The sequence below is a fragment of the Salvelinus namaycush genome, chromosome 8 (genome assembly GCF_016432855.1).
Source record: "Salvelinus namaycush isolate Seneca chromosome 8, SaNama_1.0, whole genome shotgun sequence".
Lineage (NCBI taxonomy): Eukaryota > Metazoa > Chordata > Actinopteri > Salmoniformes > Salmonidae > Salvelinus > Salvelinus namaycush.
In genome coordinates this window covers 33,324,530-33,396,618 of record NC_052314.1, presented here as the reverse complement: position 1 = coordinate 33,396,618, position 72,089 = coordinate 33,324,530, and the positions used below count along the sequence as shown (strand labels likewise).

Here is a 72,089-nt window from a genome sequence, read left to right as displayed (position 1 = left end):
GAATGTATTAATTTGTGGATGGCCATCACCCATTACATGTGATATTTTACGAATTACAATTCGTATTACATGTTACAAATTTGCCAAACGTACGATACAGTATGTTACAGATTGTAGCTAGGTGACTAGGTGGCTAATGTTATCTAGCTGGCTAACATTAGCTAGGCAAGGGGTTAGGGTTATCGGTTAGGGATAAGGTTAGGGTTAAGTTTAGGAGTTAGTTTAAAGGGATAAGGTTAGGGGAATTGTAGCTAAAAGGGTTAAGGTTAGGGTTAGGGGAAGGTTTAGCTAACATGCTAAGTAGTTGCAAAGTAGCTAAAAACTAGTTAGTAGTTGAAAATACTAAAGTTGTCTGTGATGAAATTCGAACTCATAACCTTTGGGTTGCTAGACGTTCACATTATATGCCTACCCATCCACCCCGTCCAACCACCCTACTTTCGTTTTTTGTCTTAAAACCTCTCTAGGCTAGATGGGATGCTACCGTCCCACCTGACCAACATCCAGTGAAAGTGCAGGGCGCCAAATTCAAACTACAGAATTGTAAATATTTAACATTCTTGAAAATACACATGCAATATGTCAAATTAAAGCTTGACTTCTTGTTAATCCGGCCACGGTGTCAGATTTCAAAAAGGCTTTACGGCGAAAGCAAACCATGCGATTATCTGAGGACAGCACCCCATCAAACAAACACAGACAATCATATTTCATCCCGCCAGGCGCGACAGAAAACTCAGAAATAACGATATAATTCATGCCTTACCTTTGAAGAGCTTCTTCTGTTGGCACTCCAATATGTCCCATAAACATCACAAATGGTCCTTTTGTTTGATTAATTCTGTCGTTATATATACAAAATGTCCATTTATTTGGCGCGTTTGATCCAGAAAAACACCAGTTCCAACTCACGCAACATGACTACAAAATATCTAATAAGTTACCTGTAATCTTTATCCAAACATTTCAAACAACTTTCCTAATACAACTTTAGGTATTTTTTTAACGTAAATAATCGATCAAATTTAAGACGGGATAAACTTCGTTCAATACTGGACGAAAACAAAGTGGAGCGTGCTTTCAGGTCACGCACCTCTGACAAACTGACAGACTCGAGCCTCGTTCTGAACAGCCCTACTTCTTCATTACACAAAGGAAAAACATCAACCAATTTCTAAAGACTGTTGACATCTAGTGGAAGCGATAGGAACAGCAAGCAAGTGCCTTAGAAATCTAGATCCCCATAGAAAACCCATTGAAAAGAGAGTGACCTCAAAAAAAAATCCTGGATGGTTTGTCCTCTGGGTTTCGCCTGCCAAATAAGTTCTGTTATACTCACAGACATCATTCAAACAGTTTTAGAAACTTCAGAGTGTTTTCTATCCAAATCGACTAATACTATGCATATCCTAGCTTCTGGGCTGAGTAGCAGGCAGTTTACTTTGGGCACACTTTTCATCCGGACGTGAAAATACTGCCCCCTAGCCTAGAGAGTAACCATCTGTCTTATATAACCCTACAAAACGTAACTCATCATACTTAACCGAAAGGTTGCTGGATCGAATCCCCGTGCTGACAAGGTTACATTTTGTAGGGTAACATAAGACAGATGGTTATTTAGGACAAAAAACGAAAGTAGGGTGGTTGGCCGGGGTGGATGAGAAGACGAAATGCGGAAGACACATTTCAGATGAAGGCATTCAGTTGTACAATTGACTAGATATCCCCCTTTCCCTTTCCCTAATTTGAGTGTCCCGGATTTACATGTACTATGTTACGTCTAGTCTATGAGACCAGGCTGTCAATTCAGATAAAGGCTGAAAGATTTTGACTTTCTTGATTTCTTGAACAAGAAAAAGGTGTGATGAATTATCACTAAATCTTTTTCTTATGTCTTCTCTCTCCCTCTTTTCCCTCTCTCGCTATCTGAGGTGTACACTAGGGCAACTGCTATTGCCAAGCTTCTCTGCAGTATGAAACAGTGGGGCTCTGTAAGGGGTTGAGGTTGGGAGTGAAGGGGAGGGAAAGAGGGAGGAGGTAAGGGGTTTGATGGGACTAGAGAGGGGTGTGAGAGAACCCTTTTCAGTCCTCTCCTCTCTCTTCTCTCTCCTCTATTCAGAACTATTGATTTGGCTGACTGGATCAGCCAGTGTTTCATTCTGTGGGGTTTCACTCTTTCAGGAATCTGCAGCAGGCATGAATGAGTAATGTGTCTTTGCTGCCTGTCTTCATACACACACCAATCAGACACACACTCAGCAAGCCATGTACACTGTGGACCCCACTTTGAACTGAAAATACTCCTAAAACACACACTCTAACACATATTGAACTCCTCAAACACACAAAGATTGCCCTGAAACTAGAAAAATGGATAAGTAGAGAATAAGATAAACTCTTCTGTCATAAAGGACAGCATCTATGTGTATTAGAGAAGAGAAAAGCAGACTAAACCTGGAAAATCTCTTCCCTCTCCCCGCTACAGTACTGTTCTTTATTGGTCTCTCTCCCTCCTTCTCTCTCCCCCTCCCGATTTCTCCCTCACACTCTCTCTGTCCCGTTCTCCACCTCTCTCTTTCTTTATTGCTATCTCTATTTCTCCCTCTTTACACCCCTTGTATCTCTCTCCCTCCATCACTCTCCCTTCTCACCCTCCTTCTGTCCTGTCAAAGTTGGTTCTGCTCAAACTTACTTTGTTTGTGTCCATGGCTCCTCTAGAGGGGTGCAGCTGCACGATGATGGGAGCAGGGGGAGGGGAGAGATGAGGGAGGTGAGAAAGATGAGAGGAGCCAAAGGGATGGGGAGAACACACAACATAGACCAACCTATAAAGTCACACACATACACACACAATCGGGGTCGGCTGCATGGCAAGGTATGACAACTGAGAGCGGGGCAGCAGAACGCCTGAGGTGAGTAGGGCGGAAGGGTGCGTCTTGGGAATGCTAGTGTTTGGGAACGGGGTTTTACAGGTTAACATGTTATTATATGATGCTTCCATGCATCGCCTTGGGTTGATTATCTGGATACTTTTTTGATATGGTGCATTTCAGATAAAAAAATAGATATAATTATTTAAGTGGGCTTGTCTGGTGTGTTTTGACGATTGGTCTGTCTGGGATAAAGGCCTATACAGTGTTTGTGAAGCTTTGATTGCAACTTTGTATCACGAGTCAGAGGAATTTGACAGTGTGTTCTTTGGACTGTTTTTATTTGTATTTATATTTACACCCGTTAGAATAGGCTACATTCCAATGAAAATGTTATTTGCTTTTGGTGAAAATATAATTTTGTTATACATTTGAAGGACAATGTATGGTTGCTCAATGTTAGACAATGATGTACAATTCTGATCTCTTGGTACAATGTGAATTTCTTGAGAAGAAGCCTATGTGTCCCTCAATCGAAATAGTGTCTTGCAATTAAAAATAAACATGAATTATATTATTTGATTTAAGGATTTATGGTTAGGGTTAATTATTTAAAAAATCTATATATGAGTACATGTTGAATATGGACAAATATGCCACTTGTTGCAATCTTTATGACATGTAGCCTAATGTAGGCCTATCACTTCGAGTTATGCTTTACCTGCTGTCATCCTGCTGCCATAGCAATGGCAACCCTAATTAGCCTACCCTATAATTGTCATCTTTATTTGTTGTTTCATTAGGCTTATTGTGGTGGTTTTAGGTTGTTACCTTGCATCACAAATGGCAACCCATTGGCTGCGTTTACACAGGCAACCCAATTCTAACATTGGTTCCACTAATTGGTCTTTTGACCAATATCATCACATCTTTTCACGTCAGCTTTTTTACAGAGCTAATCTGATTGGTCAAAAGTCCTAAAGCAATGGGACTCCCTAAATCTTTCTCAGATTATTCCCAATCCCACAAGGTATGACTCCAAACACCCAGGAAATGTTATCCTCACAAATAATCCTCATAGGTATCAATCGGGTGTTTTCTGTAATGACCTTAGTGATCCCTGTTTTACAGCCTGTGTTCGTAATGTCTGCTCAGTGAAATTACCTGTCCTGATTTGTCATTGACGCTTGGGAAAACACTTTCATGAGCAAGCCTTCCTTCATGACCTGGCCTCTGTAAATTGGTATAAAATCAGCTTGATCCCTCTGTCGAAGACGCTTGGACCTTCTTTTTTATATTTTCAGTAATATTGTTAACAAACACGCCCCATAAAGAAAATGAGAATTAAAACCGGTTCAGCCACAGGTTCGACCGTGATCTTGCAGAGTTACTCCACCTCAAGAATTGCATTCGGCGAAAGGCTTGGCACACGCATACTCAGGCTGGCTGGCTCTCGTTCAGGCAAATGAGAAATAAGTGCACTCAGGCTATCCGGAACCCCAAAAAGTTCTGGAAAATGGTTAACCTGTCTAGCCCCGGGGTTCCGCTAGCGGAACTCCTCCCACATTCCACTGAAAAGGCAGAGCGCGAATTTCAAAAAATATTTTTGAGAAATATTTCACTTTCACACATTAACAAGTCCAATACAGCAAATGAAAGATAAACATCTTGTGAATCCAGTCAACATGTCTGATTTTTTAAATGTTTTACAGCGAAAACACCACGTATATTTATGTTAGCTCACCACCAAATACAAAAAAGCACAGACATTTTTCACAGCACAGGTAGCATGCACAAAACCAACCAAACTAACCAAGAACCAACCAAACTAACCAAGAAACAACTTCATCAGATGACAGTCTTATAACATGTTACACAATAAATCTATGTTTTGTTCGAAAAATGTGCATATTTGAGCTATAAATCAGTTTTACATTGCAGCTACCATCACAGCTACCGTCACAAATAGCACCGAAGCGGCCAGAGTAATTATAGAGACCAACGTGAAATACCTAAATACTCATCATAAAACATTTCTGAAAAATGCATGGTGTACAGCAAATGAAAGACAAGCATCTTGTGAATCCAGACAATATTTCCGATTTGTTAAGTGTTTTACAGCGAAAACACAATATAGCATTATATTAGCTTACTACAATAGCCTACCATACAACCGCATTCATTCATTCAAGGCACGTTAGCGATAGCAATAGGCATGTTAGCGATAGCGAATAAACCAGCAAAAGATATAAATTTTCACTAACCTTCATAAACTTCATCAGATGACAGTCCTATAACATCATATTACACAATACATATATGGTTTGTTCGAAAATGTGCATATTTAGAGCTGATATCCGTGGTTATACATTCTGAAAACTTAGCATCTTTTTCCCAGAATGTCCGGATATTTCTCTGACACTCACCTATTCTGACCAAATAACTATTCATAAACATTACTAAAAAATACATGTTGTATAGGAAATGATAGATACACTAGTTCTTAATGCAATCGCCGTGTTAGAATTCTAAAAATAACTTCATTAGACATTAGACATGTACGACAGATATATGAAATAACATCATAAATGGGTCCTACTTTTGTTGAGCTTCCATCAGAATGTTGTACAAGGGGTCCTTTGTCGGGAACAATCGTTGTTTGGTTTTAGAATGGCCTTTTTCCCTCTCGAATGAGCAAGCAAAACTAGCCAAGTGGCGCTAAGCTCTCCTTCGTCACCAAACGCAAAGAACGCAACACGTCTAAACTCCCGAAAAAATTTCAATAATCTAATAAAACTATATTGAAAAAACATACTTTACGATGATATCTTCACATTTATCAAATAAAATCAAAGCCGGAGATATAAGACGTCTATAACGATTGCTTTTCAGAAGCCAATACTGGTGACCTTTATGCGCTTCCTGAACAAACGAATTCTGGGGTCATGTCATTCCAAGCTGTCTCTTTTGACCATAGAAAGAGATTGAGACCCCATTTCACCTCTCACAGCCTATTGACATCTAGTGGAAGGCGTATGAAGTGCATGTATAGTCATAAATCTCAAGCAAAATGATAGGGAGGGCCTGGAACAGAGCCTCGATTTGAGATTTTTCACTTTCTGACAGGAAGTTTGCTGCAAAATGAGTTCTGTTTTACTCACAGATATAATTCAAACGGTTTTAGAAACTTGAGAGTGTTTTCTATCCAATAGTAATAATAATATGCATATTGTACGAGCAAGAATAGAGTACGAGGCCGTTTAAATTGGGCACGATTTTCCCCCAAAGTGTAAATAGCGCCCTCTATCCTCAACAGGTTAAAGACCTAGAGAATAAACCCTCGTCCTCACAGCTGCACATGTCCTTTAAAGTTGATGATGTGGTTGTTACTGACAAGAAGCACATGGCTGAGCTCTTTAATCACCACTTCATAAAGTCAGGATTCCTATTTGACTCAGCCATGCCTGCTTGCCCGTCCAACATTTCCTCATCTCCCACCCGCTTCTAATGCGACTAGCCCCGATGCTTCTCCCTCTTTTTCCCCTGCCCCGCTACAAAGTTTTTCCCTGCAGGCAGTCACTGATTCCGAGGTGCTAAAGGAGCTCCTTAAACTTGACCCCCAAAAAACATCTGGATCAGATGGTTTAGACCCTTCCTTCTTCAAAGTTGCTGCCCCTATCATCGCCAAGCCTATCTCAGACATTTTTAACCTGTCTCTCCTCTCTGGGGAGGTTCCTATTGCTTGGAAGGCAGCCACGGTTCGTCCTTTCTTTAAAGGGGGAGATCAAGCTGATCCTAACTATTATAGGCCTATTTCTATTTTGCCCTGTTTATCAAAAGTGTTGGAAAAACTTGTCAATAATAAACTGACTGGCTTTCTTGATGTCTATAGTATTCTCTCTGGTATGCAATCTGGTTTCCGCTCAGGTTATGGCTGTGTCACTGCAACCTTAAAGGTCCTCAATGATGTCATCATTGCCCTTGAATCTAAGCAATGTTGTGCTGCTATTTTTATTGCCTTGGCCAAAGCTTTTGATATGGTAGACCATTCCATTCTTGTGGGCCGGCTAAGGAGTAACAGTGTCTATAAGGGGTCTTTGGCCTGGTTTGCTAACTACCTCTCTCAAAGAGTGCAGTGTATAAAGTCAGAACATCTGCTGTCTCAGCCACTGACTGTCACCAAGGGTGTACCCCAGGCTCGATCCTAGGCCCTACACTCTTCTCAATTTACATCAACAACATAGCTCACGCAGTAGGAAGCTCTCTCATCCATGTATATGCAGATGATACAGTCTTATACTCAGGTGGCCCCTCCCCAGATTTTGTGTTAAATGTTCTACAACAAAGCTTTCTCTGCCCTTAACCTTGTTCTGAACACCTCCAAAACAAAGGTCATGTGGTTTGGTAAGAAGAATGCCCCTCTCCCCACAGGTTTGATTACTACCTCTGAGGGTTTAGAGCTTGAAGTAGTCACCTCATACAAGTACTTGGGAGTATGGCTAGACTGTACTGTGCACTGTCCTTCTCTCAGCACATATCAAAGCTGCAGGCTAAAGTTAAATCTAGACTTGTTTTCCTCTATCGTAATCACTCCTCTTTCACCCCAGCTGCCAAACTAATACTGAGTCAGATAACCATCCTACCCATGCTAGATTACGGAGACATAATTTATAGATCGGCAGGTAAGGGTGCTCTCGAGCGGCTAGATGTTCTTTGCCATTCGGCCATCAGATTAGCCACCAATGCTCCTTATTGGACACATCCCTGCACTCTATACTCCGCTGTAAACTGGTCATCTCTGTATACCCGTCGCAAGACCCACTGGTTGATGCTAATTTATAAAACCCTCTTAGGCCTCATACCCCCCCATCTGAGAAATTTACTGCAGCCCTCATCCTCCACATACAACACCGTTCTGCCAGTCACATTCTGTTTAAGGTCCTCAAAGCACACACATCCCTGGGTCGCTCGTCTTTTCAGTTCGCTGCAGCTAGCGACTGGAACGAGCTGCAACAAACACTCAAACTGGACAGTTTTATCTCAATGTCTTAATTCAAAGACTCAATCATGGACACTCTTACTGACAGTTGTGTCTGCTTCGCGTGTTGTATTGTTGTCTCTACCTTCTTGCCCTTTGTGCTGTTGTCTGTGCCCAATAATGTTCGTACCCTGTTTTGTGCTGCTACCATGTTGTGCTGCTGCCATGTTGTGTTGCTACCATGTTGTTGTCATGTTGTATTGCTACCATTCTGTGTTGCTGCCATGCTATGTTGTTGTCTTATGTCTCTCTTTATGTAGTGTTGTGCTGTCTCTCTTGTCATGAGTGTTTTGTCCTATATTTTTATTTAATCTATTTAGATTTTTAATCCCAGCCCCCATACGCGCCTTTTGCCTTTTGGAAGGATGTCATTGTAAATAAGAATTTGTTCTTAACTGACTTGCCTAGTTAAATACATTTTGTTTTTTTTAAGACCAATTAGTGTTTAAAAAAAAAAATCTGAATTGAGCTGCTTGTGTAAAGACAGTCGTATTTAGAAACAATTGGTGTATTGTATGGTTGTCACTGTTGTTTCTTTAGTTATAGACCACCCTCTGCCCCAGCTGTGCCCTGGACACCATATGTGAATTGATTGCCCCCCATCTATCTTCAGAGCTCGTGCTGCTAGGTGACCTAAACTGGGACATGCTTAACACCCCGGCCATCCTACAATCTAAGCTTGATGCCCTCAATCTCACACAAATTATCAATGAACCCACCAGGTACAACCCCAAATCCGTAATCACTGGCACCCTCATAAATATCATCCTAACCAACTTGCCCTCCAAATACACCTCTGCTGTTTTCAACCAAGATCTCAGCGATCACTGCCTTATTGCCTGCATCCGTAATGGGTCTGTGGTCAAACGACCACCCCTCATCACTGTCAAACGCTCCCTAAAAAACTTCAGCAAGCAGGCATTTCTAATCGACCTGGCCCAGGTATCCTAGAAGGATATTGACCTCATCCCGTCAGTAGAGGATGCCTGGTCATTCTTTAAAGGTGCCTATCTAACCATCTTAAAAAAGCATGCCCCATTCAAAAAATGTAGAACCAGGAACAGATATAGCCCTTGGTTCTCTCCAGACCTGACTGCCCTTGACCAGCACAAAAAACATCCTGTGGCGTTCTGCATTAGCACCGAATAGCCCCTGTGATATGCAACTTTTCAGGGAAGTTAGGAACCAATATACACAGGCAGTAAGGAAAGCCAAGGCTAGCTTTTTCAAGCAGAAATTTGCATCCTGTAGCACATACTCAAAAAAGTTCTGGGACACTGTAAAGTCCATGGAGAATAAGAGGACCTCCTCCCAGCTGCCCACTGCACTGAGGCTAGGAAACACTGTCACCACCGATAAATCCACTATAATTGAGAATTTCAATAAGCATTTTTCTACGGCTGGCCATGCTTTCCACCTGGCTACCCCTACCCCGATCAACAGCCCTCCACCCCTCACAGCAACTCGCCCAAGCCTCCCCATTTCTCCTTCACCCAAATCTAGATAGCTGATGTTCTTAAAGAGCTGCAAAATCTGGACCCCTACAAATCAGCTGGGCTAGACAATCTGGACCCTCTCTTTCTAAAATTATCTGCCGAAATTATTGCAACCTCTATTACTAGCCTGTTCAGCCTCTCTTTCGTATCATCTGAGATTCCCAAAGATTGGAAAGCTGCCGCAGTCATCCCCCTCTTCAAAGGGGGAGACACTAGACCCAAACTGCTACAGACCTATCTATCCTACCCTGCCTTTCTAAGGTCTTCGAAAACCAAGTTAACAAACAGATTTCGAATCCCACCGTACCTTCTCCGCTATGCATTCTGGTTTCAGAGCGAGTCATGGGTACACCTCAGCCACGCTCAATGTCCTAAACGATATCATAAACGCCATAGATAAGAGATAATACTGTGCAGCCGTATTCATCGACCTGGCCAAGGCTTTCGACTCTGTCAATCACCACATTCTTATCGGCAGACTCAATAGCCTTGATTTTTCAAAATATTGCCTCGCCTGGTTCACTAACTACTTCTCTGATAGAGTTCAGTGTGTCGAATCGGAGGGCCTGTTGTCCGGACCTCTGGCAGTCTCTATGGGGGTGCCACAGGGTTCAATTCTAGGGGCCGACTCTCTTCTCTGTATTCATCAATGATGTCGCTCTTGCTGCTGGTGATTCTCTGATCCACCTCTACGCAGACGACACCAATCTGTATACCTCTGGCCCTTCTTGGACACTTTGTTAACTAACCTCCAGACGAGCTTCAATGGCATACAACTCTCCTTCCGTGGCCTCCAACTGCTCTTAAATGCAAGTAAAACTAAATGAATGCTCTTCAACCGATCGCTGCCCGCACCTGCCCGCCCGTCCAGCATCACTATTCTGGACAGTTCTGACTTAGAATATGTGGACAACTATAAATAGCTAGGTGTCTGGTTAGACTGTAAACTCTCCTTCCAAACTCACATTAAGCATCTCCAATCTAAAATTAAATCTAAAATCGGCTTCCTATTTCACAATAAAGCATCATTCACTCATGCTGCCAAACATACCCTCGTAAAACTGACCGTCCTACCGATCCTCGACTTCGGCGATGTCATTTATAAAATAGCCTCCAACACTCTACTCAACAAATTGGATGCAGTTTATCACAGTGCCATCCGTTTTGTCACCAAAGCCCCATATACTACCCACCACTGCGACCTGTACTCTCTCGTTGGCTGGCCCTCGCTTCATACTCGTCGCCAAACCCACTGGCTCCAGGTCATCTACAAGTCTCTGCTAGGTAAAGTCCCGCCTTATCTCAGCTCACTGGTCACCATAGCAGCACCCACCCGTAGCACACGCTCCAGCAGGAATATCTCACTGGTCACCCCCAAAACCAATTCCTCCTTTGGCCGCCTTTCCTTACAGTTCTCTGCTGCCAATGACTGGAACGAACTGCAAAAATCACTGAAGCAGGAGACTCATATCTCCCTCACTAGCTTTAAGCACCAGCTGTCAGAGCAGCTCACAGATCACTGCACCTGTACATAGCCCATCTGTAAATAGCCCATCCAACTACCTCATCCCCATACTGTATTTATTTATTCATCTTGCTCCTTTACACCCCAGTATCTCTACTTGCACATTCATCTTCTGCACATCTACCATTTCAGTGTTTAATTGCTATATTGTAATTACTTCGCCACCATGGCCTATTTATTGCCTTACCTCCCTTATCCTACCTCATTTGCACATACTGTGTATAGATGTGTTTTATCACAGTTGTAGCCAACAGTATTGTTATGCGACAACACATTTCTGGGGGCATTCTGTCATTACACACAGGTGTTGGGAGCATGCTAGATAGCTAATAGCACAGGTGGTCCCTCTGTCTTCCCTCTGTCTTCCGTAAAAACGCGCTTTAACTTTGAGATATGGCCATGTGGTAACACTAACCCTGACCCCATAAAGGTGTATATCAATTTAACGTTTTGTTTTTTGAAAATGGTTTCTCGCTGATATGAAAGATAAAGTCCTAATGCTTCCAAAACCGTACCGCAAGGGATGTGTGTTAAACCCCTGTACAGTAGGTCTAAGCCAGGGATGAGCAAACGGTGGCCCGTGGCCCAGCTTTTGAAGGCCCTTGGACCAATTTAAAATACTTTCTTTTGTCGGGGTCTCAACTTACGAGGTCAAATAGTAAAACACTATTGTGCATCAACAGTTTTTCTCTTGTTATGTCAATTCACTGACAGTCACACAATTGGCCCATGCCAGCTAAAATGTTTTAGGTTGGTAAGTTAGTCTACCAGCCAGCTATCTAAACTTGTAGGAATCAAGGCCATTGATTTCGTTAGTCAGTCTCCCTCAGATATCATACAAAAAACTGCAAACATTTCTTTCCACCCTATGGCAAAATGTGTAGAACTGCAGGAAATTAGCTATAAAACTGCTAATTTTCCTCTCTGCCCCATGGCAAAATTCATATAATTGCACGAAATTAACTCTAAAACTAAAACATTTGCATAAGTTTTGTTAGTTATAAAAAAAAATATTTGTAATAATTATTTGATGAAACATTGAATTTGGCCTCAAATGCTATAGCCCATAGAAATGCATTGAATAACACATTTGTACACAGACAGTCAAAAAATAAATCATAAGGAACAAGGATTTTAAGTGTCTGTCCTATATCTGAGAGATATAAGAAAACAGGAGAAATATATATATTTTTAGACCCATGTCTGGTCACCTTATTTATGACACATTTGACCCCCTATGCACTTTTAGCAAATGTTACAGCCTGGTACTAGGTTACCTTCAGAAGCTTGTGTGCATTGTAACGCAGAACAACTTACAGACTATTTCGTTATAATTGTCTTGTCCGGATGCTCTCGTGTAGAAAAAGGCTGCTTTCATAAGCCCCATGATATGGAATAGGAGCAAACGTTATATCAGCGGAAAGAAGGCATTGAGCTGCAGCCACTACAAGAAACGGCAAGTCTCTAGCGTAAACACACAGGGAGCTATTCAATATTAAAATGAATTTACCTTATGATGTATAAGTGCATCAATCGACTCTAGGGGGTTGTTCAGACTTAGTGTCTGGGCTCGTAACATAACTCCCCTGTATAGAAGATGCCAACGTGTGTAATGTAATGGAACAGAGTCATGACCAAGGGCTAACTCGAGGGCTGACTGGGTTGGAAATGTGTGGTTAGACCTTTATTAATATCCTTAAAGCAGTGGTGTAAAATACTTAAGTAAAAATACTATTTAAGTAGTTTTTGTGGGTATCTGTACTTTACTTTTTTATTTATATATTTTTAATTACTTTTACTTTTACTCCGCTACATTACAAAAGAAAATAATGTACTTTTTACTCCATACATTTTCTCGGACACCCAAAAGTACGTTACATTTTGAATGCTTAACAGGACAGGACATTTGCCAAATTCGCACACTTATCAAGAGAACATCCCTGGTCCTCCCTACTCCCTCTGATCTGGCTGACTCACTAAACACAAATGCTTCATTGTAAATTATGTCTGAGTGTTGGAGTGTGCCCCTGGCTAACAGTAAATACAATAAATAAAATGTGTGACATCTGGTTTGATTAATATAAGGAATTTGAAATGATTTACACTTTTACTTTTTTCTTTTGATACTTAAGTATATTTGTGCAATTACATTTACTTGTAAAACCAAATATTTTTAGACTTTTACTCAAGTAGAATTTTACTCTTTCCCTTTCAATTGAATCATTTTCTATTAAGATATATTTACTTTTACTCAAGTATGACAATTGGGTACTTTTTCCACCACTGCCTTCAAGGTCACTTCCAAACTTCCAAACTCACTCACACTGCCATGGTGGTGACCCGGAGACTCAGCCTGGCAAAGGCTGTGTTTTACCTGCTGGCCCAGTGTCTGGGGGCAGTGGTGGGGGCGGCTGTGCTCTACTGGGTTACTCCAGGCTCCGTCAGGGGCGAGATGGGTGTCACATCAGTAAGGAGGAGGGGGGAGACTGACTCTGGACTTTAACATTGATAATCTGGATGTGACTGAAATAGTTGTCTTAAGTGTAGAATGAATATAAGTTGAGTGTGTAGAGTCTTTTGTCTGAAATCCAATTCTGTTGACCTATTTAAACTGATTATAGGGTATGTTAGCTGTTTTCATCATCATTGAAGAGAAACTACACACTTAGAAAAAAAGGTGCTATATCTAGAGCTTAAATATGTTATTTGGCTGGCCCCATAAACTAATCCAGTTGGCACAGACGTCAATTCAACGTCTATTTCACGTTGGTTCAACGTAGTTTCATTGACATTACCTGGAAACAACGTTGATTCAACTAGTGTGTGCCCAGTGGGAATCCTTGAACCCTTTTTGGTTCCATGTAGAACCCTTTCCACAGAAAGTTTAGGAAATAGGGTGCCATTTGGGACTCAGACCTTGTCCTCATGTCTGGCATGGGCCTTACATCCTGTCCTGTTGGCTAACCAAGGTCATGTGACTCTCCCCAGGTGAGCATCAGTATCTCCGTGGGTCACGCTCTAGTGATAGAATTCTTCATCACCTTTGAGCTCGTCTTCACCGTGTTCGCCACCTGTGACTCCAAACGCAGCGACCTGAAGGGCTCGGCTGCCCTGGCCATCGGCTTCTCTGTCTGCATTGGACACCTGTTTGCTGTGAGGAGTACCTCAGGTAGCCAAAATAGTTAGCAATACTTCATCAGTTAACAATGAACACTAACCCTAACACTACACCTACCCCTAAACCTAACTCTAGCCCTACCCTCAACCCTAACCTGTTTTCAGCCATAGCTAGGGTTGCAAAGGGAGGGTATATTACTGATAACATTTCAAGTTTACCTGTAAACTATCAGAATTTTGGTAATTTTCAAGGTTTAGGGGAATTTTATCGCATGACATCTAGTGGCCATTTTGGTAGCTACTTCAGATTATCACAAGCGTCTATCTCTGGCCCTCTGGGTGGCCTTATTACATGTAAAATATATAAAATAATCAGGTATGATTAAAACATGTAATGACAAAGCTGTAAATCATAAATATAAAACATCAACTTAATGAATACCATTCATGAGTGTTTCAGCTTGAAATATGTTATATATTCTTTTACACACTTGTATATATTTTACTATGTCAATTTGGCTTTGTCGTAAATGTTTTAGCACCAAAACAGACAGTAGTTGGAGTGTTTTCTCATTTGGCTACATTTTAAATTACATTTTTTGTAATTTAGCAGACACTCTTACCCTGAGTGACTTACAGTTAGTGCGTTCATTTTAAGATGCCTAGGTGAGACACATCTCAGTTATACATTTTTCCAAAATAAATTAGCTATCAGCAAAGGCAGTGCTAGTAGGAAAAAGTCAGGTGTGAGTGTTAGTTCACGAATGGCAAGGGAATTATTTGTATTCTTTTGCAGGGTGTGTGTGTTAGGCGGAGCAGCACAGGGGAACCCAAGAACAGACTCAGACCAGAACACAGGGATGAATGAACCAAGATATTTATTGTAACAGGGAGAGATGAAGTGCAGATCCAGGGAAGCTCGGATGAGTTGTAGGAAACCAGATGTGGAGTCTGAGGTTGGAGTGAGCTGGGTTGGGACAGGGTAAACAGGTCCGTAGGGAACTCCAATGAAGTGATTGTAACGGTTGTCGTTGGTGGGAGGAGAAGAGGACCAAAGTGCAGCGTGGTACATATTCATAATAATTTAATAAAGAATGAATACTGAACAAAAAACAACAAACGAACAGTTCTGTAAGGTGCAAACAAAAACACTAAACAGAAAATAACTACCCACAACCCATAGTGGGAAAACAGGCTACCTAAGTGTGATTCTCAATCAGAGACAACGATCGACACCTGCCTCTGATTGAGAACCATACTAGGCCAAACACATAGAAATATAACGACTAGAACAAAACATAGAAAAACAACATAGAATGCCCACCCCAACTCACGCCCTGACCAAACTAAAATAAAGACATAAAAAAGGAACTAAGGTCAGAACGTGACAGTGAGTTGAATCCAGAACAGGGTAGCAGGGTGGTGAGATGTGGAACAGGAGACAGGAACCAGAGTCAGAGCGGCAAAACTATAGTGAGAGGAGAAACAGCGTCAAGCAAGGAAAAAGGCACAGCAGGATACAGGATCTTAAATAACAAATAGCTAGCAGCATGACTGACTGAACGGAGATTACAATATGGCAGAGTGGAAGTGGCAGGACTGAGTATTTGTAGAGGTCTTGATTATGGAACGGGTTGCAGCTGGTGGGGAACTGCTCTGACTCCAGCACACCTGTCTCCAACCACACAATCACACACAGAGAGAGAGGGGGAGGGAAAGAGAACTAGGGGAATGGCTGCAGTTGAAGGAGACACCGGATGTCCACTAGGGGGTGTGGCAAGAGCAGATGTGACAGTGGGTGCTGTAGGATTATTAAAGATACTCTTTGAAGAGGTAGGTCTGATGTATGGCCAGGGCTCTAAATGAAAAAAATGTAATTGGTAGCATTGGAGCTCCCAAATTCAAAATGTTATGAGTACCACATGATATTCAGGAGCACCAGGAAATAACATTTTGTGAATGAAATACAGCCTGCATTGGGCCTATATGAGTTTCTAGCTATTTTTTAAGCACGTGTTGTGTCATAGAAACTAATATGTAACACTGTAAATTATAAAAGCTAAAATGTTGATAGGAATATTTTTTATTGAAATTACAAAGTCATTTGCGGAATATTAGGTTTATATATTGTTGTCACTAGTTACCACAGCCACAAATAAAAAAATTGCTATATTATGAAAATGCATGAAAACAAACGCTTTTTGGTCTTAATTTAAGCTTAGGGTTAGGTATACGGTTAGCAGTGTGGTTAAGGTTATGGTTACATTGATGGTTAAATTTAACACCGGATCTTAAGAAGAGAAATAGTAGAAATAGGCAGGGTTTAGGTAAAATTATGACTTTGTGGCTGTGTTAACTAGTGACGACCCCTTTTTTGATCTCCTTTTCCTTTCTTTCTGTGCCCCCAAATGTTTAGATATACTGGTTAAAGTTACCAGGTTGCGAGCTAGCTAGCCAATGATGTAACATGACTGAACAAAGTATAAACAAATGGTTAACAATGTCGACGCGCAAGTAGTTTTAGAACAGACCGGGACATGGTTTTTGAAAATCGTCATCTCTCCCATGTCTTATTCGACTAGCATTTTTGAAAGTGTAAGGATAATAATTCAGCCATAGTTGTTCTGAAATGTTTATTGCTTGCCAACATTTTACTCCCTCCTCTATAATGAATATAACACACATACATGAATTATTCATTTCGGGTTGCCTATCCTGACGTGAAGTTTGTTCTATAGAAAGTATTTGACTCTCGCTACAAAATTAAGAGAATTAGAAGGGGGGATTCTGGCAGGGGGGAGATTTTCGGCACAACACCTGTTAAATGGGTCAGATCTTTTGACCTTGTTGGGCTAGAAGCAAGCCGTTTTCGCTGTAGTAACGATTCAACCTTCACACAAACAAATCGGCACTCGCTTGTTTCTCTAAAGCACTCGGAAACAACGGTACAGGGTAGCCTGATGATTACAATAATCATTATCTTGGTTATTTTTTCATAGTCCCAGTGCTCCCAAAATAAAACCTCTGGTCGCACATCAAAATATTTAGTCGCAGAGCCCTGCTATGGCGATTTCCTCTTGAACCATATGGTCTATCCATCCACTAGAAACTCATGGACAATATGGACACAGATATAAAACTGGAATACTACTGTATATATGAAAACATTTTGAATAACACAAGTTGTTCAAGTATAAATTCTGAAAGTTACCATAGATTGCCATAGATTACCAGTTAATTACCAAAATTACTGAATGTTCCATTGCAACCCTAGCCATAGCCAGTTGCCAAACTGGCCATGTTGCTACATGGGGCCAAATGAACCAGGGAAACTACACTACACAAGTCCTCGGGTTGGAATGTCTCAATTAGTATATTTGTGTAATATCTCTATACTCTTCTGTTTAGATCCCCTTCACTGGTGCCAGTATGAACCCTGCTTGATCATTTGGACCTGCCATGGTCACCTGGAGCTGGGAGAACCACTGGGTAAGAGAGAACAAATGATACACAATGCACATACAATCACATACAACCATATACAAACTACACACAATAATATACAACCACTTGCAATCACTCAAACAAAGCCAAATACATCCTGTCTCAGAACTTAACTTATATACATCATATACATCACACACACTGCTATGCTCTCATACTGATGCACCCATAGACACACACACCGACACATACATACCCACACGGGTAAATACAGTATACTAATAGTTCTCCCTCTGTCTCATCTCAGGTGTACTGGGTAGGCCCAGTGCTGGGTGGTGTGACAGCTGCAACTCTGTATGAGTACTTGTTCTGTCCCGACCCTGAGCTGAAGAGACGTTATACTGAGGTCCTTTCCAAGACTGGCTTCACCTCCACCAAATATCGCGAGGTCCAGAGCAGCTTAAGGGTAGACCGTGACCAACTGGCCAAAGAACACCCCTTCACCGTGATGGATGTGGAGAGAGCTGAAAAGAAGGAGAGGGAGAGGGAGACGTCAAGGGAGGTGCTCTCCTCTGTATGACTAGTGAGGTGCACTGGGAGAGAAGACCAGACCACTGTACAGTCCCCTAACCTATACCCTCCCCTCAAAGAAACTGACCTCTTATAGAGACTGATGGACTGACATCTTAAATACTGACCGATCTAAAGACTTTCTCTTATGACTGACTTGACCTCTTACAGAGACTGACTTGCTACGCAAACTGACAGTCAAAGACTGTAGACTGACTATAGACACAACAATAGACTTGCCTTCTGTAGAGAAACAGACAGACTTAACTTCTTACGGCTGAGATCAGCTGAGATCCCGTTAGCGGGATCGACTTGACAACAGCCAGTGAAAGTGCAGGGCGCCAAATTCAAACAACAGAAATCTCATAATTAAAATTCCTCAAACATACAAGTATTTTACACCATTTTAAAGATAAACTTGTTGTTAATCCCACCACAGTGTCCGATTTCAAAAAGGCTTTACGACGAAAGCACACCATCTGATTATGTTAGGTCAGTACCTTGTCACAGAAAAACACAGCCATTTTTCCAGCCAAAGAGAGGAGTCACAAAAAGCAGAAATAGAGATAAAATGAATCACTAACCTTTGATGATCTTCATCAGATGACACTCATAGGACTTCATGTTAAACAATGCATGTATGTTTTGTTCGATAAAGTTCGTATTTATATCCAAAAATCTTCGTTTACATTGGCGCGTTATGTTCAGTAATGTTTTGCCTCCAAAACATCCGGTGATTTGGCAGAGAGCCACATCAATTTACAGAAATACTCATAATAAACATTGATAAAAGATACAAGTGTTACACATGGAACTTTAGATAAACTTCTCTTTAATGCAACCGCTGTGTCAGATTTTTTTTTAACTTTACGGAAAAAGCACACCATGCAATAATCTGAGTACGGCGCTCAGACACAAAAACAAGCCATACAGGTACCCGCCATGTTGTGGAGTCAACAGAAGTCAGAGATAGCATTATAAATATTCACTTACCTTTGATGATCTTCATCAGAATGCACTCCCAGGAATCCCAGTTCCACAATAAATGTCTGTTTTGTTCGATAAAGTCCATAATTTATGTCCAGATACCTCCTTTTTGTTTGCGCGTTTATTTCAAAAATCGAAATTCATGACGCGCAGGCCAGACGAAGAGTCAAAAAATTCCATTACAGTTCGTAGAAACATGTCAAACGATGTATAGAATCAATCTCTAGGATGTTTTTAACATACATCTTCAATAATGTTTCAACCTGAGAATTCCTTTGTCTTTAGAAACAAAAAGGAACGCAGCTACCTTTCACGGGGGCGTGCCTGAGTGAGTTCATGGCACTCTGCCAGACACCTGGTTGAAACAGCTCTCATTCCCTCATCCTTCACAGTAGAAGCCTGAAACGAGGTTCTAAAGACTGTTGACATCTAGTGGAAGCCTTAGGAAGTGCAATATGACCCCATAGACACTGTATATTGGATAGGCAAACCTACAAACCTCAGATTTCCCACTTCCTGGTTGGATTTTTTCTCAGGTTTTTGCCTGTTATACTCACAGACATCATTCAAACCGTTTTAGAAACTTCAGAGTGTTTTCTATCCAAATCTACTAATAATATGCATATCTTAGCTTCTGGGACAGAGTAGCAGGCAGTTTACTCTGGGCACCTTATTCATCCAAGCTACTCAATACTGCCCCAGCCATAAGAAGTTAACACATACAGCATACTTCGTATGTAGACACTTGCAATATAGACACAAACACAGACCAACCCCTGGATAACATAGAGTAACGGTCCTCCTTTCTCAGTGTACGTGTTCAAATCTCCACCCTTTCTACTGGGTGCTCCTCTCTTTCTCTTCTTATCCTTTATGGCCTGAATGATCAATATGAGATGTTACTCCAATAGCTAAAAGATATTGATTTACTAATTTATGAGTTTATATGTATGTAACAGTGTTGCTTTCATCCCTCTCCTCACCCCAACCTGGGCTTGAACCAGGGACTCTCTGAACACATTGATGACAGTCACCTTAGAAGCATCACTACCTACAGTTGAAGTCGGAAGTTTACATACACTTTGGATGGAGTCATTAGATTTCGTTTTTCAACCACTCCACAAATTTCTTGTTAAAACAAACTATAATTTTGCCAAGTCGGTTATGACATCTACTTTGTGCATGACACAAGTCATTTTTCCAACAATTGTTTACAGTCAGATTATTTCACTTATAATTCATTCTATCACAATTCCAGTGGGTCAGAAGTTTACATACACTAAATTGACTGTGCCTTTAAACAGCTTCGAAAATTCCAGGAAATGTTGTCATGGCTTTAGAAGCTTCTGTTAGGCTAATTGACATCATTTGAGTCAATTGGAGGTGTACCTGTGGATGTATTTCAAGGCCTAACTTCAAGCTCAATGCCTCTTTGCTTGACATCATGGGAAAATCTAAAGAAATCAGCCAAGACCTCAGAAAAAAGATTTTAGACCTCCAGAAGACTGGTTCATCCTTGGGAGCAATTTCCAAAAGCCTGAAGGTACCACGTTCATCTGTACAAGCAATAGTACGCAAGTATAAACACCATGGGACCACTCAGCCCTCATACCGCTCAGGATCGAGACACGTTCTGTCTCCTAGAGATGAACGTACTTTGGTGCAAAAAGTGCAAATCTATCACAGAACAACAGCAAAGGACCTTGTGAAGATGCTGGAGGAAACAGGTACAAAAGTATCTTTATCCACAGTAAGACGAGTCCTATATTGACATCACAGTAAGACGAGTCCTATATTGAAAGGCTGCTCAGCAAGGAAGAAGCCACTGCTCCAAACCCGCCATAAAAAAGCCAGACTACGGTTTGCAACTGCACATGGGGACAAAGATCGTACTTTTTAGAGAAATGCCTTCTGGTCTGATGAAACAAAAATATAACTGTTTGGCCATAATGACCATCGTTATGTTTGGAGGAAAAAGGGGGAGGCTTGCAAGCCGAAGAACACCACCCCAACCGTGAAGCATGGTGGCAGCATCATGTTGTGGGGGTACTTTGATGCAGGAGGGTCTGGTGCACTTCACAAAATAGATGGCTTCATGAGGCAGGAAAATTATGTGTCACGTTCCTGACCTGTTTTCCTTGTTTTTGTATGTGTTTAGTTGGTCAGGGCGTGAGTTGGGGTGGGCATTCTATGTTATGTGTTTCTATGTTAGGTTCATTGTCTATTGGCCTGATATGGTTCTCAATCAGGGACAGGTGTTTTACGTTTCCTCTGATTGAGAACCATATTAAGGTAGGCTGTTCTCACTGTTTGTTTGTGGGTGATTGTCTTCCGTGTCTGTTTATGTACCACACGGGACTGTTTCGTTTGGTTAGTCTGTTCCTGTTCGTGCGTTCTTCGTGTTATATTGTAAGTTCACATGTTCAGGTCTGTCTACGTCGTTTTGTTGTTTTGTAGTTATTCTAGTGTATTTCGTGTCAGTGTTCGTCTTGTTTAATAAATTCATTATGTCTTCATACAACGCTGCGTTTTGGTCCGATCCCTACTCCTCCTCTTCAGACGAAGAGGAGGAGAACAGACGTTACATTATGTGGATATATTGAAGCAACATCTCAAGACATCAGTCAGGAAGTTAAAGCTTGGTCGCAAATGGGTCTTCCAAATGGACAATGACCCCAAGCATACTTCTAAAGTTGTGGCAAAATGGCCTAAGGACAACAAAGTCAAGGTATTGGAGTGGCCATCACAAAGCCCTGACCTCACTCCCATAGAAAATGTGTGGGCAGAACTGAAAAAGCGTGTGCGTGTAACGAGGCCTACAAACCTGACTCAGTTACACCAGCTCTGCCATGAAGAATGGGCCAAAATTCACCCAACTTATTGTGGGAAGCTTGTTGAAGGCTACCTGAAACGTTTGACCCAAGTTAAACAATTTAAAGGCAATGCTACCAAATACGATTTGAGTGTATGTAAACTTCTGACCCACTGGGAATGTGATGAAAGAAATAAAAGCTGAAATAAATCATTCTCTCTACTATTATTCTTACATTTCACATTCTTAAAATAAAGTGGTGATCCTAACTGACCTAAGACAGGGACTTTTTACTAGGATTAAATGTCAGGAATTGTGAAAAACTGAGTTTAAATGTATTTGGCTAAGGTGTATGTAAACTTCCGACTTTAACTGTATCACTCCACAAAAGCCACAGTCCTTGCAGAGCAAGGGGAACAACTACTTCAAGGTCTCAGAGCAAGTGATGTCATCGATTGAAATGCCACTAGCGCGCACCGCTAACTAGCTAGCAAATACACACTGCTTACATGTGTATATAAGATGTGGCAGGGCTGAACAATGTTCATGAATAAAGATTATTGGAGGTGGGATGGAGAGATTTATTCTACTTTTACTTTATTAATTTGAACTCTTTTATTGTCTCCCTTCCTTACGATTTTTTATTTTGTTAATATGTCCTCCCCTCCTATCCCTCTCATATTTTGGGCTTGATTCAATCCGTAGCGCGAAGAGCTGCGCTACAGGGCATAGGAATTTAAAGGCAATTTCCCCACGTTAGTGGAGACTGCATATCTGAGCTCGATCGGAAATTACCTTTAAATTGCAATCACGCTATAGCTTCAGCGATATGAAGAATTCAAGCCCTTAATCACAGACACACTCACAGACGGATCTTCCTCTGTTTTAGGTAAGTACTATAATCTATAGAGTGATTGTATAAAAAGCAGATAATGGAGCTGTTTCGTGTTGTTTTTCTACTGTTATTATGTTGGACCTATTTCTTGAATTGAATATCAATTGCCTCTCCCCCGAGCTGTGCTGCAGTATACTGAGGTACCTCATAACTAATCAAGTTAACTGGCTGATGGATTGGTTGATAAATTGATTGATTCATTGATTGGTTGATTTAGCAACATGATTTATGATGTAGAGAATTTTTTCCATATCCCAGCACTATGGGATACAATGTTTTCCAAAACAAATCCCCTGCATGTTTGAGGCTAGAAATGCTTAAAGCATTGGGCCAGTAACCGAAAGGTTGCTGTATTAAAACCCTGAGCTGAGAATGTAAAAATCTGTTGTTCTGCCCCTGAGCAAGGCAGTTAACCCACAGTTCCCTGGGCGCCGAAGACGTGGATGTCGGTTATGGCAGCCCCCCGCACCTCTCTGATTCAGAGGGTTTGGGTTAAATGCGGAAGACACATTTCAGTTGAATGCATTCAGTTGTACAAATTACTTGTATTCCACTTTCCCCAAAGTTAAACTGGTGTACTTACCGCTGTCTAACAGCAGAGAGCACTAACGACGTCAGGAAAGGCTTTAGTTGGAAGTTTTAGTTTTAGGGAAAGCACAGGCATGTACGTACAGTATGTGAGTGATGTTCGTTTGTGAGCACATAGGAATGTGCCCCTTACCGAAAAACCACATGATTTCACATGTAGAAAAGCACATGGGATTTGAACTCTAGTGCTGAGCCATTAACCAAAAAGTGTGTATTTTTTTGTGACAACTAATTGACCGATTTTGGTGAATTTATTTGAATTCCGTTTATTATTATTAAATTTTTTTGTGAACTCAATGCACACATTGAACATTTTCTCTAGAGATATAGCAGATCAAGCCAGAACGGTGCGATGTAGTAGGGAGATTTAGTTTCCAACAATATGCTACATAGTTCAGCGCAGAAAACATTGTATTTAACTACAATGACCATAATCCATTACACACCTACTTGTACAGTCTGTGTGTTTTTTATATGCTACCTCAGGTTAGTGTGGGGCAGACACGGAGAGAGAGGAGAGAGGAGAATGCATGATCTCTAGAGGGATAGAGAGCAGTCGTGAGGTATCTGCTTGAAAATATTGATTGATAGTTGATATTCAGCAGTCATAAAAGTAAACCTTATTTACTTTGAACAACTAATAAAATAGGGATTTTGTCAGGCAGCATAGGAAGTAGCTCTCTATAGATGAGATGATGACTTTGAATTAAATAATAGTTATCAAATAAAACAAATGTAATATACACAAATTAAGTCTTTTATTAAAGTAAAGTCATGTGAATAAATTATGGTTAATGACTGTTAAAAATGATGGTTAATGACTGATAAGCAGTAATGGGCAGTCACTACCATCATGGGACTTTTATTCGTGATTTTATTCTGTGTTGCTATAGCATTCGATCTGCATAATGCAAAGTGCATTTTATTTTATTGTGTTACTTTTTTTACTTCAGTTTATTTAGTAAATATTCTGTTTTCTTAAAACTGCATTGTTGGTTCAGGGCTTGTAAGTAAGTATTTCACGGTAAGGTCTACACCTGTTGTATTCGGCGTCTGTGACAAATACAATTTGATTTGATGTAAAAAAAAATATATATATATAATAATAGAAAAATAAAATAGAAAAAAACATAACGTTTTTGTAATCGAACCGAAACGGAACTGACTTCAAAAATAATTTATCATTCAGGACTATTGAACTCACAATCTCTTGGTTCACAGTATTCCAATCTTTCTGCTACTCCACCACACCTGTGTTAATAACTGATTCCACCTGTATTTTTACACTTACACAGTGAATCTCAGCTTTGTTGAAAATATACTCATATCATAGTGATTCAGGAGTAACATTAAAACAGAATAATATATGCCCCACCAACATTAGACAACTATACAGAAAACCCTCAAATTGCTGAACTAAGTCAATTAAATCAATGATAAGAGAATAGAGATTAACCAACGACTAAAATAGCAGTGGAGATGGCTCTCTTTCGCTGAGTGCAGAGATGTATTATAGGTAATGAATGTGTGTAAGAACACTAGATTTTGTGGTAGTGCACCTCAAATCCAGAGGTTGTGAGTTCAAACCACAGGTGGCTTATACTTATACTTATGCTTACACGTATGCTGAACTGTGTACCACTAACTTTAAAACCACCATTTCATTAATGTCTCAGCACTGCCACCAGATCCTTACCAAAAACATATATCCACACACTCTCAAAAATAAGAGTATGGTTACGGTACAATGTTGTTCCCTGGTTTTAAAAAATGCCAAATGTACACATAAGGTACATTCAGAGATACACATAGGAATTCACATGGTACTGGTCGATACCTTTTAGGGGACATGTGTGGATAATCTAGTATAATGGTACATTTTTGTACACAATGTATTCAATATAAGGTACGAGTTGAAGTGGTTTATCATTATGTTGATGAAGGTTGAGCACCTTTTTTGACACTGTCAGTTCCGCCATCTTGGTAAGATCTTGTGGCAATCAAGAGCTGCACTGTGAAGAAATGACTGTGCATTTTCCAGCAGTTTAATGACAGCTGTTTCATAAAGTTAATTTTAAACTTTCAATAAGTCACTGACAACTAGCTGCAAGTCAGTTACTGTACATATCAAAGGAACTTAGTGTAGCTTATGTGCCACACTCACTGACCTGATGGTATGGCAGGAAAGTTAGCATTACAATGACCTGTATCACGTGCACTTATGCCAGGTATTCACAAGGCAGGAAAACGTACCATTTTCAAGCTTATTGTCTCACTACAGAATTCAACAGAGCTAATTAATTGGGATGACATTACCTCTCATGGGAGAACAAAAAGAGCTAATTGCAAGGCGCCTCCAATAAGCCACACCTGCACTATTCTGAGAGGCTGCCACTGCTACAGTATGCTGCCAATTAGCAAGTAATGTTTATCAACAGAAGAGTCAGTTAAGGCACAGTAGGTTACTGGTGTGTGTTATTGTGAGTTTTACACTCATTTACTGACAAATGGTTTCCAGTTAAATTACTGGAGAATGCACCATAACCTTTTTACAGAGTAGCTCATTAGTGACACTTGTTTTTACAAAGTTTGCAGAACAGACAGTGTTGAAGAATGTGCTCAACTTGCATCAGCATAACCATTGTCATGACCCTCTCTCTTGGGTGAGGATCATAGGCACCAGATCAGCTTGGCACAGGGCAAACAGATAGCCCCCCAATGATTAAGACAATTTGTGTATCGCTGGATCATCATTTTTAGGCTAGGGTTTGTGCGATTTACTAGGTCAGTGACGTTCAGAAGGAGACTGATATGAGGAAATTATTAATGGATGACTGGTATGATAACGATATATTCTGATATATTCTTGAGTTAATTCGGGAAACGTTAACTCTTTAAACAAACTTTTTCCATGGTGCCCCAAGTTACTAATGGGTTAATTGTTACATGATTAATTTACATATATATTAGACCTTATCATGAGCCCACCTGTATTTTCCCCCCACCTAAATCATATGTGATCACGTGAAAATAATGTGTTTTTTCTATAAGGGGTTAGAGCATGTGTTGTGCGTGCATGTGTGTGTGTGTGTGTGTGTGTGTGTGTGTGTGTGTGTGTGTGTGTGTGTGTGTGTGTGTGTGTGTGTGTGTGTGTGTGTGTGTGTACAGTAGGCCATTCCCAAGAAAGTGCTTAGTAAACTGTTCTGTTGGTACAGTGAAGCCCCTCTCTCCTCACAGAGCTGTGTTCTATCATGTGGCAATTTCTATTTATTAAATGTGTTTATATAATTGCTCCGTTTAAATTAATTGGAGGGAGAAAAAAACACATTCTCATTAAAAGTTAAATGACCAGAGAAGCAAGACACAGACATACTGTAGTTGCACATAAATGCCACAAGGACATAGAGACAGGGACACACAGAAAGGGCTATGTCAATACCTTGTTCTTTTGCTGGAAATTCTGGCAATGGAGATGTTGGGAGTTGTTGTGTCTGAAATCATACAGCCTCCTTGTACAGTGAATGGGAGGCACCAGATGACAAGACTGAAGGAGAACGAAAGAGGGCAGAAGGATGATTACCAAAAAATGTGAGCTTAAAACTCACTTAGTTACAGGCTAAACAAAACGTGCGCACGCACGCACGCACGCACACACACACACACACACGCACACACACAAACAGCCATGTGCAGCCATTGTTCTTCCACTGAGGAAGTATACAATTTAAATATTAAAAGATGTCTGACTGACTGACTGGTGTTTAATATTAACCACCATGGTGGATATCACAGGAGACCAATCAAAGGAGACATGCCTGAAGGGTGGCTGTGCCCACATGCCATCTGTCTCCCTGACTGTCTGTGGCACAATATTCAACACATCACCACAAGACTGCTATGGTATCACAAAGTCAACACTATCCATTTGGTCAATAGGGACCATATCCTTCTGGGTGGGAAAAAACAGCAAGTGGACCACCTGCGGTACATCGTCGGCATGGTAACCTGTAGGGACGCAGACGAGTGAATACTAGAGTGAACAAGGCAACCTCCAAAAGGATCAGGAGAGGATGCCAACTGGATATCCTGAATCTGGATGGATTCCAATAGTAATTACACATCACTTTGCAAGCCAGCATAATGTTACTTGCAGGTAGGGTTGAGAAATTCTGGTAAAGTTCACAGGTTTTCCAGAAACACCAGTTGGAAGATTCCAAGTAATGCTCCAATCAGAATTTGGCAGGATTTAGTAACTCTACTTGTAAGCCTGATGTGGCCTGTAAACCATGAGTTTCAGGCCACTGTATTTGAATTAAGCTAGTCCTCAGAACAAGGCCTTATGAGATATGTAAGGTATTGACATAAAGAGTTTAATTATAATGATAATATTTACCAAGGAACTCACTTGGTGAAGGCCACAGGACTGAAAATGAATATATTCAACAACCATATCTATATCACTTACAAATACAGTCATGAGTGGTAACTCTACAATTCTCTCGAAAAGGCAAGGCACACTGGGAAATTATATTGGAGGCGTGGCTTACTGGAGGCGTTACTCAACATTTTCAAGCTGATGCAACTCAAATCTGGACCCCCTACAGCAGTGGTGACACAAACTCATTCCATGGAGGGCCTAGTGTCTGCAGGTTTTCTGTTTGTCCTTTCAATTAAGACCTAGACAACCAAATAAGAAGCGTTATTTACTAATTAGTGACCTTAATTGATTAATTAAGTAGAAGGGAGGAGTGAAAACCCGCAGACACTAAGCCCTCCATGGAATGAGTTTGACACATGTGTCCTACAGGGTCACAGTTACTCTATGGGTTTGAGTAATAACTACAAAATCACTTTAAGTAAACTGTATATTAAGGGCAAAGGTTTTCCTCAAATGTTTCGAGCCAGCATAATGTGCAAACATTGGGGTTTACAGTGCAGCTGCCCACAGGGCAAACATGAGTCAGGTCAGCATCATCTCTTCTCTATAGATACAGGTCAGCATACACAATAATGAAATTAGAGATGTTGATACATACTTTATCCATTCCTTCCTGAATAGTCAACACAGTCTCACAGTCCTATCTCTTCCTCTTGATTGAGATGCACACTGTTGATTGGTCAAATAGTGTCCAAGAGGTCTTTTTTCTCTAATGTCAGTAGGCCTACACATTTGCTCGAATCAAGCGCTTTGGATAAATACTTGCGGTTGACACAAGCTACAGTTTACATAACCACCGACAGCAGTAGCTCTCCATCCATTAGAAGAAAACCGCCTGCTGAGTGTCTCCGTCAAAACCACACAGCACGATTAACATCAAGGCCGAGATCCTTTTAATTCGTAGCCTCTCCCGCGACATGAAGAGCACTGGAGGCGAGCTAAAAGGCAGGAGCGCGAAAGAGACTGGACTCTATGGTGGGGAACCTATCCAAACAAACCCCTTGACTTTTTCCAGATTTTGTTACGTTACAGCTTTATTCTAAAACGGATTAAATTGATGTTTTTCTTCATTCATCTACACACAATACCCCAAAATGACAAAACAAAAACAGGTTTTTATACATTATTTCAAATTAAAAATAAATAAAAATACTGAAATATTCCATTTACTTAAGTATTCAGACTATTTACTCAGTACTTTGTTGAAGCACCTTTGGTAGTCTTCTTGAGTATGATGCTACAATATTGGCACAACTGTATTTGGGGAGTTTCTCCCATTCCTCTCTGCAGATCCTCTCAAGCTCTGTCAGGTTGGATGGGGAGCATCGCTGCACAGCTATTTTCAGGTCTCTCCAGAGATGTTCGATCGGGTTCAAGTCCGGGCTCTGACTGGGCCACTCAAGGAAATGCAGAGACTTGTCCCGAAGCCACTTCTGCATTGTTTTGGCTGTGTGGTTAGGGTTGTTGTCCTGTTGGAGGGTGAACCTTCGCCCCAGTACGTTCCTGAGCAATATGGAGCAGGTTTTCATCAAGAATCTCTCTGTACTTTGCTCCGTTCATCTTTCCCTTGATCCTGACTAGTCTCCCAGTCCCTGCCGCTGAAAAACATCCACAGAGCATGATGCTGCCAGTACCTTGCTTTACTGTAGGGATGGTGCCTGGCTTCCTCCAGATGTGATAATTGGCATTCAGGCCAAAGAGTTCAATCTTTGTTTCATCAGATCATAGAATCTTGTTTCTCTGGTCTGAGAGTACTTTTGGCAAACTCCAAGCGGGCTGTCATGTGCCTTTTACTGAGGAGTGGCTTCCGTCTGGCCACTCTACCATAAAGGACTGATTGGTGGAGTGCTGCAGAGATAGTTATCCCATCTCCACAGAGTAACTCTGGAGCTCTGACAGAGTGACCATCGGGTTCTTGGTCAACTCCCTGACTAAGGCCCTTCTCCCCTGATTGCTCAGTTTGGCCAGGCAGCCAGCTCTAGGAAGAGTATTGGTGGTTCTAAACTTTTTACATTTAAGAATGATGGAGGCCACTGTGTTCTTGGGGACCTTCAATGCTGCAGAAATGTTTTGGTACCCTTCCCCAGATCTGTGCCTCGACACAATCCTGTCTCGGAGCTCTACAAATAATTCCTTTGACCTCATGGCTTGGTTTTTGCGCTGACATGCACTGTCAACTCAGGGACATTATATAGACAGGTGTCTGCCTTTCCAAATCATACCCAATCAATTGAATTTACCACTGGTGGACTCCTATCAAGTTGTAGAAACATCTGAAGGATGATCAATAGACACAGGATGCACCTGAGCTCATTTTCGAGTTTCATAGCAATGGTTCTGAATTCTGAATTATGTTTTTTATTTTTAATACATTTGCAAAAATTGGTAAAAAGCACGTTTTCATTTTGTCATTATGGGTTGATTGATGAGCGAAAAAAATATTTTAGCAATTTTAGAATTAGGCTGAAACTCAACAAAATGTGGAAAAGGAAGGGGTCTGAATACTTCCCAGATGCACTGTAGTATAACTATTATTGTATAGGGTTGATTATTATAAAAGCTATAAATGGAAGCCAGAATAATATTGATTTGATAGAGGTTGTTGTCTCTCTTGTGTGTGTGTACAGAGAATGGAGGAATAGCCTACATTTGTTTTCTGATCTTAGCCTGAGGGGCTAGCGGAGCCTTGGAGCGCCTGTTCACTGTATGTGGTTGTCTTCCCTCCCTCGCTAGCCTTTTCTCTCTGGCGCGCCGGGGAAGCAGCATATCGCCTGGATTCAGATCAGGAAGCCAAGGATTGATGTTGGATGTTTCAGGTAAGAACTGTCTGAGATTGGGTTAGTTTTTCATTTCCTCGTACAGGTTGTGGAGTTGGTTAGGCGAGCAGTGGTGTTTTACACATGTGCTAGGGTAGTGGAGAAGCGCTACAATTTGCTGCCAAAATGATTCATCACTTGTGGTGAGGAAATTCTAAGCTCTGTAGCCTTGTTATGTGTCGCTGTCCATGGTCCTGCACATGTAGAGGGTGCTGATGGCTTGTCTAGGGTTGCTGTCCAGGTCAATTTTATGCTGAAAGGACAGCTCCCTGGTGTGTCCCATGTGGGAATGCCTTATCTTGGCACTATACTTTATTCAAATGTAAAGTTAAATATGGAAATAGAATAATGACAATATTTTGTTGTTATACTGCAGTTGTATTGTTCCAGTTAGCATCTCATCATACTTTGTTTCATATTTCCCCACACTCTGGGACTGTGTGTGTGTGTGTGTGTGTGTGTGTGTGTGTGTGTGTGTGTGTGTGTGTGTGTGTGTGTGTGTGTGTGTGTGTGTGTGTGTGTGTGTGTGTGTGTGTGTGTGTGTGTGTGTGTGTGTGTGTGTGTGTCAATTCAGGGAGTGATTTCAATAAAACATTCAGAAATTATGTTTTTGGAAATAAATAACTTTGTCTTTTCCATTTATTGAGAAGTCATTGAAAATAAATGCCGAAATAAATGTTCAATTATTGAATTGTAGTTTTAGTTTTCTTCCTGAAATGATTGCCTTCAATTCAAATTGAGCCCAACCCTGGTGTGTGTGTGTGTAGGTGTTTGTGGTGTACGTGTGTGTATGTGTGGTTCCTTGCACTCGTGCATGTGTGCGTGCATGCACATTTGTGTGTGTGTGTGTAGAGGTAGTGGAGCAGACAATGTGTACTGTATAGGATATGCAGTCACCCCTGAGCCATCCAGTTGTTTGGCATATCATTAATAATGGATCCTAGAACTCATTAAAGCTGAAGTGACAGCTTGCTATTTACACCGGCTGGCAGGGAGAGAAATATGCTTATAGATGCACATTCCGAAAACATTCTGTACTCCAGCTGTTTAGACCTCTTCAGGATAATGACATGTTTCAGGAGGATAGAATACCAAATATATGATCAGAAAGTATATTTGATAGAGAGTAGGTATTAAAGGTATTAAAGGTGTTATGTTATATTGATGTGTAGGCTTACTTCACATGTGGTTATTACACTGTTGTAAAGTCTTTGCACTAACAATGATTGTGCAGTTGTGTAGGTATTTTGTGTATTAATGTTCATTATAAACTTGGTGGGTCGAGCCCTGAATGCTGATTGGCTGAAGGCGGGGGTATATCAGACCGTATACCACTGGTATGACAAAACATTTATTTTTACTGCTCAAATTACATTTGTAAACCGTTTATATTAGCAATAAGGCACCTTGGAGATTTGTGGTATGTGGCCAATATACAACGGTTAAGGGCTGTTCTTACCCACGACGCAACGTGGAGTGCCTGGATACAGCCCTTTGCCGTGGTATATTGGCCATATACCGCACCCCCTCACACCTTATTGCTTAATTATATTGTGTATGTAAGGGATGGTGTCCTACTGGCTGTGTAATCTAGTCTTCAAGGTTTTCCCTTCATTCTTTGTTGTGACAAGTATTGCTTTAATAGTCTTTGTATGTGTGCAAATAGTTTCCGAATTAGTGTGTGTGCACACCTGTTGTTTGATTTAGTGTATGTGTACATAGTGTTGCAGGTCTCCCCTATGGGACAGACAGATAAACAGAGTGTTTATTCCTGACTGTGTTCTCGTTACAAAACTACTACTGGGAAGATTGGCTGTTGTAGTCAATAATGAGTGTAATAACATGCCCAAAACAGACGTGCGCGTGCGTCTGCCGTCATGTATCCGCTATGGGTCCGCGGTCAAATGACCACCCCTCATCACTGTCAAACGCTCCCTAAAACACTTCTGCGAGCAGGCCTTTCTAATTGACCTGGCCCGGGTATCCTTGAAGGAAATTGACCTCATCCCGTCAGTAGAGGATGACTGTTATTCTTTAAAAGTAATTTCCTCACCATCTTAGATAAGCATACCCCATTCAAAAAATGCAGAACTAAGAACAGATATAGCCCTTGGTTCACTCCAGACCTGACTGCCCTTGACCAGCACAAAAACATCCTGTGGCGGACTGCAATAGCATCGAATAGTCCCCGCGATATGCAACTGTTCAGGGAAGTCAGGAACCAATACACGCAGTCAGTCAGGAAAGCAAAGGCTAGCTTTTTCAAGCAGAAATTCGCATCCTGTAGCTCTAACTCCAAAAAGTTTTGGGACACTGTAAAGTCCATGGAGAACAAGAGCACCTCCTCCCAGCTGCCCACTGCACTGAGGCTAGGTAACACGGTCACCACTGATAAATCCATGATAATCGAAAATTTCAATAAGCATTTCTCAACGGCTGGCCATGCCTTCCTCCTGGCTACTCCAACCCCGGCCAACAGCCCCCCCCCCCCCCCCCTCCCACAGCTACTTGCCCAAGCCTCCCCAGCTTCTCCTTCACCCAAATTCAGACAGCAGATGTTCTGAAAGAGCTGCAAAACCTGGAACCGTACAAATCAGCTGGGCTAGACAATCTTGACCCTCTCTTTCAAAAATATCCGCCGCCATTATTGCAATCCCTATTACCAGCCTGTTCTACTTCTCGTATCGTCCGAGATCCCTAAATATTGGAAAGCTGCCGCGGTCATCCCCCTCTTCAAAGGGGGTGACACCCTAGACCCAAACTGTTACAGACCTATATCCATCCTGCCCTGCCTATCTAAAGTCTTCGAAAGCCAAGTTAATAAACAGATCACTGACCATTTCGAATCCCACCGTACCTTCTCCGCTGTGCAATCCAGCTTCCGAGCCGGTCACGGGTGCACCTCAGCCACGCTCAAGGTACTTAACTATATCATAACCGCCATCGATAAAAGACAGTACTGTGCAGCCGTCTTCATCGACCTGGCCAAGGCTTTCGACTCTGTCAATCACCACATTCTTATCGGCAGACTCAATAGCCTTGGTTTTTCTAATGACTGCCTCGCCTGGTTCACCAACTACTTTGCAGACAGAGTTCAGTGTGTCAAATCGGAGGGCCTGTTATCCGGACCTCTGGCAGTCTCTATGGGGGTAGCACAGGGTTCAATTCTCGGGCCGACTCTATTCTCTGTATATATCAATGATGTCGCTCTTGCTGCGGGCGATTTCCTGATCCACTTCTACGCAGACGACACCATTCTGTATACTGGCCCTTCCTTGGACACTGTGCTAACTAACCTCCAACTGCTCTTAAACGCTAGTAAAACCAAATGCATGCTTTTCAACCGTTCACTGCCCGCACCCGCCCGCCCGACTAGCATCACCACCCTGGACGGTTCCGACCTAGAATATGTGGACAACTATAAATACCTAGGTGTCTGGCTAGACTGTAAACTCTCCTTCCAGACTCATATTAAACATCTCCAATCCAAAATTAAATCTAGAATCGGCTTTCTATTTCGCAACAAAGCCTCCTTCACTCACGCCGCCAAACTTACCCTAGTAAAACTGACTATCCTACCAATCCTCGACTTCAGCGATCTCATCTACAAAATAGCTTCCAACACTCTACTCAGCAAACTGGATGCAGTCTATCACAGTGCCATCCGTTTTGTTACCAAATCACCTTATACCACCCACCACTGCGACCTGTTTGCTCTAGTCGGCTGGCCCTCGCTACATATTCGTCGCCAGACCCACTGGCTCCAGGTCAACTATAAGTCTATGCTAGGTAAAGCTCGGCCTTATCTCAGTTCACTGATCACGATAACAACACCCACCCATGCACACGTTCCAGCAGGTATATCTCACTGATCATCCCCAAAGCCAACACCTCATTTGGCCGCCTTTCCTTCCAGTTCTCTGCTGCCAGTGACTGGAACGAATTGCAAAAATCGCTGAAGTTTGAGACTTTTATTTCCCTCACCAACTTTAAACATCAACTATCTGAGCAGCTAACCGATCGCTGCAGCTGTACATAGTCCATCTGTAAATAGCAGACCCAATCTACCTACCCTATACTGTTTTTATTTTATTTACTTTTCTGCTCTTTTGCACACCAGTATCTCTACTTGCACATCATCATCTGCTCATTTATCACTCTAGTGTTAATCTGCTAAATTGTAATTATTCACTCCTATGGCCTATTTATTGCCTACCTCCTCATGCCTTTTGCACACACTGTATATAGACTTTCATTTTTCCACTGTGTCATTGACTTGTTTATTGTGTTATTGGCTTGTTTATTGTTTACTCCATGTGTATCTCTGTGTTGTTGTCTGTGTCACACTGCTTTGCTTTATCTTGGCCAGGTCGCAGTTGGAAATGAGAACTTGTTCTCAACTAGCCTACCTGGTTAAATAAAGGTGAAAGAAAAAATATTTTAAAAAATAAAAAAGTGCGCAAATAGATTTTGTCCCCCCACACCAAACACAATCATGACACGCAGGTTGAAATATCAAAACAAACTCTGAACCAATTATATTACATTTACATTTACATTTAAGTCATTTAGCAGACGCTCTTATCCAGAGCGACTTACAAGTACATACATTCATACATATTTTTTTGTACTGTACTGTATTGTACTGATATTAATTTGGGGACAGGTCGAAAAGCATTAAACATTTATGGAAATTTAGCTAGCTAGCTTGCAGTTGCTAGCAAATTTGTCCTGGGATATAAACATTGACTTGTTATTTTACCTGAAATGCACAAGGTCCTCTACTCTGACAATTAATACACACATAAAATGGTCAACCGAATCATGTCTAGTCATCTCTCCTACTTCCAGGCTTTTTCTTCTTTGGAATTTATATGGCGATTGAACTTTCATAATAAGGTGTATTACCACAACCAACCTCAGTTCATCTTTTAATCACCCACGTGGGTATAACCAATGAGGAGATGGCACGTGGGTATATGCTTCTAAAAGCCAATGAGGAGATGGGAGAGACATTGCATAGCTTGCATAGCTTTCGGCGTCACAAATAGAAGTAACTTCTATTTTAGTGCCTGGCAACGCAGACGCTCGTTTGCGCGTGCGAGCAGTGTGTGTGCAATGACTGAATAACATGTATGTGTAAATACATTTTGCAACGCTCGCGCACGCAACACGTCCGATTTGGGCAGTGTGTAAAGGGCAGGTGTAGAGTGAGGGCTTTTTGTTTATAAGAGAGTGCACACACACACACACACACACATATGCACACACCGAAGAAATGGATATGCTCACACACTCTTCCACACACCCACAAACATACCCCCACAAACTAACACATCCCTCTACTCTTTCATGCCAGCCCTAGGCTACGGGAGCAGCTCTAGCTATCACACCTTGGTGTTAATTTCCCAAGGTTTTTGACAAGGAGCCTCAGAGCGAGAGAGAGCCTTGTTCTTTGTGTAAGTGCTTTTTCTTCTACAGCTTCTCCCTATCTCCGCAGATTAGTCAGGGAGTAAATTACCTGCCTGCACACAAAAAAGCGCAATCCTACACACTTTGCTGCCACGCGGCGCATAGATCTCCTTTTGAAGAGCGGCCATGTTATTTCCTCAAACCCCGAAGGCTCTCCTGGCATGCAAATCATCATAAAATGAAATGTAAAACTCCATATTCTGGGGGCCTCTTCTTATCATCAACTGCACAAGCGGCATACAAATCAGGTTGGGATCAGACACCACGGGAAAGGTCTCAACTTAAAGAGCTAGCTAATTGCTAATTGGGTATGGAGTTGCGAAACGAGGTGCTGCTAACAAGAATTAAAACGTGGGTATTTTTTCTTATTTTTGTCTCAGCCGTCCTTCCTGGTGACATGCCTGGGAGCTGGAACACAGTCAGCGAGAAAAGAGGTTTCAGGAAGGAAGGATTCATAACGACTGTTTCTGTAGGGCAGTGTTTGCTTGTTGGTTGCTTCTTCCCATACCTGACCCCTTCCCATAATGGACCCAGATTAATATTAATCCTGGACAAAAAAGCATTCCACATGACAAATGTCCATTAAAAGTGATTTTCAGTCCAGGACCAGGCTTCATGTGGGTTGGGAAAGGGCCCTCAATGTGTGCTCATATTAATTTCCTCGCATACTGTACATAACATTTTGACACAATCCCATCACAACACACTCACTCAGGAAATATGTTTATATTGCTCTGTTCTATTCTCTGCACTACTGTGACGGATTGAAGTGGATCACGCTGCTTTTTCAATTGTAATAAATGCCATTAACACACTCCCCGTAGATACACACTGTCGAGGCTGTCTGCCTGACGATATCCATTACTGCCACCTCTCACACATAACACCAAATCCCCCACGACATCCAGCACTGTCATGTAGCAGCAGAGATAGTCTGAGATATGTTAACTGTCATATTATACTTGAATTTAACTAACAGCTTTGTTAGGTACTTGGCTTCTCACAGGTCTTCCTGTGTTATTACTCTGAGTATAGTTGGTGAAGAGGGTCATTAACAACTCTTTACGCCATCTCGTTAGGGAAACTTTTAGTGTATGTCTATATGAACCCTAAGTGGGCAGCATAAGAAGTCTATGAACCTTCACAAGGGTAAAAGAGTTAACCTATTGACCTTAGTAGGAACAGCTCATACTGTCCTCATAGGCTGTAATAGCAGCAGTGTATGGATGACATATGAACCTAAGGTAGCAGCATAACAATGAACCTACACAAGAGCAGCATCAGAAGTATGTACAGTTGAAGTCGGAAGTTTACATACACTTAGGTTGGAGTCATTAAAACTCGTTTTTCAAACACTCCACAAATTTCTTGTGAACAAACTATAGTTTTGCCAAGTCGGTTAGGACATCTACTTTGTGCATGACACAAGTAATTTTTCCAACAATTGATTACAGACATTAATTCACTGTATCACAAATCCAGTGGGTCAGAAGTTTACATACACTAAGTTGACTGTGCCTTTATACAGCTTGGAAAATTCAAGAAAATTATGGCCTGGCTTTAGAAGCTTTTGATAGACTAATTGACAACATTTGAGTCAATTTGAGGTGTACCTGTGGATGTATTTCAATGCCTACCTTCAAACTCAGTGCCTCTTTGCTTGACATCATGAGAAAATCAAAAGAAATCAGCCAAGACCTCAGAAAAGAAATTGTAGACCTCCACAAGTCTGGTTCATCCTTGGGAGCAATTTCCAAATGCCTGAAGGTACCACGTTCATCTGTACAAACAATAGTACGCAAGTATAAACACCATGGGACCACGCAGCCGTCATACCGCTCAGGAAGGAGACACATTCTGTCTCCTAGAGATGAACGTACTTTAGTGTGAAAAGTGCAAATCGATCCCAGAACAACAGCAAAGGACCTCATGAAGATGCTGGAGGAAATGGGTACAAAAGTATCTATATCCACAATAAAACGAGTCCTATATCGACATAACCTGAAAGGCCGCTCAGCAAGGAAGAAGCCACTGCTCCAAATCCGCCATAAAAAAGCCAGACTACGGTTTGCAACTGCACATGGGGACAAAGATCGTACTTTTTGGAAAAATGTCCTCTGGTCTGATAGAACTGTTTGGCCATAACGACCATCATTATGTTTGGAGGGAAAGGGGGAGGCTTGCAAGCCAAAGAACACCATCCCAACCGTGAAGCACAGGAGTGGCAGCATCATGTTGTGGGGGTGCTTTTCTGCAGGAGGGACTGGTGCACTTCAAAATAGATGGCATCATAAGGAAGGAACATTTTGTTGATATATTGAAGCAACATCTCAAGACATCAGTCAGGAAGTTAAAGCTTGGTCGCAAATGCGTCTTCCAAATGGACAATGACCCCAAGCAAATTTCCAAGTTGTGGCAAAATGGCTTAAGGACAATAAATTCAAGGTATTTGAGTGGCCATCACAAAGTCCTGACCTCGATCCCATAGAAAATGTGTGGGTAGAACTGAAAAAGCGTGTGTGAGCAAGGAGGCCTACAAACCTGACTCAGTTACACCAGCTCTGTCAGGAGGAATGGGCCAAAATTTACCCAACGTATTGTGTAAAGCTTGTTGAAGGCTACCTGAAACGTTTGACCCAAGTTAAACAATTTAAAGGCAATGCTACCAAATACTAATTGAGTATATGTAAACTTCTGACCCACTGGGAATGTGATGAAAGAAATAAAAGCTGAAATAAATCATTCTCTCTACTATTATTCTTACATTTCACATTCTTAAAATAAAGTGTTGATCCTAACTGACTTAAGGCAGGGAATCTTCACAAGATTTACATTTCAGGAATTGTGAAAAACTGAGTTTAAATGTATTTGACTAAGGTGTATGTAAAGTTCCAACTTCAACTGTACCTTCACAAGGGCAACGGAGCTAACCTATGAGCCTTTATAAGAGCACATAAAGCCTTTATAAGTTGTAAAAGGAGCATCGTATGGAGAACACCATGTATGAGGCTGTATTAAGGTCATGGGTGCCCAGGGGAGAAGCAGTGCTCTTAGCCTGGAGGTACAGCAGGGTGATGATGTTCTATATTAAAAATAATATCATATAATTGCTTTGCACTTCTGAGGAATTGGCATTTATTCTCAAATCAATGCACAAGTCTAACAACACATCTCACATAGCACTCAGATGGAGTACTGTATACGACTACCAGGAAAGTATGTCCAATAAAGAGTTGATTTATATTTTCTCCAGCATCTCTCATGTCCCTGTGCAGCAAGAATTATGTGAACATGCTGCATGGTTATTATCTTATGGGAGATGAGAGAGAACACATATCACTGCAGTTACACAAAATCAAATCAAATCCAATTTATTTGTCACATACACATGTTTAGCAGATGTTAATGCGAGTGTAGCGAAATGCTTGTGCTTCTAGTTCCGACCATGCAGTAATATCTAACAAGTAATATAACCTAACAATTTCACAACAACTACCTTATACACACAAGTGTAAAGGAATGAATACGAATATGTACATAAAAATATATGAATGAGTGATGCCCGAACGACATAGGCAAGATGCAGTAGATGGTATAGAGTACAGTATATACATATGAGATGAGTAATGTAGGGTATGAAAACATTATATAAAGTGGCATTGTTTAAAGTGGCTAGTGATACATAACATCAAGATGGCAAGATGCAGTAGATGGTATAGAGTACAGTATATACATATGAGATGAGTAATGTAGGGTATGAAAACATTATATAAAGTGGCATTGTTTAAAGTGGCTAGTGATACATTACATCAAGATGGCAAGATGCAGTAGATGGTATAGAGTACAGTGTATACATATGAGATGAGTAATGTAGGTAATGAAAACATTATATAAAGTGGCATTGTTTAAAGTGGCTAGTGATACATTTAATTACATCAAGGTGGCAAGATGCAGTAGATGGTATAGCGTACAGTATATACATATGAGATGAGTAATGTAGGGTTTGTAAGCATTATATAAAGTGGCTAGTGATAAATTTATGACATACATTTTTCCATTATTAAAGTGGCTAGAGTTGAGTCAGTATGTTGGCAGCAGCCACTCATTGTTAGTGATGGCTGTTTAACAGTCTGATGGCATTGAGATAGAAGCTGTGGATCTTTAAAGCTGCATCCTCTCAAATCAAGCTGTTGGAGCTGGCAACACTGTTCTAATAGGCAGGTGTGTGTGTGTGTGTGTGTGTGTGTGTGTGTGTGTGTGTGTGTGTGTGTGTGTGTGTGTGTGTGTGTGTGTGTGCGTGTGCGTGTGTGTGTGTGTGTGTGTTAGTCAGATATTGCAGTAGTTACTTCCAATAAAGCAATATCTGAAACCCTGTTAGATAAATCCCATGCTGCTTGTGAGTGGTCCAATATGCAGTCCAATACTGCAGCCTTTTTTGGGAGCGCGCTCCCTTTACCCACTAGCAGCGCTCGCTCCCTGCACCTTTAAGAGTGCGTGCCTAGCTGAAGGTCACTAAACACAAAGCTCTCACATCTCTGTGGTCCAATATAGCGCATGCGCTCTGCCTGAGGACTGCTACACAGACTGCAATATGGCGAGAATGCCTGGCAGCGCAGACTGCTCTAGTGACACAGCGGGGACAGAGCGGGAGGAGCACATGAGTTGCCCGGAGACTGAGAGGAGCGGAGATGAGGAGGATGATGAGATCCAGGAGGTACAGATCACCGGGGAGGAGTACGGGGAGGATGAACTGGAGTGGGAGGCAGAGTGCGCAGACCCCAGCAGCTGCTCCGCTATGGAGACAGAAGCGGTCCTTATGCGTAGTACGGACCAGTGCAGCGGGTTGGGACCGGGAGCGGACCCTGGACTGTTTCACATCCCCGGACTGGACTCGGATCCGGAGGGAGACCTGCAGCCGTCTGACCGCTCCAGACTGAGCGAGAACACCCGCCTGGCTACCAGGTATGCGGTACGGATCTTCCGGGAGTACCTGAGCGAGAAATCCCAAAGTCCTGACTTTGAAACTCTGGACAAGGAGGCGCTGTGCGCGGTCCTGCAGTCCTTCTACGCGGAGGCACGCTCTAAGAGCGGCCAGCTCTATAGCAAGTCTTCCCTCATTAGCATTCGGAGTTCTCTGAACCGCTACCTGAATGAGCCACCGTACTGTCGCACCCTGGATCTCACCAAAGACCCGGAGCTACGCAGCGCCAACCTGACCCTGGCCGCGGTCATCAGAAAGCTGGAGGAGCAGGGTGCTGGTCCCGTGGTGCAGAAACAGGCAATCACGCGGGCGGACCTGAGAAAACTCTACACCTCCAGTGTTTTTAACATTGATACGCCGTTCGGACTGCTCAACAAAGTGTGGTTTGAGACATGCATGTATTTCTGTACGAGGGGGCGAGAGAATCAGCGCGAGCTGGAGGAGGATTCATTCGGCCTGGCCATAGACGAGAATGGGAGAAAGTTTATCTATTTCAAAGCACTGGGGCCGTATCACAAGTCTCGCTCCGCGTGTTGGAATAAAAAGAGACCAGACCCGGATGAAGATACTTTGCCGCGCATGTATGAGACTGGAACTGAGTTTTGTCCATATGCCAGCTTTGTAAGGTATGTCTCGAAACGGAACCCATTGTGCAAAGCATTCTTCCAACGACCACGAGACCACTGCTGCGCAAGCGACATAACATGGTATGAGAACAAAGCCATTGGTAAAAACCTGCTTGGCACGAGGATGCAGATGCTGTCGCGTGCAGCCAAACTGTCAAAGACCTACACCAACCACTGCATCGGCGCCGTCTCCATAGCAACGCTCAACAGCATTGCCGGTATAGGGTCAAAGTTGGTGTCGCTTCAGATTGCCTCCGAAACAGTCAATGGTGGCGTGCAGTCTCATCTCCAGCTCGTGATCCCGTACATCCAACAGGTCACAGACACAGTGGAACTGAAGCCGCAGAGAACAACAAGGAAAGCTCGTGCTCTCTGCGGTTTTTCGGGACCTCCTTCTCCTAAGAAGCTCTGTGTGCGTCCCGGAGAACGCGCAATGTCCCCTGTGGTCATAGTGGACGGTACAGAGCCCGTGGACATCCAACCCCAGGAGCCCCACCGTCAGCAATCCGCTCCTTTACTGACTGACGTGGTATCCGCGCAGGTAATAGAGTGTCATACAGTGCACGGACAGAGATTATGCTTTTGCACTTTTAAATGTAATGCAGGATAACCTTACTTGTAGACAGCCTCTCAAAAACGTCCTCGGATTTAATGCGGAAATGAAATGAGTGCGTAATAGGTTATGTCGCCATTTGGTCACGCACCATTTGCTGTGTTAATGAAGTGTTTAAGTGTATAGAGACTACCGTAATTTCCAATTTACTTTGAACGTATTGACCTGTAGGATGTGTGTGGGTTTGTATTGTGTAGGAGTGAGTTTTGTATTCTCTTTGGGTGTTCTAGGTGCTTTAGTAAAGAGGTCATGAACATTGTGCTTGCATTCCAAATGGCACCGTATTCCGGATGTAGTGCAACTGCATCTTGATTCAGTTTAGGAATCTAATGTTGAATTTGTTAAACGGGGAATTGCATTTGTTTTGATTAAATGTACACATGTATTGTGGTGTTGAAATTGTAGTTTTTGAAATTGTAACCTGTAGTTGTTGATTTCTTTTTTATTGGAATGTCCATGTTGAAATTGTTTGTCCTCAGAGCACCATTGACAATGAGACCCTGGTCTCAACGGGCTCCCATGATTAAATAAAAGCTCAATAAAAATAGGGATTAGGGTGCCATTTGGGATGCACCCTGTGAGTGCAGAGGAGAGGACAGTAGTGAGTTTTCTTTGGGACTCTGTCTGTTGCTATGGGTTACGGGCACCCCAGGCCCACAGTTATTAACCATGCACCACAGTGGAGCCGGCAGGGGTAGAGCCAGAGCGTGCAAGCTCTCACGGACACACACACACACACACAGCACACATCTCTTATACCCATTCGCCTAAAGCTCACATTTTTCTGAGACACAGGCACTATAATGAAAAAAAAAAGTATGGCAGGCTGTCTCAAGTAAGTATCTTTCCTCCAATGACAAAATGAGTGTGTGTGTGTGCGTGTCCAGTCTCTTACGAGTTTCCTGTTTTTGAGCCATTCCTCTAATGAGCCTGCCTGTTATGTGGCCCCGGGGAGATGGACATGTCTGCTGCATTACCAACAGCTCTGCTCATCTGATTTCTGCTTTATCAGCTACATCTCTCTCCCCCTTTATCTCCCTCTATCTCTGTATATCTACAGTATCTTACTATTTACTGTGTTCTCAGCTTTAAGAGGCAGACTCTGACCTGCGGCCATGGCTGTCTTCTTCCCTCACTGCACTTACCACAGTAAATGCTGACCAGTAGACTTTATAGCTTGTTAGTTTTTCTGAAGTGCAGATTTTCGTGAAGCATTTACAAGGGTTTTTAAACCCTCCTCGATAAGGTAATGTCCTCACCTGTCTCAAAACCTCACCTGTATAACAGGAGGCAGACTCCTATCTGTCTCTGAGCTCCTTTAACTACACTCAGATCTCTCTCCGCAACCCAAAGCTACCCCTGATATACACACAGACTCTGAAAAGGGCAAACACACTCTTCGTCATGCAGTGCAGTGCATCATGAGTTCTGTGCTCAAAGAGTTGGCGCAGTATGAATGAAGTCTCAGTCTACTTCTCCTTACTAGTGTCCTGTCTCTACTTGGTCGCTCATGGAAGAACTCTGTAATGCCTCATGTGTTTAACGGTTTACAGTATGTGTGACAAATTTTTGTTTGACATTTGTGTACATTGTACAATAAAGTATTCTTCTTTTTCTTCTTGTCTCCCAGGATAGCCGTAATAGCAGCATGGCCAGTAGGCCGCTGGTCTCCCAGTCCCCTGCCTCTCCACTGGGCTCTGGGGGTATCGGGGGCATCCCCACCCCCGCCCAGCTCACAAAGACCAACGCCCCTGTACACATAGATGTAGGAGGACACATGTACACCAGCAGCCTGGCTACACTCACCAAGTACCCCGAGTCACGGTAAGACACACACACACATAAGGTGTTTGAGATCAACTACATTGAAGTGGATTGCACAGTCACTGATCTACAAATGACATTGCGTTCCAAATAACTACTCATTATGTGATCAAGATTAGCGATTCTGCGCCTTGCCTTGCTCAAACTGATCCCCTCAAACATGAACATGCACACTCTGATGACAATCACAATGATGATATCACCTCCCACCAGGATTGGTCGTCTATTCAACGGGACAGAGCCCATAGTGTTAGATAGTCTGAAGCAGCACTACTTCATAGACCGAGACGGCCACATGTTCCGCTACATCCTCAACTTCCTGCGGACGGCCAAACTGCTCCTCCCTGACGACTTCAAAGTGAGTATCTCTGACACTGAGTGAGAGATACTGGAAAACCTCGTCCATAATTCCTTTCTGATAGCATAGTGTGTGTGTGTGTGTGTGTGTGTGTGTGTGTGTGTGTGTGTGTGTGTGTGTGTGTGTGTGTGTGTGTGTGTGTGTGTGTGTGTGTGTGTGTGTGTGTGTGTGTGTGTGTGTGTGTGTGTGTGTGTGTGTGTGTGCGTGCGTGCGTGCGTGTGTGTGTGCGTATGTGTTCCAGGAGTACTCTCTACTCTGTGAGGAGGCCAGGTTCTTCCAGCTATCCCCACTACAAGCAGAATTAGAACGCTGGAGGAGTGAGCGCGAGGCCAGGAGTGTGTGGCGTGTGTGTGAGTGTGTGGTGGTGCGTGTAGCTCCAGAGCTGGGGGAGAGGATCACTCTGAGTGGAGACAGGGCTTTGATCGAGGACGTGTTTCCAGAGGTCGGGGACGTCATGTGTAACTCCATGAACGCAGGCTGGAATCATGACTCTACTCACGTCATACGCTTTCCACTGAATGGATACTGTCACCTCAACTCTGTACAGGTAACATGGCAGACACTACCCTTTCAAAACCACTGCTTACCATGAAAACAACTACCCAACATCCTAAAATAACAGATTACGTCACCTCAACTCACAACGAATAAGGTCACCTCAACTCATATCACATTAACCCACCTCAACTCTGTGTAGGTAGCCTTAAAGACATGCTCCAGAACTTTGGCGACTACAAAGTATTTTTTATCTTTGCGCTGGATGTGTCAATGTGTAGTTCATACATGCATAATCTATGAGCAGAATTACTGTTTTACCTCAATTAGCCATGAAATCCCTAGTTTGAAAACAACTGTTTTTCTGGAAGCTGTGCTGCGCCATTTTCCCTACATTTTCTCCCACGTGGGCCAGCCCCCTAGCAATTTCAGTTCAACCAATGAGCTTCAGCCCCTCGCCATTTGAGTGACAGCTAGCAAGAGGCACATCATGCACACACAGCAGAACGAGAGGGAGCACAATGACGCGGTGTACATATCTGCACATACGGTATGTGACGTAGTACGCAATGTTCGGGGAAACCTTTTGGCTTGTGAGTGTTACTTTCAGAATTACTGGCTAAAAAGTAAACAAAATCTCTTTAACTCCGTACACGTAACATCACACTAACCAGTACCCATGGCATAAGCATAGTATAACCTTAAATAACCTCATACAGGGCCAGACCAGCCAGGGGAAAGAGAGATTAATCCTGTTTAGATATGAAAAAATGTAGCCATCGACTACCGGGTCTGCTGGAATGGTAGGAAAGAGCAACTGTCACAGAGAGAGGGAGGGAGAGTGAGAAAGAGACAGACAGGAGGCATAGAGAGAGAAAAACAGAGAGAGAGAGAGAGATGGAGGCAAACAAAGGTTTCTATTGTACTGCCTGTGACAGTCACACAGAAAGAGAAGGAGAGAGCGACAGAGTAAGAGAGACAGAGAGAGAGAGAGCCAGGGATGGAGGCAGACAGAGAGGATAGAGTAACAGCTGCTCCTTCAGGGCATGCTAATGGAATGTCATCTTGCAGCTATAGCGAGAATGTCTGCCTACCAAATGGCACATTATTACCTATTTAGTACACTACTTTTGACAAGGGCCTATAGTGCACTACATAGGGTGCCATTTGGGACACAGACAATATTATTATATATATATATATATATATTTTTGCATCTGTGTCTGCATCTGTTTGTCTGTGTTGTATGTGTGAGTTGTCATGAGAGAGGGGATGTGTGTTTTTAGATCAGGGAAGGACACAGTGAGATGGCTGGCTTCTGCCTGCTCAGAAACAAACTGTGACCCCATAGGGAAAAATAATATATTGAACTATATTTCAATTAAATATTTAAATATATTGGGAAAATGTATTTAGCAATTATATAACTAAATAAAATATACAGTATGTACGTATTTGTAAAATATATGTGTAAAATACACACTCACACCTCACAACATTCTCTACCCCGATGATAATGTTGAGTCTAGAGGCTTGAGAAAGTATTCACCCCCTGTCACGCCCTGACATTAGAGAGCCTTTTTTATTCTCTATTTGGTTAGGTCAGGGTGTGACTTGGGTGGGCAAATCTATGTTTCTATTTCTTTGTTGGCATAGTATGGTTCCCAATCAGAGGCAGCTGTTTATCGTTGTCTCTGATTGGGGATCATACTTAGGCAGCCCTTTTTCCCACCTTAGATTGTAGGATCTTGTCTATGTCTAGTTGCTTGCGAGCACTACATAGCTTCACATTTCATTGCACTTTGTTATTTTTGTTTGTGAGTTTCATCGGAATAAAACATGTGGAACTCTATGCACGCTGCGCCTTGGTCTACTCATTTCCACGGGCGTGACAGAAGATCCCACCACCAAGTGACCAAGCAGCGTGCCCAGGAGTGGAGGACATCCTGGACCTGGGAGGAGGTAATGGCAGGGGACAAGACCCTGCCATGGAAGCAGGCGGAGGCAGCGAGAGAGGAACGGCGACGAGAACAGGAATCAAGGAAACGACGGAAGCCCAGGAGGCAGCCTCAAAAAAATTGGGGGGAGGGGCACACGGGGTGGCGAGCGGAGCAAAGGTGGGAACAAGAACCAACTCCCTGTAATTACGATGAGGAGTTGGTCACGGTTCAGATACCATGTTTCCGGTTCTGCGCACCGTGCCTCCAGTGCGCACCTTTAGCCCGGTGCGTTCTGTGCCTGCTTTCCGTACTTGCCGTGCTAAGGTGAGCATCTGTCCAGGACGGATTGTGCCGGCTCAGCGGTCCTGGTCTCCAGTGCGTCTCCTCGGCCCAGGATATCCTGTGCCAGCTCTACGCACAGTATCCCCAGTTCGCCAGCACAACCCAGTGCGGCCTGTGCCAGCTCCTCGCACTTGCCGTGCTACAGGGGGTATTCAGCCAGGACGCGTTGTGCCAGCTCTACGCTCCAGACCTCCAGTCCGCCTCCACGGCCCAGTATATCCTGAGCCAGCTCTACGCACTTACCGAGCTAAAGTGGGTATCCAGCCAGGACGCGTTGTGCCAGCTCCACGCACCCGGCCTCCAGTGCGTCTCTCCAGCCCGGTGCGTCCTGTGCCAGTTCCACGCACTCGGCCTCCAGCGACGGTCCCCAGTCCGGAGCCTCCAGCGACGGTCCCCAGTCCGCAGCCTGCAGCGACGGTCCCCAGTCCGGAGCCTGCAGCAATGGTCCCCAGTCCGGAGCCTCCAGCGACAGTCCCCAGTCCGGAGCCTCCAGCGTTGGTTCCCTGTCCGGAGCTTCCAGAGATGGTTCCCAGTCCGGAGTCCGTGACGACGATCTACGGTCCGGAGTCCGCGACAATGATCTACGGTCCGGAGTCCGCGACGACGATCCCCGCAACAGAGGCACCACCGAAGTGGGGGGAGCCTCAAGCGGCGCTGGGTCTGCATCCCGCACCGGAGCCTCCACCGAGATGAGATGCCCACCCGGACCCTCCCCTATAGGAAAGTATTCACCCCCTGTCACGCCCTGACATTAGAGAGCCTTTTTTATTCTCTATTTGGTTAGGTCAGGGTGTGACTTGGGTGGGCAAATCTATGTTTCTATTTCTTTGTTGGCCTAGTATGGTTCCCAATCAGAGGCAGCTGTTTATCGTTGTCTCTGATTGGGGATCATACTTAGGCAGCCCTTTTTCCCACATTAGATTGTGGGATCTTGTCTATGTCTAGTTGCCTGCGAGCACTACATAGCTTCACATTTCGTTGCACTTTGTTATTTTTGTTTGTGAGTTTCATCGGAATAAAACATGTGGAACTCTATGCACGCTCCGCCTTGGTCTACTCATTTCGACGGGCGTGACACCCCCCTTGGCATTTTTCCTATTTTGTTGCCTTACAACCTGGAATTAAAATAGATTTTTGGGTGGTTTGTATAATGTTATTTACACAACATGCCGACCACATTGATGATTCAAAATAGTTTCTCTTGTGAAACAAACAAGAAATAAGACAAAAAAAACAGAACTTGAGCGTGCATAACCCTAGGTCAATACTTTGTAGAGCCACCTTTGCAGCAATTACAGCTGCAAGTCTCGTGGGGTATGTTTCTATAAGCGTGGCACATCTAGCCACTTGGATTTTTGCGCATTCTTCAAGGCAAAACTGCTCCAGCTCCTTCAAGTTGGATGGGTTCCACTGGTGTACAGCAATCTTTAAGTCATAGCACAGATTCTCAAATGGATTGAGGTCTGGGCTTTGACTAGGCCTTTCCAAGACATTTCATTATTTCCCCTTAAACCACTCGAGTGTTGCTTTAGCAGTATGCTTAGGGTCATTGTCCTGCAGGAAGGTGAACCTTCTGCCCAGTCTCAAATCTCTGGAAGACTGAAACAGGTTTCCCTCAAGAATTTCCCTGTATTTAGTGCCATCCATCATTCTTTCAATTCTGACCAGTTTCCCAGTCACTGCCGATGAAAAACATACCCACAGCATGATGCTGCCACCACCATGCTTCACTGTGTGGATGGTGTTCTCGGGTGATGAGAGGTGTTGGGTTTGCGCCAGACATAGCATTTTCCTTGATGGCCAAAAAGCTCGATTTTAATCTCATCTAACCAGAGTACCTTCTTCCATATGTTTGGGGAATCTCCCATATGCCTTTTGGCAAACACCAAACGTCTTTGTATATTTTTTTCTTTAAGCAATGGCTTTTTTCTTGACACTCTTCCGTAAAGCCCAGTGTAAGGCTTAAAGTGGTGCTATGGACGGATACTCCAATCTCCGCTGTGGAGCTTTGCAGCTCCTTCAGGGTTATCTTTGGTCTCTTTGTTGCCTCTCTAATTAATGCCCTCCTTGCCTGGTCCGTGAGTTTTGGTGGGCGGCCCTCTCTTGGCAGGTTTGTTGTGGTGCCATATTCTTTCAATTTTTCTATAATGGATTTAATGGTGCTCTGTGGGATGTTCAAAGTTTTGGATATTTTTTTATAACCCAACCCTGATCTGTACTTCTCCACAACTTTGTCCGTGACCTGTTTGGAGAGCTCCTTGGTCTTCATAGTGCCGCTTGCTTGCTGGTACCCCTTGCTTAGTGGTGTTTTGCCAACTCTGGGGCCTTTCAGAACAGGTGTATATATACTGAGATCATGTGGCAGATCATGTGACACTTAGATTGCACACAGGGGGACTTTATTTAACTAATTATGTTACTTCTGAAGATAATTGGTTGCACCAGATCTTATTTAGGTGCTTGATAGCAAAGGGGGTGAATACATGTGCACGCACCACTTTTCCATTTTTTTATTTTTTATTATATATATTTATTCTTTTTCATTTCACTTCACCAATTTGAACTATTTTGTGTATGTCCATTACATGAAATCCAATTAAAAATCAATTTAAATTACAGGTTGTAATGCAACAAAATAGGAAAAATGCCAAGGGGGTGAATACTTTTGCAAGGCACTGTACCTTAAATAAGGTGTTTATTTCGAAAAGTCACTTGAACGTAGAACATATCTGTAAATATATTTTAAGATATATTAAAATAAAAATTTCCTGAGCTGTCAATCACAATTTGAAACGTTCCCAAGCCCCGCCTCCAACTGACAGAGCAGCCATTGCAATTTAGAATTTTCTCTAGAAGAAGGAGAAGAGCAGGTGCCACCATCAAAAAACTTTCTCGTGGATAATGGCATTTTATTTGATTATACGTTCATAACATTGAATTAAAATATGTTTTTAACCGGGTGGGTAACAGAGGAAGAAGATCACTTGAGTTTTCATCAATTTGCTAACAAAGCTACCTAGCTCCTTCTTTAGCTTGCCACCAACATGCAGTGTGACTGTCCAAGGTAAGAATTGTTTTGAAAATTAAAATTGATAAGAGTTGTCCTGGAATAGAGCCAAGTAGAGTTAATGTCATGTACACTGCCTTCAGAAAGTATTCAGACCCCTTGACTTTTTCCACATTTTGTTACGTTACAGCTTTATTCTAAAATTGATCAAATTGTTTTTCTTCCTCATCGATCTACACACAATACCCCATAATGACAAAGCAAAAATAGGTTATTAGACATTTTTGCATATTTGGGGAGTTTCTACCATTCTTGTCTGCAGATCCTCTCACGCTCTGTCAGGTTGGATGGGGAGCTTTGCTGCACAGCTATTTTCAGGTCTCTCCAGAGATGTTTGATCGGGTTCAAATCTGGGCTCTGGCTAGGCCACTCAAAGACATTCAGAGACTTGTCCCGAGGCCACTCCTGCATTGTCTTGGCTGTGTGCTTAGTGTCGTTCTCCTGTTGGAAGGTGAATCTCCACCCCAGTCTGAGGTCCTGAGTGCTCTGGAGCAGGTTTTCATCAAGGATCTTGCTTCTGAGGCTCCCGAGTGGCGCAGTGGTCTAAGACACTGCATCTCAGTGCAGGAGGCTTCACTGCAGTACCTGGTTTGAATCCAGGCTGCATCACATCTGGCCGTGATTGGGAGTCTCATAGGGTGGCACACAATTGGCCCAGCGTTGTCCGGGTTTGGCTGAGGTAGGCCATCATTGTAAATAAGAATTTGTTCTTAACTGACTTGCCTGGTTAAATAAAAAAAATAAAAATTGCTGTACTTTGTTCCGTTCATCTTTGCCTCGATCCTGACTAGTCTCCCAGTCCCTGCTGCTGAAAAACATCCCCACAGCATGATGCTGCCACCACCATGCTTCACCGTAGGGATGGTGCCAGGTTTCCTCCAGGCGTGATGCTTGGCATTCAGGCCAAAGAGTTCACTTTTGGTTTCATCAGACCAGAGAGAGCCTTTTACTGAGGAGTGGTTTCCGTTTGGCCACTCTACCATAATGGCCTGATTGGTGGCGTGCTGCAGAGATGGTTGTCCTTCTGGAAGGTTCTCCCATTTCCACAGAGGTACTCTGGAGCTCTGTCAGAGTGACCGTCTGGTTCTTGGTCACCTCCTTGACCAAGGCCTTTCTCCGCCGATTGCTCAGTTTGGCCGGGCAGACAGTTCTAGGAAGAGCCTTGGTGGTTCCAAACTTCTTCCATTTAAGAATGATGGAGGCCACTGTGTTCTTGGTGACCTTCAATCCTGCAGATATTTTTTTGTACCCTTCCCCAGATCTGTGCTTCGACACAGTCCTGTCAACTGTGGGACCTTATATAGACAGGTGTGTGCCTTTCCAAATAATGTCCAATTAATTGAATTTACCATAGGTGGACTCCAATCAAGTTGTAGAAACATCTGAATGATGATCAATGGAAACAGAATGCACCTGAGCTCAATTTCGAGTCTCATATCAAAGGGTCTGAATATTTATGTAAATAAGGTATTTCTGGGTTTTTTTTGTAAAACATTTGCAAAAAATTCAAAAAAACTGTTTTCACTTTGTCATTATGGGGTATTGTGTGTAGATTGCTGAGTTAAAAAAAATCTATTTTAGAATAAGGCTGTAACTTAACAACATTTTGGAAAAAGTCAAGGGGTCTGAATACTTTCCGAATGCACCGTATGTATTTTTTTTTATTTTTTTTTCCAAAGCTATTATTAAATGTTATTGGCCAACCAAGCATTGTGTTGCTTGCTACCTAGCTAGCTTAGCTGGCTTTAGTGAGGGTTGGGTGTCTCTGATACTTGCTAGATTATCTCTAGCAAAACATTATCCATTATCCTTCTAGTCTGGAGCCTCAGCTGCCTATGGACAGCCAATGTAAGTAGTCTTTTGTATCATTTAGCTAGCTAGTTCCCAATGAAATTTAAATTTGTTCATGAACATTAACCCCTTATTTATTCTTCATCTTGTGTAGAAGTGTTTCACTGACTCTCTGTCTCTAAATTATCCACAGGGTAACTTTCGGCTATTGAGTCTGCAATGGACACTGAAGGTAAAGGAATCTGCATTTTAAGTATCAATTTGATGTTCATGAACATTAACCCCTAATTCTTCATCTTATGTGGAAGCGTTTCACTGACTCTGTCTCTGCGTTATCCACGGGGTAACTCTCAACATGTGAGTCTGAAAATATAAACTGGAGGTGAAGGAATCTGCATTGTATCAATTTGATTTTCAAATACAGATGTTAACTGCACAGAGGTAATTTGTACATTATAATTTGTGTTTCAGATTCCACCTCCCAGTGACTAACATGACACAATTCAACAATGGACCAAGTTATTTGAGCAAAAAAATAAAGATTATTGAAAGCACACTTTTATTTGTCGGTCATTTGTATTTGTATTTATTAGGGATTTCCATTAGCTGCTGCTAAGGCAGCAGCTACTCTTCCTGGGGTCCAAACACATTAAGGTACTTACATTGCATCTAAAACAAAAGATTAAACATTATAACATTATTACACCACTACATATCTATAATACAAAATGTATAATACCACCATACAACAATATTACAATGTACGTATGCGTGTGTCTGTACCTTTGTGTGTGCCTCTTCTGTTCCATAAGGTGTATGTTTACCAGTTTTTTAATCTGATTTTTAATCTGATTCTACTGCTTGCATCAGTTACCTGATGTGAAATAGAGTTCCATGTAGTCATGGATCTATGTAGTACTGTGCTCCTCCCATAGTATGTTCTGGACTTGGAGATTGTGAAGAAACCTCTGGTGGCATGTCTTGTGGGGTATGCATGGGTGTCCGAGCTGTGTGCTAGTAGGTTAAACAGACAGCTCGGGACATTCAGCTTGTCAACACTTCTTACAAAAACAAGGAGTGATGAAGTCAATCTCGCTTCCACTTTGATCCATGAGAGATTGACATGCATATAATTAAAGTTAGCTCCCTGTGTACTTTTAAGGGCCATCCGTGCTGCCCTGTTCTGAGCCAATTGTAAAGTCCATCTTTGTGGGACCTGACCACTCTACTGAACAGTAGTCCAGGTGCGACAAAACTAAGGATTGTTGGGCCTGTCTTGTTGATATTGTTGTAAAGAAGGCACTGTAATGCTTTATTATGGACAGACTTCTCCCCGTCTTAGCTACTGTTGTATCAATATGTTTTGACCATGACAGTTTACAATCCAGGGTTACTACAAGCAGTTTAGTCACCTCAACGTGCTACATTTCCACATTATTCATTACATGATTTAGTTGAGGTTTAGGGTTTAGTGAATGATTTGTCCCAAATACAATGCTTTTAGTTTTTGAAATATTCAGGACTAACTTATTCCTTGCCACCCGTTCTGAAACTAACTGCAGGTCTTTAAGTGTTGCAGTCATTTCAGTTGCTGTAGTAGCTGACACGTATAGTGTTGAGTCATCTGCATACATAAACACACTGGCTTTACTCAAAGCCAGTGGCATGTCGTTAGTAAAGATTTTAAAATGTAAGGAACCTAAACAGCTGCCTTGGGGAATTCCTGAATCTACCTGGATTATGTTGGAGAGGCTTCCATGAAAGAACACCCTCTGTGTTCTGTTAGACAGGTAACTCTTTATCTACAATATAGCAGGGGGTGTAAAGCCATAACACATACGTTTTTCCAGCAGCAGACTGATCGATATTGTCAAAAGCCGCACTGAAGTCTAACAAAACAGCCCCCACACTATTTTTATCATCAATTTCTCTCAGTCATGAGTCATTCATTAAAACTACACCACAGCATGCTGTTGTAATTTAGTGCTGCACTTTGTAGTTTTCTGCATTTAATTTGTATGTAGCCAAGCTACAGTATGTAAGGTAAAAAGCTACATTTTCCATTCATTAAAATACATGGCAACATATATTTTAAAATATATTTTTGAATATACACTGAACAAAAATATAAATGCAATATGCAACAATGTCAAAGATTTTACTGAGTTACAGTTCATATAAGGAAATCAGTCGATTTAAATAATTAGGCCTTCATCTATAGGTTACACATGACTGGGAATAAACACACTACATGATCAAAGGTATGTGGAAAACTGCTCGTAGAACATCTCCTTCCAAAATCATAGGCATTAATATGGAGTTTGTCCCCCTTTGCCGCTAATAGCCTCCACTCTTCTGGGAAGGCTTTCCACTAGATGTTGGAATATTGTTGCAGGGACTTGCTTCCATTCATCCATAAGAGCATTAGTGAGGTCTGGCACTGATGTTGGGCGATTAGGCCTGGCTCGCAGTCGGTGTTCCAATTCATCCCAATGGTGTTTGATGGGGTTGAGGGCAGGGCTCTGTGCACGCCAGTCAAGTTCTTCCACACCGATCTCGACAAACCATTTCTGTATGGACCTCGCTTTGTGCAAAGGTGCATTGTCATGCTCTAACAGGAAAGGGCATTCCCCAAACTGTGTCCACAAAGTTGGAAGCACAGATTCGTCTAGAATGTCATTGTATGCTGTAGCGTAAAGATTTATCTTCACTGGAACTAAAGGGCCTAGCCCGAACCATGAAACACAGCCCCAGACCATTATTTCTCCTCCACCAAACTTTACAGTTGGCACTATGCATTGGGGCAGGTAGCGTTCTCCTGGCATCTGCCAAACCCAGATTCGTCCGTCGGACTGCCAGGTGGTGAAGCGTGATTCATCACTCCAGTTAACGCTTTAACACTACTTCAGAGTCCAATGGCAGTGAGCTTTACACCACTCCAGCTGATGCTTGGCGTTGCACATGGTGATCTTAGGCTTGTGTGCTGCTGCTCGGCCATGGAAACCCATTTCATGAAGCTCCCGACTAACAGTTGTGTTAACGTTGCTTCCAGAGGCAGTTTGGAACTCGATAGTGAGTGTCGCAACCGAGGACAGAGGATTTTTACACGCTACATGCTTCAGCACTCGGTGGTACCGTTCTGTGAGCTTGTGTGGCCTACCACTTCACGGCTGAGCCGTTGTTTCTCCTAGACATTTCCACTTCACAATAAAGGCACTTACAGTTGACCAGGGCAGCTCTAGCAGGGCAGAAACTTGATTAACTGACTTGTTGGAAAGGTGGCATCCTATGACGGTGCCACATTGAAAGTCACTGAGCTCTTCAGTAAGACCATTCTACTGCCAATGTTTGTCTATGGAGATTGCATGGCTGTGTGCTCGATTTTACACACCTGTCAGCAATGGGTGTGGCTGAAATAGCCGAATCCACTCATTTGAAGGGGTGTCCACATACTTTTGTATAGGTGCTCCTCTGGTGAGTAGGACGACCACGCAGTTGAGCTTCCCTGAGACGTTTTCTGACAGTTTGTGTATAAATTCTCCGGTTTTGCAAACCCACAGTTTCAGCTTCCGGGTGGCTGGTCTCAGACAATCCTGCAGGTGAAGAAGCCGGATGTGGAGATCCTGGGCAGGCGTGGTTACACATGGTCTGTGGTTGTAAGGCCGGTTGGATGTACTGCCAAATTCTCTAAAATGACAATAGAGGTGGCATATAGTAGAGAAATCATCATTCTCTAGCAACAGTTCTGTTGGACATACCTGCAGTCAGCATGCCAATTGTACGCTCCCTCAAAACTTGAGACATCTGTGGCATTGTGTTGTATGACAAAACTGCACATTTTAGAGTGGACTGTATTGTCCCCAGCACAAGGTGCACCTTTGTAATGATCATGCTGTTTAATCAGCTTCTTAATATTCCACACCTGTCAGGTGGTGGATTAACTTGGAAAGGAGAAGTGCCTTCTACCAGGGATGTAAACAAATGAATGCACACAATTTGAGAAAAATAAGCTTTTTGTGAGTATAACACTTTACATGTTGTGTTTATAATTTTGGGCACTGTTTGTGCTATTGTTAGTAACACATTTACACACATGTTGGTTTTCTTCCACAGACTATATGACTGTGTGGTACTATCAACCCTGAATCAGCCCCTCTCTGAAATGACTTCTGACCACAATGGTGTGTGTTTTTGTGTGCGGTGTCTGTAATGCATGTCTGTTTGATTGACAGGTATTGGAGAGGTTGCAGCAGAGAGGGTTCGAGATAGCAGGGGCATGTGGTGGAGGAGTAGACTCCTCCCATTTCAGCGAGTACGTCCTACGCAGGGAGGGGAGGAGCAACGGAGAGCGTGGCCCCACCCTCATCTGCATCAAACAGGAAGCACTGGACTAAGCCCTGCCCGGGTCAGGGGTAACAGTGGATGATTGGTCAGGAGAGGAGCTGAAAGCCACGCCTCCATCTCCAAGGGAACACCAAGAGAGTCTGACCTGAAGTTTGTTTTAGATTTGTAGGGTCGTCGCTAGTTACGACAGCCACAAATTCATAAACCCCGCCTAATTCTACAATTTCTCTTAAATTATGTCATTTTTTTACATAGTCGGTGCTATGTCGGTGATGGTGATCTTACCTACACCAATAGGAGCGCAGTAGAACTATGACCTCTCCGCCATGAACCATGGAAGTCACTAACCTGGCGGTACGCAGCTAGACACTAGCTAGGTTTCCATTAGCTTGTACAGTCATTTTTTGTTGACATTTAGAAAGATTGCATAGGAAGTAGATGCAACAATTGTCCGTCCCGGTGCGTTTACATTGAACTGTCTTGTGTTGATAAAAACAGCTAGATGTAATGAGGTTGTTGAAGGGTTTTAAATGATCAATTTTGGCAAATTGTGCATTAATAAAGTGCCCACCTATCTGTTTCATGTCTCAGGTAGCTCGCAAAAGCCAGAATGGATAGATTGCAAGAATTTACTAATATTTGCCATATTTTTATCATTCTCATGTGCCTACTTATCGCCGTGGTCTGTGTCATGGTGTAACTTGCACTAGTTATTAAGATTTGAAACAATTTCATGGTGAAACTTCAAGTTCCAATGTAAAGCAATTCAGGCATTGTTGAAAGTCAAAACAATACTCTACTTGCGAAGAAACACAGTATTTTTTTCGTTGGAAAAATGTATGTTGCAAGCAGTAGGCATTTAGAAATAAATGTGGTGGAGCTTTATAGTTACGTGATAACGTCACATGCCCAGCGTACCTTCTGATTCTTTTTGCAATCTTAATTTATTCCATCATCATTTGTCACAATAAATCCACCCCTTGAATGGAATAAATGTATTAGATCTTTCGAAAATGTATCCTACGACTGCCGTTTCCATTACAAATGTCGCAATTTTTTTAGCCAACGTTGCTTTTGTTGAATAAACCTGGATGAATGGAAACTTGCCTAGTGACTGACACCTCTCTCCCTTCAAGCAGGGACCTAGAGCACACAGAGAGCAGCAACATCAGCACTGTCATAGTACTATTCATGTTTTCATGTAGGATTATTGTTTCGTAGTGTCATAATAATTCATTCAGATTCTTACAATAATGTAAATAGTCATAGAAATGGGATGCAGTCATGACTGAAACTCAAAAATTGAGAAACGGCACTGATGAATATGGAAGATATGCAGTTGAATGTTAAAAAGCACAAGTGCAAACAAGCACAGCCATCCTTGTCTGGGAAATCTAACCCAGCCTAAACTAAATAGATAAAAGGTCATATGTGGTTCTGTGAAGCTACAGTTATTATTATGAGGCACTTATGGAAGTTTTTCTTCTAGGAAATGTTGTAAACCAAAAATATGGTTTTCCCAGTTTTAAGTCTTTAACTTATCATGAAAATGGAATTCTGAGGAGGTTCTTCATGAGACTTCAACATTTTATATTCATCACATTGATAGAAGAGATGTGTCTTGTCAGAGATTCAATTGATGCATGTTTTATTCTGATTATTACAGAGCAGCAGAGAGGATTTGAGGTCTGTATCGAAAACCGTCTCCCTCTGTTTCACTAGAGGAAAACCTGTATGGATGAATGTACCACAAAAATGTTAATAAATGTTTCATACAAAATGTGTGTGTGTGTCAACTGTTATTCTGGAAACTAAATGATGAGAATATTGACTCAAATGTTTATTTTAATTAGGCCACTCTAGCAATCAGGTGAGAGGAACACTCCAATCACTGATCAGAGGACACTTGTAATCTAAACCTTCCATCACTGCAGACTGACGGTAGAATTGAAACCGGAAAGTTGAGGGGGAGGTTTGCATTAACTTTAGATACCACCATGGTAAATATCTCACTTGCTTCAGATTTTAAGAGGAAGTAGTTCATGAATATGCATCTCTCTTTATGAATCTCAATTATTCAGAATTGCTTTTGTCTTCCTGGATTTGACGAGCTGTCAGAGGAGGGAGGGGGTTGTCTTTGATCTGGAACAGCAACAGGAAGCGGGGGGGGACACATGATGATGCGCTTGTTAACATTACCGACGACAACAATCAATAATTTAACAATCACCTAATAAAACAGTAATCACACAAATGAAAATACCCTCACACTATTTGCCCCTGCTGTTACCGGCAGTTATATGAAACAGTCTGCATAGCTGACCTCGATTAAGGGCCAACATTCATTTCTGCTATCAGATCCTGCTTTAACTGGCATACTGTCGATTTGCCTAGCTTACTGTTACGTTAGAGGTCAGCAGTCATTTCAGCTGAAATCATTCTGATCCATTTTATTCTCTCCTCCCTCTCTCCGTATTTCATAACCCGGGGTAGAGCTGCGCCTAAAGCTCCTCTCTGCCATATTTAAAGGTAATGGAATAATGAATCTCAAACACATCCCACATCCACAACTCTCCCCGACACACATTTCCACACGCACACGCCCCAAAGGGTCACTATTTTTCCTCCAAGCGACCACCTAAAGGTGTCAACATCAAATTTAAATGACAATATGTGAGTAATGAGGCAATAAACAAAGAATCACTGATATACTATAAAAGTACACAATACAGTCAATCAACTTGGTTGGCTATAGAGTGATTCTAACCTCCTTCTAACCAACACACACATGAGACCCCCACATCAAACCATACCAAGAAACCAACTTGCGTATCAATTTAGTCATGGCTGCTAACATTTCTTAATGAACCAAATCTAAAATGAGGTCAAATCAGGAAGTGCAGTTGCTCTTTGAAGGAGGCCTGGGTAAGGTCAAAATGCCAACTTTGATGAATTATTTCTCAATTATGCTTTTAGATACAAATGTCAAATATATCTTAATACTCCTTCTTTCAATGGACCATTGTAAGGATATATTTTTGTGAAAATACCTAAAATCCTTGTATTTTTATGCCTGGTTTTGTATGGAATCCCTCCCTCCATGTCACATGTTTACAATCATCAGGTGACCCATGTAAACATCAGAGTAAGGAATGGCTGTCACAGACATCAATCAGTCTGTGATATTATTAGCATGAAACTGAACTGAAAAACAAGGAAAAAGACAGTGACCTCACCGCAGACCCTTCTCTGAATCACACTAAGGGCAGAGTGCCACTGCTTTGGGCTGTAACACACAGAGCTGACTTATACTGCTCTGACCTCTTCTCTCACACACAGAATTGCCCTGTTCAATAAGTGCAATATTTCATTTTTTGGTCTTGCCAACATGACTGTAATATTTCTCAGCATGTACCAGCAGAGCTACGTGACATTGTTGACAGTGCTACAAATTGTTAGAAAATGAAATAACCATAATAATACAAACAAATATCAAAAACAAAAGGTGGAAGAGAGATGGATTGTATTATGCTGTTTAATCACACTGTTCTCACTAAAGCAGAGACTTGAGAGAGTGTCGTAGAGGAGGGTCCTGTTCCAGGCAGAGAGACCCAAGTCATCCTCTGAACCCCAGCCCTCTGTAGTACTGACATGCTGTCTGCTGGCCCCACCTAAGAGAGCGAGCGAGCAGGCAGGCAGGCAGGCAGGCAGGCAGGCAGGCAGGCAGGCAGGCAGGCAGGCAGACAGACAGACAGACAGACAGACAGACAGACAGACAGACAGACAGACAGACAGACAGACAGACAGACAGACAGACAGACAGACAGACAGACAGAGACGAAACCACCAAGAGATAAAACGTTCATAAAAAGAAATGGCAACACCACTATGCCAGACAGTTTCCCTTCTCCCCTGTTTCTTCTTCACATTTTGACAGACTGAGGCAATGCCTGAGAGAGCAGAAAGGAAGGCCCTGTAGCTCTACAGAGGAAAGAGAGAGGAGGCAAGAGAGGAAAAGCTCCTCAGGCAGCCAGGTTCTCTAGGTAAAGGAGTTCAAAGGCAATGGTTAATGTGTTCAATTAACAGAGCTTCATCTCTAAACCCATCGCCTGCAGGGCCAGGGAATTAAACAAACTGAGTACAATTAGAGACTCGTTAACCTAAACTAACAGTCCTGCGCATGTCTGCTATAATACTGTACAGATCTTGTCTCCCCTGAAGTTGTTTCTCAGAAGTGACATTAACGTAGGTGTTCCCCATAGAAGCATCCCTACCCACCATAAAACCACTGATAACCAAGGACCTCCATCCACTCTCTCAGAATAATCACACACAGACAGGCGAGTGGTGTACCTGTACCTGGTTTCCAGGGGAGTCAAGAGGTCACGTCCTGCGAGGTCCAATGGCAACCAGGGCAGTGAGGTTGGCTTCTCTGTGTTGCAGCTGCAGGAGAGAGAGGGTTGTAAAACCCTCTAAAGAACGGGTAGTTGAATGGTCATAAAGGAATAACTGAAACAGTGTGAAGCTAGGGTAATTTCTATAAAACGATATACAGTCGGGTCAATAAAGTATCACACTAGCTAAATCTCAACAAATGAATATGTAAATGTTATCAAGGTCTCATAGAGACCTCACACGCTGACACACACACACACAGACACACACACACACACTCTATAGGTGCTTTAATTTGATTCAGCTTTGTGCCTGCCGCAGGCCTCAACTCCAACCTCAAAAACAGACTCCATTAAAATGAGCTCCAATTAGAGCTGCACCTTCTCTGGGATTTGGATGTGTGTGTGTGTGTGTGTGTGTGTGTGTGTGTGTGTGTGTGTGTGTGTGTGTGTGTGTGTGTGTGTGTGTGTGTGTGTGTGTGTGTGTGTGTGTGTGTGTGTGTGTGTGTGTGTGTGTGTGTGTGTGTGTGTGTCTAGGGTGAGTCTGACAGGGTGATGTGGGGAGACAGACACACACACACAAATGAACACACATTGGCTGGGCATGGAAATGAACAGATTTTGTTGATTTCTGCTGTTGCCGTGGAGAGACCGCTGGGAACATTGTTGCTGTGAGCGATCCACCAACCAGAGAAAAAAAACAACCTCTCAAACAGTATCTCCTCTTCTCGATCTATATAACCACACTACATACATCTTCCTCGGTCTCATCAAGCTAGAGATCCATCCCCTATAACCCCCCAGCCAAACATTCACACTGATGTACTGAATGAACAATTACTCTGAAAAATGGCAGGCTTTATAGAATTCCCAAGCATTCATTCTGAAGTGTATAAACTCAGCAAAAAAAGAAACGTCCTCTCACTGTCAACTGTGTTGATTTTCAGCAAACTTAACATGTGTAAATATTTGTATGAACATAACAGGATTCAACAACTGAGAAATAAACTGAACAAGTTCCACAGACATGTGACTAACAGAAATGGAAAAATGGGGGGGGTCAAAATCAAAAGTAACAGTCAGTATCTGGTGTGGCCACTAGCTGCATTAAGTACTGCAGTGCATCTCCTCCTCATGGACTGCACCAGATTTGCCCGTTCTTGCTGTGAGATGTTACCCCACTCTTCCACCAAGGCGCATGCAAGTTCCCGGACATTTCTGGGGGGAATGGCCCTAACCCTCACCCTCCAATCCAACAGGTTACAGACGTGCTAAATGGGATTGAGATCCAGGCTCTTCGCTGGCCATGGCAGAACACTGACATTCCTGTCTTGCAGGAAATCACGCACAGAACGAGCAGTATGGCTGGTGGCATTGTCATGCTGGAGGGTCATGTCAGGATGAGCCTGCAGGAAGGGTACCACATGAGGGAGGAGGATGTCTTCCCTGTAACACACAGTGTTGAGATTGCCTGCAATGACAAGCTCAGTCTGATGATGCTGTGACACACCGCCCCAGACCATAACAGACCTTCCACCTCGATCCCGCTCCAGAGTACAGGCCTCGGTGTAACTCTCATTCCTTCGACGATGAACTCGAATCCGACCATCACCCCTGGTGAGACAAAACCGCGCCTCATCAGTGAAGAGCACTTTTTGCCAGTCCTGTCTGGTCCAGCGACGGTGGGTTTGCGCCCATAGGTGACGTTGTTGCCGGTGATGTCTGGTGAGGACCTGCCTTACAACAGGCCTACAAGCCCTCAGTCCAGCCTCTCTCAGCCTATTTCGGACATTCTGAGCACTGATGGAGGGATTGTGCGTTCCTGGTGTAACTCGGGCAGTTGTTGTTGTTGCCATCCTGTATCTGTCCCGCAGGTGTGATGTTCGGATGTACCGATCCTGTGCAGGTGTTGTTACACATGGTCTGCCACTGCGAGGATGATCAGCTGTCCGTCCTGTCTCCCTGTAGCACTGTCTTAGGCGTCTGACAGTACGGACATTGCAGTTTATTGCCTTGGCCACATCTGCAGTCCTCATGCCTCCTTGCAGCATGTCTAAGGCACGTTCACGCAGATGAGCAGGGACCCTGGGCATCTTTCTTTTGGTGTTTTTCAGAGTCATTAGAAAGGCCTCTTTAGTGTCCTAAGCTTTCATAACTGTGACCTTAATTGCCTACTGTCTGTAAGCTGTTAGTGTCTTAACAACCGTTCCACAGGTGCCAGTTCCTTAATTGTTAATGGTTCATTGAACAAGCATGGGAAACAGTGTTTAAACCCTTTACAATGAAGATCTGTGAAGTTATTTGGATTTTTACGAATTATCTTTGAAAGGCAGGGTCCTGAAAAAAGGACGTTTCTTTTTTTCCCCGAGTTTGTAAGGTTAGAGAAGGTAAAACAAAAAAAGCTCCCCGACTGCACTATAACTTTGTATAGGAGAACAATCTAAAATGGAGCTCACTCAGCAGAAAAAGCAGAAAAACCATAGAGCCTATTGAGCTGTGTCTTTGTGTGTGTGTTTGTGTTCTACTCATTCTTGCCTGGGACAATCCCTACCTCAAACTGTTTGGAAATCAGTTTGATTGAAGAGTAAAAGCTGACTCATGGAAGAGCTGCTGCACACCCAGTAGCTCTCCAGATACACACACACAGACTTGCGCATGCAGCGTGGCCGGTCTAGTCAGCATGTTAGTATCTTCTTAGTAACCTCTAACTCTGCAACATGTACCTTGGCGTTGCGGAGCAGTGTCTCCCTCTCCTTGTCTTCTCTCCTCTCCAGACGCTCCAGCTCTTCTAGAAAGCCGAGCTGGGAACGCACATCACTTGTCTGCACATGACAGTAGTCCTCCTACACACGGAGACCATGAAGATTCTATAAAAGCTGTAGTTAAATAGTGCCATGGTTGTAGTAGATGTATTATGAGGGCATCATGTTGGTAATAATGTTGTGGTGAAGGGTTTCTTAACTTGGTGTGCAGGCTTTCGCCCCAGATCTTCGGTAGTATTTATTGGGATCCCCAATTCAACGTTGCCAAGGCAGCGGCTACTCTTCCCGGGTTACAAAAAGGAAATAAAGCACAACAAATAAAATACGTGATATAACATAATATACAGTGGCTTGCGATAGTCTTCACTCCCCCCCCCCCACCCCTAGGCATTTTTCCTATTTTGTTGCCTTACAACCTGGAATTTAAATAGATTTTGGGGGGGTTTGTATCATTTGATTTACACAGCATGCCTACCACTTTGAAGATGCAAAATATTTTTTATTGTGAAACAAACAAGAAATAAGACCAAAATAAACAGAAACTTGAGCGTGCATTACTATTCACCCCCCCAAAGTCAATACTTTGTAGAGCAACCTTTTTCAGCAATTACAGCTGCAAGTCTCTTGTGGTATGTCTCTATAAGCTTGATACATCTAGCCACTGGGATTTCTGCCCATTCTTCAAGGCAAAACTGCTCCAGCTCCTTCAAGTTGGATGGGTTTCTGCTGGTGTACAGCAATCTTTAAGTCATACCACATATTCTCAATTGGATTGAGGTCTGGGCTTTGACTAGGCCATTCCAAGACATTTAAATGCATCCTCTTAAACCACTTGAGTGTTGCTTTAGCAGTATGCTTAGGGTCATTGTCCTGCAGGAAGGTGAACCTCCGTCCCAGTCTCAAATCTCTGGAAGACTGAAAAAGGTTTCCCTCAAGAATTTCCCTGTATTTAGCACCATCCATCCTTCCTTCAATTCTGACCAGTTTCCCAGTCCCTGCTGATAAAAAATATCACCACTGCATGATGCTGCCACCATACTTCACTGTGTGGATGGTGTTCTCGGGGTGATGAGAGGTGTTTGCGCCAGACATAGCGTTTTTCTTGATGGCCAAAAAGCTCAATTTAAGTCTCTGACCAGAGTACCTTCTTCCATATGTTTGGGGAGTCTCCCACATGGCTTTCGGTGAACACCAAACATGTTTGCTTATTTTTTTCTTTAAGCAATGGCTTTTTTCTGGCCACTCTTCCGTTAAGCCCAGCTCTGTGGAGTGTAAGGCTTAAAGGTCCTATGGACGGATACTCCAATCTCCGCTGTGGAGCTTTGCAGCTCCTTCAGGGTTATCTTTGGTCTCTTTGTTGCATCTCTGATTAATTCCCTCCTTGCCTGGTCCGTGAGTTTTGGTGGGCTTTTGGCAGGTTTGCTGTGGTGCCATATTCTTTCCATTTCTCTATAATGGATTTAATGGTGCTCCGTGGGATGTTCAAAGTTTCAGATATTTTTCTATAACCCTGACCTGTTTGGAGAGCTCCTTGGTCTTGCTTACTTAGTGGTGTTGCAGACTCTGTGGCCTTTCAGAACAGGTGTATATATACTGAGATCATGTGACAGATCATGTGACACTTAGATTGCACACAGGTGGACTTTATTTAACTAATTAGGTGACTTCTGAAGGTAATTGGTTGCACCAGATCTTATTTAGGGGCTCATAGCAAAGGGGAAGAATACATATACACGCACCACTTTTTTTAAACATTTTTCTTCTTTAGAGTTTTTTGAAACAAGTTTTTTTTTTTCATTTCACTTCACCAATTTGGACTATTTTGTGTATGTCCATTACATGAAATCCAAATAAAAATCAATTTATATTACAGGTTGTAATACAACAAAATAGGAAAAATGCCAAGGGGGATGAATACTTTTGCAAGGCTGTACATAATAGTACAACTAAAATTCCCACCAGATTCAGCTAATTATGGTGAAGCAGAGAGAAGAGCTTGATTAGTTGAATATTTTAATCAGGTGTGTGATGCAGGGCTGAATCGAAAGCCAGTACTCCCAGTAGCTATCCAGAAGTGGAGTTGGAGGCCCCTGTTGTATTGTTAGTATATGTAATGATGCCAGGGTAGGGGTGTATAGTATAGTGATGCCAGGGTAGGACGATAGGACACCTTGAAGGCCATCTTGCGATGTTGTGCCACCATAGTGACTTTCTCCAGCAGGTCTCTGAGATGCTCCTGTGTGGCCTGAAACATTGACTGACCACATCTGATCCCACCTCAGACACTCCAAACGCCTTGGGGGAGGGAGAGAGAGGGAGAGAGAGAACAAGAATAAGAAAAAGAGAGAGAGAAAGAATGGGAAAGAGAGATAACTATAGATAGAAAAAAGAAGGAAAAGAGAAAGAGAGTGGAAGGGAAAGAAAGCAAGATTGATTGGCTAATCTCTCTGAGGTTAAGGTCCATTTCTATTAAACATTGCTCCCTGCTGGTGACCAAATGAATGACGCCTGTCTAAGATTAAAAAGGAGTGCTGATATTTTTCGCAGCAAAGGCTGTGCTTATACAGGAAACTCTATCATAAAGGCCTGATTGGTGAAGTGCTGCAGAGATGGTTGTCCTTCTGGAAGTTTCTCTCATCTCCACAGACGAACTCTGGAGCTCTGTCAGAGTGACCATCAGGTTCTTGGTCACCTCCCTGACCAAGGCCCTGCTCCTCCGATTGCTCAGCTTGGCCGGGTGGACATCTCTAGGAAGAGTCTTGGTGGTTCTAAACTCATTCCATTTAAGAATTATGGAGGCCACTGTGTTCTTGGGGACCTTTAATGCTGCAGAAATGTTTTGGTACCTTTCCCCAGATCTGTGCCTCAACACAATCCTGTATTGGAGCTCTACCGACAATTCCTTCGACCTCATGGCTTGGTTTTTGCTCTGACATGCACTGTCAACTGTGGGACCTTATATACACAGGTGTGTGCCTTTCCATATCATGTCCAATCAATTCAATTTACCACAGGTGGACTACAATCAAGTTGTAGAAATATGTCAAGGATGAGCAATGGAAACAGGGTGCACCTGAGCTCAATTTCGAGTTATTATGGGGGATTGTGTGTAGATTGATCAGAAAATCTTTTTTTATATACATTTTCGAATAAGGCTATAACGTAACAAAATGTGGAAAAAGTCAAGAGGTCTGAATACTTTCTGAATGCACTGTATATTAAAACATTTTCCTTAAAGTATTATTTCTTGGAAGTACTAATGTTACTGTCCCCACTAGAACAACAAAATACTTAAATACATGTAATTTGCCTTTTGAAAGATTTAATTGAAATACTGTAGAATTCCCTTCATTCCTATGGAGGACTGCTTTTCTGAGGAGCGCCAATATGGCTGACCAGTGGCTTTGAAGCCTGTCATTGGCCAATACATAACATCAGCAATCCAGGGTTTATATACATCATTGGATAGGTCAGGCTCTTGTTCTGATCTGACGGGTATGTATGGGCTTGAGGATGTCACGGCAGGCTTATAGATCACACCTCCAGGCTGTTGGATCAAATAAAATTACTTTTAATTGTCACATCCTTCGTAAACAGGTGTAGACTAACAGTGAAAGGCTTACTTACGGGCCCTTCCTAACAATGCAGAGAGAAAATATAGAAAAATAATAACACGATGAATAAACAATGAGTAACAATAACTTGGCTATATACACAAGAGAAAACAGTCTATGACCTGTGGGCAGAGGCACACACACAGACACACAAGTTTGACACTTCTAAAAGTCAAATTCAAACAGAACTACAGTCACTCATACAGAGCTTTTCAGAGAGTGGGTTATCTGTGTTCACAGTAGGAGAGGGGCATTCACACAGAGCTGTTAATAAAGTAAATAGCATTACAGAAAATCAGAATAATGTTGTGACTGCTCTCCACATTATGAGTTTTCCCTCTGAAGGTGAGAGAGCTGTATGTCTGCAGAGGATAACTGATGAGAATCCTAATTTTGGGAGCAGTAGCTGTAACCTAGTTAGTCCTCAACCTCTAACTGAATTGGGACTTACCTGAGGCCTCTGCATGTTATGGGAGAGAGAGAAAGAAGACAACGTGCAGAGAAAAACCTAAGACGTGAGCTGCCTGCAACACAACAGGGACGGTATAAATCCAATACACTTTAAAGTGGATTACTATGTAAACCTGTGGAGAAGATCTGAGGTACTTCATACAGGTTTGGACTCTACAGGACCAGATCATTTGAGTGGATATATTCCTGAGAATATAGGAGCCTTAACCAAGTCCCTGGTTGTCATGCTTGGGTGGTTGTGTTTTGTTGAATAAAAATGGATACCTTACATCCTGACAGAATCATCTGCCTGAATCTTGGGTGAAAAAGGGTCATCGTTGAGGGGTGTAGCTTACCAGCTGAGTAAACTTGATTGGCTAGCCACTGTCAGTGATGAGATGGGCAGGCCTGGCATTGGTGGAGAGAAGGGTAGGGCCTGGAGTGGGGGCTGGAGCCTTGAAGGCTGCTGGAGCCTGTGGCTTGAGTTGGTCTACCTCCTGGATGAAGAGCTGTGAGTTGGGGGTGAGCTGGGCGACTTTTCTGGAGGCATGGAGTAAGGAGAGAGAGAGGAGAACAGAGACAGAGAAGAGGTGAGGAGTGGAGAGGTGAGGAAAGGAGGAAGAGAATGAGAGTAGATAGAGATGAATAAGGAAGAGAATGTCCAGTCTGTAATCTCTATTAACTTCTGTGTTCATAAGTGTAAGAAATTGAGAGTTCCGGCAAAAATAAAGTCTACACCCTCACAAAAGAAAACTCTCAGTCAATCCTGATACGTCCAAATAACCAGTGAGGAAAACCTCAAAACTGGAACGAATTCTACTTGTACTATATCTCATTTATCCCATTCAGTCCTGGCAGATTTTCTCGGTCTACACGCAGAATCTGCTCACAGGACATTATCCGGTCCGTAATGAGCTGGTTTCAGTCTGTGGTCTGAAAATGTTGTTTTTTCTCTCCGATCATATCACCTTGAGAAAATGCACCAGGTAGGGCTGGGGAGAAGACTTGTGCTCACGGTAGAGTTGGTTAGTGAACTACTCAGGTTCAAATCTCCCATCCTGGAGAACAGAAGACAGCGTGCAAGGGAAAAGAAGAGGGGGTTAAATAAGAAAGTACACTGAAAAAAAACATCAACGCGACATGTAAAGTGTCCCATGTTTCATGAGCTGAAATAAAAGATTGCAGAAAGTTTCAATATACATATTTCTCTCACATTTTGTGCATACATTTTTTACATTCCTTTTAGTGACCATTTCTCCTTTGCCAAGATTAAACAGCAATCTTTTTTAATAATACACACATGAGTGGCTACTCTTACACTGTCAAACAGATAAATAAAAATAACCATATATGATTCTTAGATTAACTTCGTTTTTGGGAAACTGGTCTTGGTTTTGACCTGGCCCAGGGCCAATAAAAGAAGGGAGACACACATATTGTACTATATTAGGAGGAAATGTATAAATATTATAGGCTACAGTAGGCTACTAAATCAACTTCCAGTGCCACTGACTCACCCAATGATGAAGATAGCATGAGTATGAGTAGCCTAGGCTTCTCACTGTACTGGTGATGGTCTCAAGATAGGCCTGAGCTATTTTGAAAAACTTTGAAAAATGTGTAGCTTCTACTGACAAATTAGTCTTCTCTTTTCAGCATTTACATTTACATTTAAGTCATTTAGCAGACGCTCTTATCCAGAGCGACTTACAGCAGTAGGCATTTGCTTACCAAATGTTTTTCCTACAATTATATTTAGAAATTTGCGAAAGTTCTTTAGCTATTTACTGACAGCGCTAAGAGAAATAGAATCCATAGAAATAGAATCCATAGAACGAAAGTGCCCATTTAAATCAGGACTGACAGCCATGGAGTGGAACGAAGGCTTTTAGTTTCCCATTGGTTCTAGGAATGAAACCATAAGTTTACTGACTGTTAAAACTGAAAGTTCATCGCGAAGAAGGGCATCTATTGATAGATGGGAAGAAAAAAAAACATACATACATTAAATATCCCTTTGAGCATGGTGAAGTTATTAATTACACCTCATACCACCCTCATGGAGTCTGTTTCTTACCGTTTGAGCAGACACATGCACATTTGTGGCCTGCTGGAGGTCATTTTGCAGGGCTCTGGCAGTGCACCTCCTGGCACAAAGGCGGAGGTAGCGGTCCTGCTGCTGGGTTGTTGCCCTCCTACGGCCTCCTCCACGTCTCCTGATGTACTGGCCTGTCTCCTGGTAGCGCCTCCATGCTCTGGACACTACGCTGAAAGACACAGCAAACCTTTTTGCCACAGCTCGCATTGATGTGCCATCCTGGATGAACTGCACTACCTGAGCCACTTGTGTGGGTTGTAGACTCCGTCTCATGCTACCACTAGAGTGAGAGCACCGCCAGCATTCAAAAGTGACCAAAACATCAGCCAGGAAGCATAGGAACTGAGAAGTGGTCTGTGGTCACCACCTGCAGAATCACTCCTTTTTTGGGGGTGTCTTGGTAATTGCCTATAATTTCCACCTTTTATCTATTCCATTTGCACAACAGCATGTGAAATTTATTGTCAATCAGTGTTGCTTCCTAAGTGGACAGTTTGATTTCATAGAAGTGTGATTGACTTGGAGTTACATTGTGTTGTTTAAGTGTTCCCTTTATTTTTTTGAGCAGTGTATATAAATATAAACTCAGCAAAAAAGAAATGTCCTCTCACTGTCAACTGTGTTTATTTTCAGCAAACTTAACATGTGTAAATATTTGTATGAACATAACAAGATTCAACAGCTGAGACATAAACTGAACAAGTTCCACAGACATGTGACTAACAGAAATGGAATAATGTGTCCCTGAACAAAGGGGGGGTCAAAATCAAAAGTAACAGTCAGTATCTGGTATGGCCACCAGCTGCATTAAGTACTGCAGTGCATCTCCTCCTCATGGACTGCACCAGATTTGCCAGTTCTTGCTGTGAGATGTTACCCCACTCTTCCACCAAGGCACCTGCAAGTTCCCGGACATTTCTGGGGGGAATGGCCCTAACCCTCACCCTCCGATCCAACAGGTCCCAGACGTGCTAAATGGGATTGAGATCCGGGCTCTTCGCTGGCCATGGCAGAACACTGGCATTCCTGTCTTGCAGGAAATCACGCACAGAACGAGCAGTATGGCTGGTGGCATTGTCATGCTGGAGGGTCATGTCAGGATGAGCCTGCAGGAAGGGTACCACATGAAGGAGGAGGATGTCTTCCCTGTAACACACAGCGTTGAAATTGCCTGCAATGACAACAAGCTCAGTCCTATGATGCTGTGACACACCACCCCAGACCATGACGGACAATCCACCTCCACCTCGATCCCGCTCCAGAGTACAGGCCTCGGTGTAACGCTCATTCTTTGACGATAAACGCGAATCCGACCATCACCCCTGGTGAGACAAAACCGCGACATGACAGGGAAGAGCACTTTTTGCCAGTCCTGTCTGGTCCAGCGACGGTGGGTTTGTGCCCATAGGCGACGTTGTTGCCGGTGATGTCTGGTGAGGACTTGCTTTACAACCGGCCTACAAGCCCTCAGTCCATTCTCTCTCAGCCTATTGCGGACAGTCTGAGCACTGATGGAGGGGTTGTGCGTTCCTGGTGTAACTCGGGCAGTCGTTGTATCCATCCTGTACCAGTCCCGCAGGTGTGATGTTCGGATGTACCGATCCTGTGCAGGTGTTGTTACACATGGTCTGCCACTGTGAGGACGATCAGCTGTCCTGTCTCCTTGTAGCTCTGTTTTAGACGTCTCACAGTATGGACATTACAATTTATTTCCCTGGCCACATCTGCAGTCCTCATGGCTCCTTGCAGCATGCCTAAGGCACGTTCACGCAGATGAGCAGGGACCCTGGGCATCTTTCTATTGGTGTTTTTCAGAGTCATTAGAAAGGAGGATGGCCTGGTGTCAAGAAGGGCAGCAAAGAAGCCACTTCTCTCCATGATAAAGATATCAGACTGATATTCTGCAAAAGGTACAGGGATTGGACTGCTGAGGACTGGGGTAAAGTCATTTTCTCTGATGAATCCCCTTTCCGATTGTTTGGGGCATCCAGACAAAAGCTTGTCCAGAGAAGACAAGGTGAGCGCTACCATCAGTCCTGTGTCATGCCAACAGTAAAGCATCCTGAGACCATTCATGTGTGGGGTTGCTTCTCAGCCAAGGTAGTGGGCTCACTCACAATTTTGCTTAAAACCTCTACCGCTTCTCTCTCCCGGATCCGGGATCCTCCTCATCAAAAAAGCTGACCAGCATAGCCTAGCCTAACGCGACAGGGATATTATATAATATAATTTTCATGAAATCACAAGTCCAATACAGCAAATGAAAGATAAACATCTTGTGAATCCAGCCATCATTTCCGATTTTTAAAATGTTTTACAGCG

The 72,089-nt window shown here is 42.7% G+C and overlaps 1 protein-coding gene across 1 annotated transcript; it reads left to right on the top strand.

The window, feature by feature from the left end:
- Positions 1-40,659: 40,659 nt before the first annotated feature.
- On the top strand, positions 40,660-56,499 carry LOC120052101. The gene is made up of 6 exons (XM_038998953.1): positions 40,660-42,216; positions 42,519-42,526; positions 43,891-44,112; positions 44,326-44,470; positions 44,712-45,017; positions 56,338-56,499. The coding sequence occupies exons 1-6, from the start codon at positions 40,660-40,662 to the stop codon at positions 56,497-56,499; spliced, it is 2,400 nt and encodes a 799-aa protein (XP_038854881.1).
- The last annotated feature ends 15,590 nt before the right edge of the window (positions 56,500-72,089 follow it).

Excerpts from the sequence above, each read along its gene's own strand:
- LOC120052101 (XM_038998953.1), top strand. The coding sequence starts at position 40,660 with ATGGCGAGAATGCCTGGCAGCGCAGACTGCTCTAGTGACACAGCGGGG. Across the intron at positions 44,113-44,325 it reads ACCAAGTACCCCGAGTCACG|GATTGGTCGTCTATTCAACG; the intron begins GTAAGACACACA and ends ACCTCCCACCAG. Across the intron at positions 44,471-44,711 it reads TCCTCCCTGACGACTTCAAA|GAGTACTCTCTACTCTGTGA; the intron begins GTGAGTATCTCT and ends TATGTGTTCCAG.